Source organism: Neltuma alba, unplaced genomic scaffold (assembly GCF_004799145.2).
Source record: "Neltuma alba isolate B1F8T4 unplaced genomic scaffold, ASM479914v2 tig00000613_pilon, whole genome shotgun sequence".
Lineage (NCBI taxonomy): Eukaryota > Viridiplantae > Streptophyta > Magnoliopsida > Fabales > Fabaceae > Neltuma > Neltuma alba.
Window position 1 is genome coordinate 11,185 of NW_021632115.1, and position 58,785 is coordinate 69,969.

General features: G+C 34.6%; 4 protein-coding genes, 1 long non-coding RNA gene and 1 other non-coding gene across 16 annotated transcripts; 2 read left to right on the forward strand and 4 right to left on the reverse strand.

The window, feature by feature from the left end:
* Positions 1–6,262: 6,262 nt before the first annotated feature.
* LOC114742115 (small nucleolar RNA R160) lies at positions 6,263–6,341 on the reverse strand. Its single transcript, XR_003739834.1, has one exon. It is a non-coding gene; the product is annotated as a small nucleolar RNA R160 (small nucleolar RNA).
* Positions 6,342–7,928: 1,587 nt separating this feature from the next.
* On the forward strand, positions 7,929–14,336 carry LOC114742088 (putative pentatricopeptide repeat-containing protein At1g68930). Of its 4 annotated transcripts, XM_028930370.1 has the most exons (4): positions 7,929–10,872; positions 11,942–12,105; positions 12,585–12,735; positions 13,903–14,011. In XM_028930370.1, exon 1 carries the CDS (start codon positions 8,267–8,269, stop codon positions 10,496–10,498), a length of 2,232 nt encoding a protein of 743 aa, XP_028786203.1. In that variant the 5' UTR covers positions 7,929–8,266; the 3' UTR covers positions 10,499–10,872; positions 11,942–12,105; positions 12,585–12,735; positions 13,903–14,011. The 4 variants fall into 4 exon arrangements, with proteins under 4 accessions (XP_028786203.1, XP_028786196.1, XP_028786209.1 ...); XM_028930363.1 differs by lacking the exon at positions 11,942–12,105; XM_028930376.1 differs by lacking the exons at positions 11,942–12,105; positions 12,585–12,735; positions 13,903–14,011 and adding an exon at positions 14,322–14,336.
* Positions 14,337–16,252: 1,916 nt separating this feature from the next.
* LOC114742051 (uncharacterized) lies at positions 16,253–18,327 on the reverse strand. Its single transcript, XR_003739828.1, has 2 exons — positions 18,249–18,327; positions 16,253–16,743 (listed from the first exon to the last, which is right to left on the reverse strand). It is a non-coding gene; the product is annotated as an uncharacterized LOC114742051 (long non-coding RNA).
* On the forward strand, positions 17,396–19,526 carry LOC114742042 (GDSL esterase/lipase At2g03980-like). Its single transcript, XM_028930297.1, has 5 exons — positions 17,396–17,823; positions 17,954–18,078; positions 18,185–18,412; positions 18,801–19,053; positions 19,148–19,526. Exons 1-5 carry the CDS (start codon positions 17,562–17,564, stop codon positions 19,357–19,359), a joined length of 1,080 nt encoding a protein of 359 aa, XP_028786130.1. The 5' UTR covers positions 17,396–17,561; the 3' UTR covers positions 19,360–19,526.
* Positions 18,324–35,971, reverse strand: LOC114741984 (putative pentatricopeptide repeat-containing protein At1g13630). 8 transcript variants are annotated; one of them, XM_028930271.1, is made up of 6 exons: positions 35,320–35,971; positions 32,728–34,503; positions 31,369–31,452; positions 31,216–31,267; positions 18,936–18,986; positions 18,324–18,406 (listed from the first exon to the last, which is right to left on the reverse strand). In XM_028930271.1, exons 1-5 carry the CDS (start codon positions 35,771–35,773, stop codon positions 18,962–18,964), a joined length of 2,391 nt encoding a protein of 796 aa, XP_028786104.1. In that variant the 5' UTR covers positions 35,774–35,971; the 3' UTR covers positions 18,324–18,406; positions 18,936–18,961. The 8 variants fall into 8 exon arrangements, with proteins under 8 accessions (XP_028786104.1, XP_028786109.1, XP_028786094.1 ...); XM_028930276.1 differs by lacking the exons at positions 18,324–18,406; positions 18,936–18,986 and adding an exon at positions 29,232–29,517 and having other exon boundaries at positions 30,939–31,267; XM_028930261.1 differs by lacking the exons at positions 18,324–18,406; positions 18,936–18,986 and adding an exon at positions 30,003–30,742 and having other exon boundaries at positions 30,939–31,267.
* On the reverse strand, positions 19,283–22,111 carry LOC114742036 (putative pentatricopeptide repeat-containing protein At1g13630). Its single transcript, XM_028930286.1, has 2 exons — positions 20,130–22,111; positions 19,283–19,355 (listed from the first exon to the last, which is right to left on the reverse strand). Exon 1 carries the CDS (start codon positions 22,071–22,073, stop codon positions 20,265–20,267), a length of 1,809 nt encoding a protein of 602 aa, XP_028786119.1. The 5' UTR covers positions 22,074–22,111; the 3' UTR covers positions 19,283–19,355; positions 20,130–20,264.
* Positions 35,972–58,785: the final 22,814 nt, after the last annotated feature.

The window sequence follows — 58,785 nt, forward strand, 5'->3', positions numbered from 1 at the left end:
CTTCTGGGAAACCCGGGCTGAAAGGGAGATGGAAAAGAAAAGCCTAAGTGGGTCCCAGCTACGCGTAAAGGGGGAACGCGAAAAGGTAAATGATAATTTTAAAAATAATTTTATAAAATACAAAATAAGCACATAAAAAAAAATCTCACTAATGTTTTAATTCACGGAGTTTGCGTTTGAAGTCTTCACTCTCGCGGAGATGTGAACATTAACACTGGTAAATAATTTAATATATTTATATTTATGAAAAATCATAAAAAAAAGAACACTGAAATAAAACAATTATAAATAAGGACCCATACTGGTCCCAAAAAAAAAAAGGACCCATAACAATATTAGTATAGGTTTTGACAGTAATAATATAGGTTTTAATAATAATTTTTGTGGACGGGTCTCTATATACAATTTTTTTATTTCAATGGTCTTATTTTGTGATTTTTCCTTATATTTATTACTTTTAGATAAACATTTTCATATGTAAAAAGAAAAAAAGATTAAAAAAAGTAACAGTAGTTTAAATACAAGAAATAAATATTTATTTGGGTTAAAGTACGCCCAACATCCTGAACTATTTTTTTAGATGCATTCAATGTCCTAAAATAATTTTTGATACATCTAATGTCCTGAACTCATTAAAATGGTGTACCCGTATTTTAGGCCAACAGAAATGTTATGCTTAATTGTTGACTCCATTACTTAGCTCAAAGTTAACATCAAATATCCCACATGACAGACCAGCTGACGTGCATTAGTGTTACCCAAAATTCAATTCAATCCGACGAGACCCGAATCCATAGCCAGGAAAGCGCCATGAGCGGCACTCCAAGCTGACGTGTCCAGGTGGCAAATGGCATGAAATCAACTATTTCGCCGTTAGAGTTCTTGGCATAGGATATGAAGCCACCTGTGCCAACATTGGAGCCATTTCTATAGTTAATAAAGCTTTCGGTGGGTCCTTCACCACCATCTCCGTAGTTTTTTAAGTTATTATTTGGGGTGTTCATATTATTTCTGTAGTTGTTGAATTTATCAGTCCTGCCTTCTTAGTCTTGTCGTAATTTGTGAAGTTAGACTCGATGATGTTAGAATGTGCCTAGTAGTTGTTGAACTCGTTGAGAGCTCTGTTTCCATTCTTGGCATAGTTGGTGAAGGTTTAGTTCCCAAAGTTTGACTCCTTCAAATAACTGGAGGACGATTGGGTCCTCACATTAGTGGTATCGGAGTGTAAGGTGAATCGGAGGTGTAACTCGTTGACTGAATCAGTGTACTGCTTGAACTCATTGGCTCCGTCGATGACTTCAGTTCTGTAGGTGTGGAAGTCTTGTTCCACTGCTCACTTTGTGAGGCGTAGCTGCGGAAGTTGTCTTTGCGATCAGTGTAGCCTTGGTTGTAACGCCGGAAATTGTTTTGACTCAACATTGAGGAACTGATTCCGAGAGTAGTTTTTGGACAAGTTACCTTTGCCAATTTGGCCCGATCCACAATTTGTGAAGTTTTGGGATCTTGATACATAGCGAAGTTGCCATTTTGATTGTGCTTTCCAGAGGTTCATGCCGACTCTATCGAACAGAGAATGTGGGCAGAGGAGCAGAACTCACGGAGGTGTGTGGAGAGCATATTGGTGGCTTCAAGCTCAGCGAAAGTCGCCGTGTCGACGGCACTCAGCAGAGAAGATATTCATCAGCTACCTCTGTGTCTGTCATGTAGGACATTTGATATCAACTTTGAGTCAAGTCATGGAGTTAATGATCAAATATAATATTTCTATCAGCCTAGAATATGGGTACATTATTTTAATTAGTTTATGATACTAAATGCACTAAAATTAGTTTAGCACACTAAAAACACTTGAAAAAATAGTTTAGGATGCTTGGTACACCTTTACATTATATCTTTTGTCAAATTCAGTTTGGTCTCTTAATATTTAAAAAAATTATTTATAATTTTTTATTTCTAAAATTATTAATCTTAAATGATAACTTTTTATACTAATTATAATTGTCTTGCATTCTTTTTAGTAACATAATTATTTTAAAAACTGAACTTAATATATTAACATTTAAAAATATTTTATTAGAATTCAATAACTTATTATTATTTTCTTTTTTGTCAACAGTTTTAAGAGTTTCAAAGATAAATAACTAAAACTATACTTGATGCGATATGGAATAAGAAATAATTATGAGTTAATTATAATTCTAGGATATTTGCCTTTATCAGTACTTTGGCATTTTTCATTATCGGAGTTAATTGTTGTTCTCATTCTCGTTTTATTTTTATTGTTACCATAAGTAGTTTTCAAAGTTGGAAAAAAAAAAAAGTAGTTTTAGGGTTTTCATTACGTAGACTAAACTAAAATTATCATTGTTAGACTAAGCTAATTTTATAAAAGGAAAAAAGACAGAAAAATGCTATCTTAACTTCATAATGACCAGAACATCTGCTAAATTTGCAAAATGTCATTTTGGTCACATGAGACCAAATTGACATTATTATATCAAATGAAAAGACCAAATTGCCCTTCCTTTTAAATATTGTTTTTAAAGTATCACAGTCCTACTGGCCGGCCAATCACTGGAGCTCTGGTGACCGGTCAACAATTGGTCACTGAAGCTCCATTGGTCGAAAATTTTTTTTTAAAAAATTTTTGCAACTTCAGTATAATGGTTAACAATTTTTGTGATGCTATTAACAATTTCAGTATAACAGTTAACAATAGGTTTTCTGAAAAATTCAACAAGTTCCGGCGGCTGGAAATAAGTTTTTTGAAAATTTTTACAACTTTAGTATAACAGTTAACAACTTTTGTAACACTATTAACAACTTCAGTATAGCGGTTAACAACAAGTTTTTGAGGAAATTCAATAATTGGATGCCGGAGCTCCAGCGGTCGGAAACAATTTTCTTGAAAATTTTTACAACTTCACTGTAACGGTTAACAACTTTTGTAACACTATTAACAACTTTAGTATAGCAGTTAACAACAGGTTTTTTGAAAAATTCAACAAGTTCCGGTGTCCAGAAATAATTTTTTTGAAATTTTTTACAACTTCAGTATAACGGTTAACAACTTCAGTATAGCAGTCAACAACAGGTCTTTCCGAATATTAAAAAAAAAAGATTTTTACAACTTCAATAATGCCGTTAACAAACTCAAAAACTTGTTGTTAACTGTTATATCAAAATTGTTAATAGATATACAAAAGTTGTTAACCATTATACTGAAATTGTAAAAATTTTCAAAAAAAAAATAGTTGTTAAAGTTATAAAAATGCCATTTTTTCGGATTTTTAAGAAAACTTATTTTAAATGCTATACTAAAGTTGTTGATAGAGTTACAGAACTTGTTAACAACATTATTAAAATTATAAAAATGTTACTTTTTGAAATTTTTTGAAAAACTTATTGTTAACTGCTATACTGAAATTGTTAATAACATTATAAAAATTATTAATCGTTATACTAAAATTATAAAAAAAATTTAAAAAATTGTTTCCAGTCACCGGAGCTCTGGCGACCAATGGTTGAATTTTCCCAAAAACCTGTTGTTAACCGCTATATTGAAATTGTTAACAGCGTTACAAAAGTTATTAATCATTATATTGAAGTTGTAAAAATTTTTCAAAAAATTGTTTCCGACCATCAGAGCTACAGCGACCAATTGTTAAATTTCTCCAAAAACCTGTTGTTAACCGCTATACTAAAGTTATTAATAGTATTACAAAAGTTGTTAACTGTTATACTGAAGTTATAAAAATTTTAAAAAAAATGTCGGAACTCCAACAACCAATTGTGGAATTTCTCCAAAAACCTGTTGTTAATTGCTATACTAAAGTTGTTAATAACGTTATAAAAGTTGTTAACCGTTATACTGAAATTGTTAAAAATTTAAAAAAAAAATTATTTCCGGATACCGGAGCTTGTTAAATTTTTCAAAAAACTTGTTAACTGTTATACTAAAATTGTTAATAGCGTTATAAAAGTTGTTAACCGTTATACTGAATTTGTAAAAAATTTTAAGAAAATTATTTCCGACCGCTGGAGCTCCGACATCCAATTATTGAATTTCCTCAAAAACCTGTTATTAACCGTAATACTGAAATTGTTAATAACATTACAAAAATTGTTAACTGTTATATTAAGTTGTAAAAAATTTCAAAAAAATTATTTCCGAACACCGGAACTTATTGAATTTTTCAAAAAACCTGTTGTTAACTGTTATACTAAAATTGTTAATAACGTTACAAAAGTTAATTAACCGTTATACTAAAATTGTAAAAATTTTCAAGAAAATTGTTTCTAACCGCCAGAGCTCCAAAATCTAATTATTGAATTTTTCTAAAAACCTGTTCTTAACTGCTATACTGAAATTGTTAATAACATTACAAAAGTTATTAACTATTATAATAAAATTGTAAAACTTTCCAAAAAATTTATTTCCAACCGCCAGAACTTATTGAATTTTTCAAAAAACCTGTTGTTAACTGTTGTACTGAAATTGTTAATAGCGTTACAAAAGTTATTAACCGTTATACTAAAATTGTAAAAATTTTCAAAAAATTTTTTCCCCACCAACAGAACTCCGGTGACCAATTGTCTGCCGATCACCGGAGTTCTAGTAACTGCCATTGTCAGAGCTCCGACAACCGACTGACCAGTAGAGCTGTGATACTTTAAAAACAATATTTAAAAAAGACAATTTAGTCTTTTCATTTGATATAATAATGCCAATTTGGTCTCCCGTGACCAAAATAGCATTTTGCAAATTTAGCGGATGTTCTGGTCATTATGAAATTAAGATAGCATTTTTCTGTCTTTTTTCCTTTATAAAATCTATCCGATATAGTTCAGACACAGCACAGATGATTTCTTGAGAAAAGTTCAATTAAATTTTTCATAAAAAAATACATCTAGATCATTCTAAAATCAATTTTCACCAAACTGGGCTAATAGCATCATAAGCTAACTCAGGAACTCGAATTGAAGTAGCTTGCTTCCCTACAGCCACGATTTGCAAGTTCTTTTTTTGCAAGTTCTAGCATATTGATATCAAAGATCTAGCTCTGCTTGATTATTTATTCCTAGAAGACATGAATTGTATTTACCAGGAAACCAATTTGTGGGGAACTAATGAGTTCCAATATTGTAGCCAAGAATCATTCAAAACATTGCATGTAGAAAAATATGCTGCTTTATTCAAAGCTCCTAACTACATAGCTTGTTAGAAGTTTTCATATCATATGACATGTATACATATATAGACAAATAGATAACAATATGATCACAATTGATGAATATTTTTTGATTTATTAAAGACCAGGCACTAACATACTATCAAACTTGCAACTTTTCATTTATAAAAAAGCTTTCCTGCCCAGGCCACAATATTATTGGCCGCAATTCAAAAATTTTAAGATCCTAATCCAATGCAGTTAAATGCAGATTGAAAGACACAAAACAGCCAATTGCCTCATAGCCTAATCGCATGAAACTTTTTTGTGAGTAGGAGATCATCGCAAGTTTAATCTCACTTGCAATTCCAGATTATTAGTGCCTGACCCCTTAATGCAAAATATAGAAAGACACGACACAAAACCAAACCATAACTCTGCATGTCCTGCCCTGGCTCTACTTTACCAGTCATTTCAACCAGACACATAAAGCATAAAGGAACCATGGCAGCCATTGTATATTTTTGTTGCACCATGCTCGTATAATCTAACAGATTAAAGCTTATCAGATTATGAAAATTTGGTGCTTGCACATAATTAGCTTCTTCCATGTGAGATATAGAAGGAATCCAAGAATAGAACCCATGCCCAGTAGCCCTCACTTGATAGACTCACATATGAGATCCTCCATGACCTCATCCATTTATCAATGACGAAAAAAAAGCCAAACGAGCTAATATGCACAAGCGTATAATAAATCAAAAGCATACATAATACAAAAATTTGAAATTTTTTTTGGGGAAATCCAAAATTTATAACAACCATGTCATCTTAAGGAAATAATGAAAACTTAAGAGCTCCTTTTGTCCCTTCCATTACCTTTTCATCAGTGATCAAATAGTGAGAACAATTTGACTATCTGGCGTATATAAGGTTTTGTCCCTTTTCATTAGTGATCATCTCTTGTACAGAGAGAAACCTAGGCCTAATTTCCCAGCAGATTACTTGACACACACACGCACACACACAAGCTGTGTGAAAACACAGCAATTAGTCGTTAGATCAGCAAATGGTAGCAGCAACAGCAGCAAAGCAATCAGAGAACTTTGAAGGCTAATGGATCAAGTATTCCACATCACATTCAGACATAAAAATCCTCATCATTTTGCTTGGCTTTGTGCTGAAACCAAATCATAAGATAAACTCACAAGTGAATCCCGAGAAGAAGAGGAAACCATCTTTCTCAATGAGATTATTCTCTTTCTTACAGAATATAGAGTACTCAGCTACAAAAGAAACAATAAAAACGAAAAATCACAGAACAACCTTTCAAATGGGACCCCAAAGCTCCATGCCAGTGCTTATTCAACTAATTTTATCATGTTAAGCAATCTCCAAGCAGAAGAACAGCATTTCAAACACGCAATTTAAGTTATTTAGAACTCGGAACAAAGAAGGAATCAAGCATATTAAGTCACCCAGTCAGATTCTACATCGAAGTGTTGGCAGAACTCTGAAGAAAAGAAAGAAAGAAAGAAGAAACGATTTCTACACACAGCATCAAACGATTCTAAAACAGTAACAGTAACAGCAACACCTGTTTAAAAGCCTTCAGCAAGAAGATCATTGCACATAATATTAATAAGTATTTATGGAAAGACAAAATTTTCAGGTTACTTCAGCAATTTTTGAGCTTGAAAATACGAAAACTTCCTCGATAGAATTTATAGAAGGGAACTTTCTCTTCACCTCTTAACACAGAATCGCCGCCGCTACTTATCAGGGTTTAGGTGACTCATTGCTCCAGGGATCCGAATCAGAGGATCCATTTAACACAGGTAATCATTTATGTGGGCCGGAAACATTCTTTTGGGCCCATTCAATGAAGATACAATTTCATTAAAAATTAAATTAAAATATAAGCTTATATGAAAAAAATGCTTTGGGCCCACCTTCTATAATCTAGTGCGCGCCAAGAACCAAGGGGACGCGGAATCTCTGTTCCTCCGTTGCTGTTCCAAGTCTTCATCACCGTCGCCAATCGTGGTCCTCTTTGCCGTTGCCCACCGTCGGCCGGGTCGGCATCGTCATCTGAAGAACAGAGGTAAGCTTCCATTCTTCCATACCCACTGATTTCTCATTCTTTAAAATGCTTGAAAGGTCCTGGATGTTACTTTCAACCACACTTTTTTTTTTTTTAACGAGCTACCTGCGACCATACTAATGCCTGTATGATTACCATTAGTTAGTAATCAAAGAGGGAATATCTTATAGCCGAATGAGGTTTGGCATAAATTGTAATTGATTCAATCTCCAAAATGGATAAATATCCCCGGAAGCATTTCAGGATGAGACATATATAAAAAAAGAAGTTAAGGGAAAAAGGAATTGCAGACCTCTTACAAAAAATGTCCCCAGAAGCAATTTAACATTCTTCTTACAATAGCAGACTTCTTGATCGAAAATGCTCTCCCGCGCTTTTTGGAGTAATTTATACCCAGTACACACAGTAGCAGAGCCCTGCTTTTCTGCAAAACGGCGTCAATGCGCTAAGCGGAGGGATACACTGAAATAGATCGCCGAGAGAGGAAACGGCGTCGTTTTGAAGAGCGAGGGATGGATTTGACAAAACGGCATTGTTTTAGTATAACTGACGCGATCGTGGCCGTTCATTTCACGGTCATCATCTTCCCCGTCTTATGTAGGTGAGTTCGGTGCTGCGATGCAGTTCGACGGGTTCCGGTGTCGGCGATGGAGGTCGGCGTAAGGTGCTCGGCGAGCTTACTCTGATTATCCTTGACGGAAGCTGCTCACTTGCTTTTATATGTGGACTCTGGCGGGGTAAAGATACTGTTAGGAGAAAATTTTAAAGTCTATTCTGGCGCTCAAGAGCGGGACTGACGAAGTGTCCGTGTCTACACATGAACTGACTGGTCTTCTTCATGGCGGTGCAGCTAAGTAGAATATCAGACGCGTCCACCGTCACTTTGAAGTTAAAATAAAAATGATGTTTTTGGATTAGAGGTGGTTTGTTTTATCGCGCTTGGATAGTTTATATCAGACTTCATTTCGCAACAGGATTGTTCAAAAGAAATATGTCATCGTCTTCTTCTAACTACTACTGCGCATTGCTGAAACATTGTTGCGAAGTCCGGAACCACATCCAGGCAAAGAAGCTCCATTGCTACATAATCAAAACATTGAGAACCCCGGAAACCTTTCTGTTAAACAATCTCATTAGTACCTATGGTAAGCTCGGCAACAACGTCTACGCGCAGCGAGTGTTTGATCAAATGCCTGAGCCAAATCTCTTCTCATGGAATTCTATCCTTTCGACTTTTTCCAAATCAGGTAAAATTGCTGAGATGGTAGCTGTTTTCAATAGAATGCCAAGCCGAGATGTTGTGTCATGGAATTCGCTTATTTCTGGTTATGCTGGCATTTCCATTGTTAATTCAGTGAAGGCTTATAATTTAATGTTAAAGGAAGGATCCAACAATTTAACTCGCATTACCTTCTCTACAATGCTTATACTTGCATCGAGTCATGGGTGTGTTAATTTGGGACGTCAGATTCATGGGCATATTGTGAAGTTTGGTTTTCAGTCCTATGTTTTTGTTGGAAGCCCTTTGGTGGATATGTATTCAAAAACAGGCTTCATTTCTGATGCAAGGCAGGCTTTTGAGGAGATGCCTGAGAAGAATGTGGTTATGTTTAATACTATGCTAACAGGGCTGCTACGATATGGTATGATTGGAGATTCATGGCATTTATTTTATGATATGCGGGAAAAAGATTCTATTTCTTGGACGACAATGATCACAGGCTTCGCCCAAAATGGTTTGAATAAAGAAGCAATTGATTTATTCAGAGAGATGAGATTGGACAATTTAGATATGGATCAATACACATTTGGAAGTGTATTGACTGCTTGTGGAGGTCTTCTCGCCTTGCAAGAAGGCAAGCAAGTTCATGCATATATAATTAGAACTGACTATAAGGATAATATATTTGTAGGTAGTGCTCTTGTTGATATGTATTCCAAGTGTAATAGCATAAGAGCAGCAGAAACAGTTTTCAAGAGGATGGCCTTTAAGAATGTTGTGTCCTGGACTGCAATGTTGGTGGGTTATGGACAAAATGGTTACAGTGAAGAAGCCGTTAAAGTCTTCTGTGACATGCAAAAAGATGGAGTCAAGCCAGACGATTTCACTCTTGGAAGTGTAATTAGTTCGTGTGCCAACCTTGCAAGCATAGAAGAGGGTGCCCAATTTCATGGCAGAGCTCTGGTTACTGGTCTACTTTCCTTTATTACTGTTTCCAACGCTCTTGTTACATTATATGGAAAGTGTGGAAGCGTTGAAGACTCCCATAGGCTTTTTAATGAAATGAGTGTCAGGGATGAAGTCTCATGGACTGCCCTGGTTTGTGGATATGCCAAATTTGGTAAAGCCGATGAAACAATCAGGTTATTTGAAAGCATGTTAGCCCATGGTTTGAAACCTGATGGAGTTACTTTTATTGGGGTTCTTTCGGCTTGCAGTAGAGCAGGATTAGTAGAGAAAGGTAAACAAATATTCCAATCAATGATTAAAGAATACAGGATTGCCCCAATTCATGATCATTATAGTTGCATGATTGACCTTTACAGTCGAGCTGGGAGGTTAGAGGAAGCTCGAACTTTTGTAAACCAGATGCCTTTCAGTCCTGATGCAATTGGTTGGGCAACGTTATTGAGCTCTTGCAGATTCTATGGGAACATGGAAATTGGCAAATGGGCGGCTGAATCACTTCTGGAGTTGGAGCCACATAATACTGCTAGCTACATCTTGCTTTCAAGCATCTACGCTGCAAAAGGAAAATGGGCAGAAGTTGCCAAACTGAGAAAAGGAATGAGGGACAAGGGACTGAGAAAGGAACAAGGATGTAGCTGGATCAAATATGAGAACAGAGTGCACATTTTCTCTGCTGATGACTGGTCAAATCCATTTTCAAATCAGATATATTCTGAGCTTGAAAAACTGAATTACAAAATGCTGAAAGAGGGATATGTGCCTGATATGAACTCTGTTCTTCATGATGTTGAGGATTCAGAGAAAATTAAGATGCTTAATCACCACAGTGAAAAGCTTGCAATTGCCTTTGGGTTGATATTTATTCCTCCTAATCTTCCCATACGTGTGGTAAAAAATCTCAGGGTTTGTGGGGATTGCCACAATGCCACCAAGTATATATCTAAGATCACCCAGCGGGAAATTCTTGTGAGGGATGCTGCTCGGTTCCACTTGTTTAAAGATGGAACCTGCTCATGTGGAGATTTCTGGTGACAGGCCCGATTCCTACATCTATTTAACCAACGTTTAAAGAAGTTTATTTTGAAAAGCAAGGAAAACTGCAGGAGTCATTGTGAATTGGCCTATGAGGTTAACTTTCAAGATATGAATGAAATTATCATTTCTGCGTCTTTTAAAGCACCAAATTACAGCTACGGTTCCTGCTATTGATCTAGAGCTTTTAGCCATCTTGATTTGAGAAGGAGGAGACTCAGCAAATGCAGAATGTATGACCTTTTCAGAAGTTATCGGAAGCATGTGTTGTAGCAGCCGCTCAGTTTCTAATAATCTAACCAGAAAAGCCAAGTGACACATACTTGAGAAGAGTAACTTGGTCAATTCATATTTATTTATTTATTTATGTTGTGGTAAGTCACATTCTTCTTCCTCCTTCATCTCCTCTAATTTTCTCTCATGTTTGTGAGCTCAGCATGTAAGCGCACGCATGGTTAAACTGAGACTTGATAATTGTGCCGTTTCTTGATCAAACTAGAAGAAAACTTGAAACAATATATCTTTAACCGCAAATATAGGTAACATTGGTAAGACAAAAGATAAATGGATCAGTAAATACCATGTTTCCTGAATCTGTAGGAGTTCACACCTATTTATGGAAATATAATTTAGTTGTCACCGTACTTGGCATGGACAGTGAGACAAAATACTCGGGTGCTTATCATGGTTCATAACGTAGGGGGTAATAATACTTGTTTAGGTGTGCTAAAAGTAAGGGGGGCTAAGATGTTTAGGTATCATATGGCTGGCAAAGTTTCTCTGGCGATCTGGTTATAACTCATGAGGTATCCTTCACAGTTTAGTCTGACATCAATTTCTTCAGTCAACAAAATTTAGAAAGTTCAAAATTTTAATTTATCCTATTTCTGTGTATAATTTATTGTCTTTTAACTTATAGGTTGTAACCCTTTCCGTTTGAAGGGGGAAAAAAACGAAATGTGACTTTTTTCTTTAATTTTAACCCTGAAAGATTTCTTTACGATTTTTTTCCTGAAAAAAACTGTTTTCTGAGAGCTTTGCTTAGTTGGAGACAGAATAAGTCATTGTTACTGAAATCTTATCATGCTGGAACATTATGATTGTGCAATATTTTCCCAATAAACTGATTCTTTTTATGCCATTCATGCACATTTGTCCGTTTTCCAAGCATAGGGATTGAGCAGAAAATTAAGAACTTGAAGATGAAGTATTTTAGAGCCTTTATAAGTGTCGTATATAGCTTCTGACAAGCATAAGTGAAAATTTAATGTGAGTGCAATTGTCCAACTCAACTCTCAAAGGCATCGTCTTTAATAGAAAAATCGTGCATTTAATAAATTGTTAGATAAACTTCAGCTGATTCTTTGAGCAGTTCATGATTATCCTTGCAAAATCTGTGTTAATATTTTCATCACATAAGTAAATACTTACTTTCCAGTACAGGGCATATAGCTGATTGAAATATCAGGGCCCTTGGCAGGGAATAGGATGGGTCCAGGGTCCGTACCCATTGGGTCATTGCCTTCTAGGGTGTATAGCAGAAAGAACAAAAAGAATACAAAGAGAAAAATGAAAGGGTATCTGAGGAGAAGTTTAATCTGGACCTGGTAGAGATTCTAAACTCTCAAATGCCAGAGAACTCTTTTATTTCTTTTTTCTCATTGTTGTTTGCATTTTAATCTACTTTGGCTATTCTACCCTACGTTTCTATTCTCATTCGGATATAATTGTTTCACTGAATACTACACAGATTTTCTTTTGTCTCTTTTTTTTAAAAATATTTTGTAGCGATTGAAAATGGGACAAACTTGTTAAATAGAATCAAAGTATACAACCAACAAGTGACATGAAAGCAGCAATAAAACTAACCACAAAAAAATGCAGAGAGCTTTTTATATCTGTTCAATATGTACTGCATATGCTATTATTATTTCGTATATGCAAAAAAAAAAGAAAAAAGTTGAATTTGCTTCTGCTGAAGAGGAAGTACAAGGAGTGAATGCACGTGCAGCATATTGTAAATTTTGTAATTGTAATCCTTTCAAGGTTGCATGGATTCCATTTGACCTCGTTGTTTCTGCATCAGGTTCAGAAGATTTAGTACAAGAGAATCTTAGAAGAGCCGCAACAGTGACATGGTACGAGAGGAAACCAATAACTATTACCTGCAACTGATTACAAACTTCAATGACTTCAGCTAGAGGTGCCCAATCACCAAAGTTCCTCTCTATAAACTGGTACGCAATGCCTGTTTTTCCACTCCCTACTATAAAGAGTCCGCCCTTTATCTCACCTTGCCCTTTGAAGTTATTGTCGATTCCCATGGCCTTTGCACGCTTGTAATTGGCCAGTGCTCGGGGATTCAGTAAAAATCCTGATATGAACTTGTCCTTGAGCAGTTTTCCGCCACCAAGAGCTTTAAAGAAATCCCTACCTCGATCCAAAAGTACTATACCACCCCAGTATCGGGGCCAGAAATCCTTTACCTGCTCCACAACAATTAATAAGTCAAATAAAGAAGATTTTATTCCAGCAACAAACGTTTGAAGTCTGCTGATACCTCTGACTCTATGTGCTCGTGGAGAACTGCAAATAGTTTAACCCCAAGGGCATCAAATATGGGCTTTCTTGAAAAGAGCTGGTGTGCCTCAGCTCTACACATGATGCACCTGTTTTCAAGTTTAAGGAGCATAATTAGCAACATAATTCACTTTTGTCAATAGACAGAAACCTACGAAGTGTTCAAAACCTATTCGAATTGATTGGACCACACCAATCTAATCTAATTCAACCAAAATTGATCTCTTAAATGAATTATTTCGGATGCAAGATTTGTAGAACCGAGAGGTTTGATTTAATTGTTATTTCTCCACCTAAGAAAATTGATGACAGCTAAACCAATCAGGTAACCTCTTTTTTATTGTTGTTGTCATCGTCGTTGTCGTAGCTTTTAAATGATTATATATGTATTGCCTGTCAAAAAGCATATATACAAATCCTAAAATGCAAAGCATATCAAATCATCAAAATCAATGACAAGTAAAAAATTGCTTAATATGTGAGATATGGCTTGTATGTCTTTCTAATATGCGTAAAATACTTAAGACAATAAATCTAACTGAATAGATTAGAATTAAGATATATACAAGACAATGACAATAAAACATGCCTCAAGAGCTGCTTATATTCTCGCATTTCTGAATAATAAAATTGTGTGATTTCACCTTATTATCTTCCATCTCATGAATTCAAGATTGGTTAGTAAGCGATTCATATTATTGACTTTGTAACTTGTGACTAATTGTTAAATTTTGAATGATGAAACATACGATTTTGACCACTACTATATATACCGTAATTGAATTGTAAGAGTGGATCATTCATGTTTTAGTCTACTGTTATAGTTGTCAAATTTACGCTGGTCGTCGGAGACAGAGGATGACAGCTGGTTTATCTCGCCACAGTTCTGAAGCCTTCATTGGAGGTGTTTTTGTTTTCACTAATGGTTCCATTCCAATCTTATACTCTGGAGTTAGTCTCTGCACTGATATATTTTCAATAGCCGCATATGGAGCTACTTGGTCAGTGACAACAGGAGCTTGCACACAGCCACATACTCTAGGCTCAGCCGGCCCTGCAGCCACAATCCCTTTAAAGACGTGTCCATCTTTAATCTTTAGTTCAGCCAGTGATTGCTCAAGTGATTTATCAGAAGGTGTATTACTCCTTAGATAATATCTTTTCATGCTACTGGAGTTGTAAGGTGCTTGACTCTTGGTGATACTATCATCTCTGTAAAGTATGCTGGCTCTTTTCCTGGTAGGAATTGCACGCAGTTTAAAAGAATCATCACATTTAGTTCTGTCAACAAAACGGGCAATATGGCCTCGTTTCATGTCAAACTGGGCTGAAAGATCCATGGAGCTTAAGTTAAGGAGTTCAGGAAGATATTTTCCGGATGCCTCCATCTTCTCCGCATATTGCATCAGTCCACGATCATGTAGGTATGACCTCAATCCCAGTACATCCTGTACGTAAGTATGTAAACAGGGTTTTGTCTCAGTTTGTATGGGAGTACTTCTAAGAAGCTAATTGTAAACTTCAGTATGATAAAATATTTGCTAGTTATAGTTAGGTTTCTGTGGAGGATGATGATGAAATTTGACGAGGGAAACTGACCTTTTGCTGTTGTGTCATGTGCATTTCATTCATATCCTGTGCGTTCATCATCTTCATTGTTGGCACGTCATCCCAGCCTTCTTCCAGTAACTTTGGAAGCAACTCCTTCAAAACTCCATTTCCTATGAAATCCTCCACTGAGAAAGAGGCCATCCTTTTCTTCCCCTGATTGATTGATGTTTGATGTCCTTCTCATGGATGTGTCTAAGAGGGAAAGATTCGTTGATGTTAGCTTGTGCTATCATAAATATATAGGTCCTTCTCAAATCCAATAGCTATGCATTTGACCTGGCTTCAGGTGGGAGACGTGATTTATATGATCTGCTTTTGTAGAAATAGATAATAAATTCCACGTAAGAAAAGGCAAACCAATTCACTCAGCTTAGTGTTTTCCTAATCTTCTATTGTATGTTCCCCATCAAGGTTGCCAATATCCCATTGGCTTATGGAGGATTTTTTTATATTCTAAAAGATGTAAAAATGTAATGCTGAATTAAACAGAGCGTGTTGATCAATGAAATGAAAGAGTCTAGTGACTAGAAGGGAAAAAAACAAAGCTTGAGAAAAGAACAATGCATCGTTTAAAAACATTTGGCAGTTTGTACTAGTGGAGGTCCGGCAATGGAAATACCACTTGCCTTCTTGTTTAATAAAGGGGGAAAGCATGGATTTTTTATATTTCTTTTGGTGGAATCAGTTATGTGTTCGACAAATTAAGTAGCCTTAACACTCACAAACATCAGAGTAGTTTTCTTTTGCCGGCCAAAATCTGCTTCGAGCTCCCTAGAAATTGCCACTTGTCTATGTTACTTTGACTTGGCAAAAGGATATAATTGTGTACGAGATTTGTAAATTATATGGTTATGTTACATTCATTTATTCTGAAATCTAAATAGCATACACTCACTTTTGTAGGTACGGAGAATTTGGGGGTCCCCATTCGGTGCTCATCAGGTGATGAGCATTGGTGCTCATCACTTGATGAGCAATCTGGACCGTCCAAATTAGATCTGGACGGTTCAGATGTAATATTATTAAATAATTATTTTAAAATAAAAAAATTATATTTTTAAAGAATGATAGTTAAGAGATTATTTTTATTTTTTATCCTATACCTATTAAAATAATTATTTTTTAAAAAATAAAAATAAAAATAAAAATAAATCTGAACCGTCCAGATCAGATTTGGACGGTCCAGATCTGATTAGTATTGGATGCTCATCAGTCCGAATTTGGACCGGGTTTGGCTACGCTTTCATGCCTAAATTTTATTTACCTCATATGCATTAATAAAGTTGGCTAAAATTAGCTTTTTTTTATTAAATATGTTCCAAGTTTTTTTTTTTTAAATTCAACTTTGCCCTTAATAATGAACGCTTCTCTTTCTTTGCTTATTAATTTCTGACATAAATATTTAGTGATATATTTGGAAAAAAAAAAAAGAAATTAACATCATAAGTTGACTTTTTCCCCCCTCCCCAGCAATCATGAAAGGTGACTAACATTTAAGAAATTAAGACTCTAAAAAAATGGCTTGTTTTTTGGAACAAGGAGTAGTATTTTACAGGCTTCTAATCGGGAAAAAAAAATTAAATACCATATTTTACAATATTTGATCGGTGAATCCCATTTGTCATTACATAGTTACATGTGGTTTAATGAATAACATGTTCATTTTTTTAAATGTACACCAAAGGTATTCCTCTGCTGATAACTAAGGACTAATCCCCTTTGAGGCATAGAGATTACTAAAGTACGACTTACCGCTCTCAACAAGATCTTTTTCATATGCATGGTCATGAATATCGAGTTGTTCTTGCTTTTATTCTCCAGGTTTGCACCTTGAAAATCCAAATCCAAGTTTAATGCATACCCAATAATAGTTGTCCTGAATTCCAGTAAAATAGACCGACAAGTCTAGTCCCACGAAGACAAGGAATGACTTAACATGAAGGAAGATAAATGAGATATTGCGACAATGTATTTCACAACTTTCTTCATGCTTTCCTTTTTGATCTTCTTCCCTCTTCATTGCTACATTGTTTTCCAGCCACATGGTGGTTCCACTACAGAAAGAAAATAACGGTCAGATTGGGACATTCAACTGTACTGAAATGTCTCTGATGCCTTCAAGCTGATTTGCATAACTGGCACCAGATCTCGGAGAAGAAGATAACAACAAAGAAAGTGAAGATGAAGATGAAGATGAGGTGTACTGGTTAGGAATTGAGAAGTAGATGCAAAGAGTCAGAACAAAGAAGAGAAACGCTCATGGACGTTTGTTATGTGGGACCTACACATGGTTTCTTTTAGGCGAGTTTTGTATTTTATGAAACATAGAATCTATTGTCATGCTACACGCTTATGTAAAAATCATGTGTTCAAGGTTAAAAAAAGTTGTTTTGTGTGAGCATTGAACCTCTCAAATTTGGAGTATAAAATTGATATACTTGACTACTTCAGAAAGCACAATACCCCTAAATAGATATCACATAACAAAGAGCAGTTAGACAATAAAGAAGTAATAAAAATGGCCGTTTAGATAACAAATACAACAGAGCAACAAATATTACCTATGTCAATATCTGTGTGGGGGAAATGGTGTATCTCTCTATTTTCAACCCAATCAAGGCACAAGAGTATTGACTCTGTTCGCAACCACAGAAGGCAAACTACTTTTGACCGAACCGCAATCGGTAAATTGTAACTTACCCAAATATGATTTCACTTTAATTCTAGGTTTTGATGATTTTCTGCTTTAAAAACTCAAGCAATTGTTCTAGTTCCGCCATCAGTAAGGGTAGAAGCAAAACACCTCTTGGTCAGTCCTTCCCAAGCGGACTACGATTGGCTTCTCTTCTGACACACTGGAGTTATCTCAAAAATGATTACCAATTATCTAATCATCTCTTTTCTATTAACTTTGCCTCTACCTCTCACATCAGCAATGAATTCCAAGCACCTGAAACACAGCTCGAAAAACACCCCAGCTATGTATGTTTTCGGTGATTCTCTCTTTGAAAATGGGAATGGTTGCTATCTTGGGGTTCCCACAAATGAAGCATGTTTTCTTCCTTATGGTATAGATTTTGGTGGCAAACCTACTGGCCGATACACAAACGGCAAAACAGTGGTTGATTACCTTGGTAAGACACACCTCCAACTTCATTATTTTCCAAGATCTTAGCATTCTCTGATCCACCCAAGGATAGTTTCATTCTGATGCAGAATTTTGCATTTGCCCACAAGTTAATCCGTGTTTCATATGTTATGCAGCTATACTTCTTGGGCTACCGTTCCCCCGTGCCTACCTAGGCCTTTCAAAGCATCAAAGAAGCAAAATCGCTACGGGGATTACTTATGCATCTGGTGGTTCTGGAATTCTACAAGAAACCAACAACGTAAGAGTCTTACTCTCACCTCTTTTCACTAATTCATCACCAGCACTGTTTTATGTTTGTTTTAGTTCTTGCTCTTAGCCTACTATTTTATAATCTTTATTTGCAGGAGACAAGTTTGACATTACCCATCCAACTAAAGCTCTTTAAGAGAACTGTTCAAAATGACTTACCAAAGATGTTCAAGGAGCAAGTAGTGTTGGAGAGGCATCTATCCGAATCCTTGTTTGTTATCAATGCAGGGGTCAATGACTACGGCCAGATTAAAAACAAAATCTTGCCTTCTCCTAGCTCATTTGCTCTGTTCCTGTTAAAAGAATTTTCCAGACACCTGCAGGTAATATTTGTTAATCTTCACGTTAATAATACTGGATTTTTGGAGTGAAATAACACTTTTACCCCCTTTTCTCCTCCTTTTGGCCTTAGCACTTTAGTTAATGAACGTGTCTTGTAGGAATGTGCAGAACTTCAAAATTACATGTTAATGGTGGGGGGGAAAACATGTTTATAAATTTTGTCAAGATCAATGATATCAGTTATTAAAAAGCTTCGTATCACCACAAATGACACAACTTTCTCTTTGCTAGATTATGACAATCCTCGTTATTCTTCGCATGTTCCTCTGCCCAGTAAATATATCCGTGGTTCAAAACCAATATCTCAATTATTCATGATGCGTGAACATAAAAGGAAAACTTTTTATCTTTTCTTCTAAATAATGGCAGGAACTGTACATAATTGGAGCAAGAAAGTTTTTGGTGAACAATATTCCTCCAGCAGGGTGCTTTCCATCAATTGCTGCCCGCATGACACCAAAAGGAAATTGCAACGAAACAATGAATAGGAGGATTAATTCTTACAATAAGAGGCTCCCCGGAGTGCTACGTCAGTTGCAGTCTCGGCTTCCTGGCCTTATCTTTGTACATTCAGATATTAATAGGTTCCTCATGGAGATGAGGACCACTGCACACAAATACGGTACATAGAAAGCCAAATGCATCAGGCAGTAACTCATAAGATTGTCATAGCATAGTTGACCAATGATTTGATGAATAACTGCTTGCCTTTGCAGGGATATTGGATACATGGAAGCCTTGCTGCCCTAATAGCATTGATGGTGATCTCAGGTGCCATCGCAACACTATTCCTTGTGGAAACAGAAACACTCACCTTTACTTTGATGATCACCCAAGTCAGATCACAAATGACATACATGTAAGACGCTGCTTCAACGAGACAACAATTTGCAGGCCCTTGAGTCTCAATCAACTTGTGCATGCCTAGCAGCCAGTGACACTGATGCAATATTTTGATCAGTTGAATTCTGCTGAGATATTGAGAATCTTGCATATTAAGAGTAACATGCTATGAGGTATAATGTACCTAAGTTATAGGTGTCTTCGTATGGTTATACCACTGGAATAAATAAAGTCTGAGGGATAATTTAATAATCGATGGATTGACTATAATACGCAGAGCAGCATATAATTATTATTATTATTATTTTTTTATTATACGAAAAAAGAAGTTCTGATTGAAGCCAAATGAATTTAAAGATATTAGGATAGATCAGGAAGTTACAAACAAGAGTCACATTTCCTAGTTTGGTAATACGGAATATGGAGGAATGGGTGAACATGTCTATCCTATATTTCACAGATACCAATGTCTCCAAAAAAAAAATGAAGTGAAAATTTGAATACATGGTGATCAAATCCTAAATTACACAATTGTCTGAAGAAAAATACCAACAAGAGATCATAATATCAACCTCTTGGGAGAGAATTGAAACAAAAATTTACTAGAAAACAAAATAGAGAAAATTCTAGTCGGAAATTATATCAGGGCAAGCAAATCACCTGTAATTAATTGAGCCAGTTTTCCTGACTATGCATTGAACAAGATGAATATTGTCCTTCAGAGTCACTTAAATTTCAGAAATGGAGATTTTTTTTTTTTTTTGACCGAAGAGAAATGGAGATTCATACTCTAATATCTGTGGTATTTACAATTATTAGTATTATTAATCATGTTGAAAGTAAAAATTTCCTCACCAGCAGGAAATCTGATTAAACTTCACCCAGTTTACATAGTCAGCAAAGGCTAAAGGTAGAGATGGACTTCATACTTTCATTTCCAAGTAGATCCAATTAGAGAGCCAGAAGGAATGCAGTGAGCCATCTCATTGGCTATTCTGAAAGTAAACCAGTTTTAGTCATTTCAGCAAGTAGTTGGGAAGCTGAACCATGAACCCCGCTTTCAGAAAATGCATTTAGCATCGTCTTGCAAAGTTCTTCATCGGGAGAAATACCGTTTGATAACATCATGGAAAAGATATATTTTGCTTCAGCAATAAAGCGTCTTTTGCACAATCTATTGATTACAGCACTATAATCACTGATTGAAATTTGAAATCGCTTTTCAATCATTTTATGGAACAAAAGAACAGCCCTGTGCACATCACCTTTTGCACAATGCGCTTTTATCATTACAGTGTAAGCAACTTTGGACAAACAGACATTCTGATCTTCAAGAGCAATTAGCAGTCTATCAGCATATTCTGGGCCACCATTAATGCAAAGGCCATTGATCAAAACATTATACGTTGCAGGAGTAGGCTCCAGTTTCAGCCTTAACACCTCATTAAACAATTGGAAGACTTTTTCCATGTTGTGACCCTTACAGAAATACTGGATGACGGTATTATATGTAATTTGATCAGGATGTAAACCCTTGGAGTGCATATCATTAAGCACTTGGAGGGAATCATTCAGCCTGCAATTTTTGCAAAGAGATTTGATAATTACAGTATAAGTAATGTGAGTTGGAATTACATTATTTGCTTCCATCTCTTGTAGTAATTCAATCACGCCCTGCATATATCCAGCTTCACACAATGCAATCATAAGAGTGGTGTAAGTTATGGCATTTGGCAATAGGTCATAACGTCTAATGTGTCGAAACAAATTTCTAGCCTCCCCTAAGTTCTTTTTCTTGCAGAATCCATAAATCATGGAGTTGAAAATAACAATAGTAGGAGCAATTCCTTTCTCAATAACTCTTTTGTACAACTGTGAAGCCTCCTCAATATTGCCAAACTTCACATATCTGCCAATCATAATATTATAAAAAACTATATTCTGTGGTTCATTGCTCGTCAGATCTTCAAAATTTCTAGCCTCCATTGTTATTCCATTTTCGCACAAAGCTACCAGAAAAGAACTGTGAATGAAAGAATTTGGGAAGAATCTGTTAGAACAGATTTCCCTATAAAACTTTAAAGCACTCTGGACTTCTCCTAGCTTGCAAAGCCCATGAATCAGAACAGAATATGTTATGAGATCTGGTTTCAGGCCTGAAGTTTCCATGTCATAGAACAATCTTAGTGCTTCCTCAACACGTCCAAATTTGCACAAGCTACTGAGTAATACACAGTATGGAATGAGACTCAACTGAAATCCAAGAGAAACCATCTCCTCCAGCAACTTCATACCTTCATCAATATTGCCCATCTGACAATGCCCACAAATTGGTATTGTATACGAAACAACATTAGGATTTAATCCAGCCAACAACATGTCCTGAATGAGCTGCCAAACCCCATCTATTAAGCCAAGCAAGAGAACCCCTTTGAGGAGAATGTTGTAGGTTGCTATATCGGGCTTTAACCCCTGATTTTTCATGTGGTCCATAAAATTTAGAGCTTCCTCCATGGAACCAGCTATACACAAACCATGAATTAAAATATTGTAACTATATGCATCAGGAAACAGACCTTGCTTAAGCATCATACAGAACAAAGATTTTGCCGCATCTACTAAACCCGATTTACAAAATCTTGACATAATTGTATCGAAGGAAACGATAGAAGGGCCAAGTCCATTTGCCTTAGAATTCCTCAAAAATAGAATGGCATCTTCTAGCCTAGCCTGCTCACACAGGCCACCTATGAGTATAGAGCTAGTATACTCGTTTTCACAAGCCCCATTGTGCCTCATTTTATTTTAGATATCCCAAAACATTTCACTATGTTTTAAGTTATGCAACAAGCTATTATAGGTAGGTGTAGAAGCCGGAAAATTTAAATCTTTCATATATGCCAGAACAAGCAAGGCATCATTAACCATCTTATATCTTGAATAAGCAAAAGCCACTGCATCCCATACCACACTATTTGAGTCCCAGCCCCTGAAACTCCTCACGAGCAGCTCACAAAGTAAGGGAGCAGAACCAGAACCTATAAGAAATAGTATAAATTAAAAAGATTTTTAATAAAAAAAAAAGAACCAAAAAAAGAAAAAAGAAAGGAAATCTTAATTAAAAGCAATATGCATAATAATAAGGACAGAAGAAATGATCTATAACATTTTCTAACCAGATAATATATTACATTGATCTTAAAAATGAAGTTATCGAATCTATATAGTTGATATGGATTTCAGTTTAAAAACTGATTTATGGAGAGCAACAATCTGCATATAGCTTCTCGACCCTACAAGATCGTTTCGAAGACTTTAACAATAAATTTTTTCTCTTTAAGTAACATAGATTTGAATCAGTTTCTGTCTCTTACTTAACCACCTCTCCCTTTAATGTTGCTGGTTGATTGGCTTCCTTGGGTCTTTAACAATATGATTCTTTTGATATCTAAACCTCCCCTCCCCAACCCTACTGAGTTGAATCTGTTACTGCACAGTGATTCGTCAAATCTGTTGCACCAACTTGTTGCAAGACAATAAGTGCAGAGCAGAGTGAGTAGAGAACGCCCATGCAATGAGTAGTGTCTAGTAGAATCATCTTTAAGTCAATAAGAAAATATTGTCAGGGATTTCGGGTTTGGTTGAGGCGCGTGATTTAAGCGTACCATTAAACCAGTTATACTTTCAAGTTACTTTATTGGAAACCTTCTGTTTATCTGTTGTCTTTGATCGTGAATGTAGACAAAAGGATCGACCAGATTGTGTCCTGAGTTAAGTTTACCAGCCACTTTGACTATTTCCAGCCAATCTGCAAAACCATATAGTGCCAAAGTATTTGGGATGAAATTCGGGTACTGGTTCTGTGGGCCAATTTTCATTTGGTTGGAAGGAGTAAACCGCATTTCACTAAACCAAGGTGCAAACTAGCCTATGCTTGAGGATAGACGTTTGTAGATAGATATCATTGTTAGATAGTTAGTTCGCCGCCGTGAACAACTAGTTTCTCAGTTACCTATTCGAGCTTGGATAAATACCACTAAACTGCAACCATTAGACCAGTAATTAAATTTGGAACAGATTTTGCTTCCTCTCACTCACTCTAAGTTCTCTCAACCTGCTCCTAAGTTTATCATACCTGAAACACAAATAAATGATTTCCAAAGCAGACCATGCAGTCGTACCTTCCTGTACAAGTATTTGCTTTATGACCAACTGCAGGTCCCCAAACCGTCTTCGATTTGCTAAAACATGCGCAACAACAAACTGGGAATCCCTGGAGCAGTTCATGATTATCCTTGCAAAATCTGTTTTAATATTTTCATCACATAAGTAAATACTTACTTTCCAGTACAGGGCATATAGCTGATTGAAATATCAGGGCCCTTGGCAGGGAATAGGATGGGTCCAGGGTCCGTACCCATTGGGTCATTGCCTTCTAGGGTGTATAGCAGAAAGAACACAAAGAATACAAAGAGAAAAATGAAAGGGGATCTGAGGAGAAGTTTAATCTGGACCTGGTAGAGATTCTAAACTCTCAAATGCCAGAGAACTCTTTTATTTCTCTTTTCTCATTGTTGTTTGCATTTACTCTACTTTGGCTATTCTACCCTACGTTTCTATTCTCATTCGGATACAATTGTTTCATTGAATACCACACAGATTTTCTTTTGTTTTTTTTTTTTTTTAGTGATTGAAAATGTGACAAAATCGTTAAATAGAATCAAAGTATACAACCAGCAAGTGACATGAAAGCAGCAATAAAACTAACCACAAAAAAATGCACACAGGTTTTTATATCTGTTCAATATATACTGCATATGCTATTATTATTTCGTGTATGGGGAAAAAAAAAGTTGAATTTGCTTCTGCTGAAGAGTAAGTACAAGGAGTGAATGCACGTGCAACATATTGTAAATTTTGTAATTGTAATCCTTTCAAGGTTGCATGGGTTCCATTTGACCTCGTTGTTTCTGCATCAGGTTCAGAAGATTTAGTACAAGAGAATCTTAGAAGAGCCGCAACAGTGACATGGTACGAGAGGAAACCAATAACTATTACCTGCAACTGATTACAAATCTCAATGACTTCAGCTAGAGGTGCCCAGTCACCAAAGTTCCTCTCTATAAACTGGTACGCAATGCCTGTTTTTCCACTCCCTACTATAAAGAGTCCGCCCTTTATCTCACCTTCCCCTTTGAAGTTATTGTCGATTCCCATGGCCTTTGCACGCTTGTAATTGGCCAGTGCTCGGGGATTCAGTAAAAATCCTGATATGAACTTGTCCTTGAGCAGTTTTCCGCCACCAAGAGCTTTAAAGAAATCCCTACCTCGATCCAAAAGTACTATACCACCCCAGTATCGGGGCCAGAAATCCTTTACCTGCTCCACAACAATTAATAAGTCAAGTAAAGAATATTTTATCCCAGCAACAAACGTTTGAAGTCTGCTGATACCTCTGACTCTATGTGCTCGTGGAGAACTGCAAATAGTTTAACCCCAGGGGCATCAAATATGGGTTTTCTTGAAAAGAGCTGGTGTGCCTCAGCTCTACACATGATGCGCCTGTTTTCAAGTTTAAGGAGCATAATTAGCAACATAATTCACTTTTGTCAATAGACAGAAACCTACGAAGTGTTCAAAACCTATTCGAATTGATTGGACCACACCAATCTAATCTAATTCAACCAAAATTGATCTCTTGAATGAATTATTTCGGATGCAAGATTTGTAGAACCGAGAGGTTTGATTTAATTGTTATTTCTCCACTTAAGAAAATTGATGACAACTAAACCAATCAGGTAACCTCTTTTTATTGTTGTTGCCATCGTCGTTGTCATAGCTTTTAAATTATTATATGTATTGCCTATCAAAAAGCATATATCCAAATCCTAAAATGCAAAACATATCAAATCATCAAAATCAATGACAAGTAAAAAATTGCTTAATATGTGAGATCTGGCTTGTATGTCTTTATAATATGCGTAAAATACTTAAGACAATAAATCTAACTGAATAGACTAGAATTTAAGATATATACAAGACAATGACAATAAAACATGCCTCAAGAGCTACTTATTTTCTCGCATTTCTGAGTTATAAAATTGTGTGATTGTACCTTATTATCTTCCATCTCATGAGTTCAAAACTGGTTAGTAATCGATTCATATTATTGACTTTGTAACTTGTGACTAATTGTTAAATTTTGAATGATGAAACATACGTTTTTGACCACTATTATATCTACCGTAATTGAATTGTAAGAGTGGATCATTCATGTTTTAGTCTACTGCTATAGTTGTGAAATTTACCCTGGTCGTCGGAGACAGAGGATGACAGCTGGTTTATCTCGCCACCGTTCTGACGCCTTCATTGGAGGTGTTTTTGTTTTCACTAATGGTTCCATTCCAATCTTATACTCTGGAGTTAGTCTCTGCACTGATATATTTTCAATAGTCGCATATGGAGCTACTTGGTCAGTGACAACAGGAGCTTGCACACAGCCACATACTCTAGGCTCAGCTGGCCCTGCAGCCACAATCCCTTTAAAGACGTGCCCATCTTTAATCTTTAGTTCAGCCAGTGATTGCTCAAGTGATTTATCAGAAGGTGTACTACTCCTTAGATAATATCTTTTCATGCTACTGGAGTTGTAAGATGCTTGACTCTTGGTGATACTATCATCTCTGTAAAGTATGCTGGCTCTTTTCCTGCTAGGAATTGCACGCAGTTTAAAAGAATCATCACATCTAGTTCTGTCAACAAAACGGGCAATATGGCCTCGTTTCATGTCAAAGTGGGCTGAAAGATCCATGGAGCTTGAGTTAAGGAGTTCAGGAAGATATTTTCCGGATGCCTCCATCTTCTCCGCATATTGCATCAGTCCACGATCATGTAGGTATGACCTCAATGCAAGTGCATCCTGTACGTAAGTATGGAAGAAAAGTTGTCTCAGTTTGTATGAAAGTACTTCTAAGAAGCTAATTATAAACTTCAGTATGATAACATCTTTGTTAGTTATAGCAAGGTTTCTGTGGAGGATGATGATGAAATTTGACAAGGGAAACTGACCTTTTGCTGTTGTGTCATGTGCATTTCATTCATATCCTGTGCGTTCATCATCTTCATTGTTGGCACGTCATCCCAGCCTTCTTCCAGTAACTTTGGAAGCAACTCCTTCAGAACTCCATTTCCTATGAAATCCTCCACTGAGAAAGAGGCCATTCTTTTCTTCCCCTGATTGATTGATGTTTGATGTCCTTCTCATGAATGTGTCTAAAAGGGAAAGATTCGTTGATGTTAGCTTATGCTATCATGTATATATAGGTCCTTCTCAAATCCAATAGCTATGCATTTGACCTGGCTTCAGGTGACAGACGTGATTTATATGATCTGCTTTTGTAGAAATAGATAATAAATTCCACGTAAGAAAAGGCAAACCAATTCACTCAGCTTAGTATTTTCCTAATCTTCTATTGTATGTTCCCTATCAAGGTTTCCAATATCCCATTGGCATATAGAGGATTTTTTTATTCTAAAAGACATGTGAAAATGTGATGCTGAATTAAACAAAGAGTGTGTTGATCAATGAAATGAAAGAGTCTAGTGACTAGAAGGAAAAAACAAAGTTTGAGAAAAGAACAATGCATCGTTTAAAAACATTTGGCAGTTTGTACTAGTGGAGGTCCGGCAATGGAAATACCACTTGCCTTCTCGTTTAATAAGGGGGAAAGGATGGATTTTTTATAATTCTTTTGGTGGAAATCATTTATGTATTCAACAATTTAAGTAGCCTTAACAGTCACAAACATCAGAGTAGTTTTCTTTTGCCGGCCAAAATCTGCTTCGAGCTCCCTAGAAATTGCCACTTGTCTATGTTACTTTGACTTGGCAAAATAATATACTAGTGATTGTGTATGAGATTTATAAATTATATGGTTATGTTATATTCATTTATTCTGTTTTTGATACATACATTCATTTATTCTGAAATCTGGATAGCAAACACTCACTTTTGTGGGCACAGGGAATTTGGACTGAGTTTAGCCATGCTTTCATGCTTAAATTTTATTTACCTCGTATGCATTAATAAAGTTAGTTAAAATTAGCTTTTTTATTAAATATGTTCTAAATTGGTTTTTTTTAATTCAACTTTGCCCTTAATAATGAACGCTTCTCTTTCTTTGCTTATTAATTTCTGAAATAAATACTTAGTGATAAGTAAAAATATTTGGGGGAAAAAAAAAGAAATTAACATCATAAAGTTGACTTTTTTTTTCCTTCCCAACAATCATAAAAGGTGACTAACATTTAAGAAATTAAGACTCTAAAAAAATTGCTCATATTTGGAACTAGAAGTAGTATTTTACAAGTTTCTAATCCGGAAAAAAAATTAAATACCATATTTTACAATATTTGATTGGTGAATCCCATTTGTCATTACATGTGGTTTCATGAATAACATGTTCATTTTTTTTAAATGTGCACCAAAGGTATTCCTCTGCTGATAACTAAAGACTAATCCCTTTTGAGGTATAGAGATTACTAAGGTACAGCTTACCGCTCTCAACTAGGGGTGCACATGGGCAGGGCTGGGCAGGGCAGAACCCCTGCCCGATGCCCAGCCCGAAACATGAACGGGCTGCATTTTGCAGCCCGCTGCCCGGCCCTGCCCATAGAAGCCCTAACCATTTTGGGCTGGGCATGGGCGGGCTGGGCAGGGCGGGCTTTGCTGCCCAAATGATGATGACCTACCGATATCACATGTAAAAAAATTTCATCCATACCTAAAAATTACATTTCATAATTTTATATTTTCACACATTAAAATTATCCAAAAATAATTCAAAACAAGTCTTAGCAAATATCCAAATAAATAATATTCATAATCTATTTAGAACAAAACAACTCTCAAGATTGTAATTAAAGTCTTGAAATTCAAACGGTTTGCATTAATCTCTAGAAAGTTGAGAAAAGAATAAAACATCTGAAAAAATTGAAGAGGGGTTGAAGCACATTGAGATATTCCATTGGGAGCCAGGGATGGCGATGTAATAGAAACTTGATTATCCATTTAAGTGGCAAAAATTAAATGTTACCTAAAAGATTGTAAAAAGATATTAAAACTGAAGTAATGGGCTAATAGGAATAACATAGACCATATAAAAATGAGGTGAAAATAATTGTAAAAAGAAAAATAAAAATAATCTCATAATAATTTAATATAACGACTTTTAATATGTAAATACTTATTATGCGATACAATGCAGCTAGCAGTCCATACAACTAAAAGACTTCTTTCTATCATATGACTTGTTCATAAAAAATTAATACAAAATAACTAAATATAAATCAAATAGAAAACATGTAATTCAGATAATTAAACCCCAATTTTCTTTCCATGCTCCTACCCCAATCTTGTTTTCTATCTTGCATAAATATTCAAAATTGTTTATTTATACAAATATGTAATGTATGAACTCAATTCTCTAACAAAGAAAGTTGTTAATGACATAGAGGGGAAGATTGACTTATAAATAGCCAACACTACAACAGCAACAAACAATAGGATATACACAATAAAACTCACGAATAACAAGTTAAAAGCAAGATACTACTGCTTCTTTAGAAGAATTAGATCCCTTAAAATAGAAAACTAATAGACATGTAATAATAATAAGTTAAATTGCAAAAAGGAGGGAGATAACTTTTTTTTTAGGTAAAGAAATGTAATATATTAATATTATTTTATAAATTATAATATATATAATCTGGGCAGGGCCAAATGGGCAGGGCAGCATGTCCTGCCCGATGCCCAGCCCTGCCTATGAAATGCCCAGCCCAAAGATGCCCATTCTTTTTCGGGCTCTTTTTTTTCGGGCTGGGCTGGGCAATTTTTCTTCGGGCTCGGGCGGGCTTTGCGGGCATTTGGGCTTCATGCACACCCCTACTCTCAACAAGTTCTTTTCATATACATGGTCATGAATATCGAGTTCTTGTTTTTATTCTCCACGTTTGCACCTTGAAAATCCGAATCCAAGTTTAATGCATACCCAATAATAGTTGTCCTGAATTCCAGTAAAAATGGACCAACAAGTCTAGTTCCACGAAGACAAGGAATCACTTAACATGGAGGAAGATAAATGAGACATTGCGACAATGTATTTCACAACTTTCTTCATGCTTTCCTTTTTGATCTTCTTCCCTCTTCATTGCTACATTGTTTTCTAGCCACATGGTGGTTCCACTATAGAAAGAAAATAACGGTCAGATTGGGACATTCAACTGTACTGAAATGTCTCTGATGCCTTCAAGCTGATTTGCAAAACTTGGAGTTACGCACCAGATCTCGGAGAAGAAGATAATAACAAAGAAAGTGAAGATAGAAATGAAGATGAAGATGAGGTGTACTGGTTAGGAATTGAGAAGTAGATGCAGTGAGTCAGAAAAAAGAAGAGAAACGCCCATGGACGTTTGTTATGTGGGACCTACTCATGGCTTCTGCTAGGCGAGTTTTGTATTTTATGAAATATAGAATCTATTGTCATGATACACGCTAATGCAAAAATCATGTGTCCAAGGTTAAAAAAAGTTGTTTTGTGTGAGCACTGAACCTCTCAAATTTGGAATATAAAATTGATACATTTGACTACTTCAGAAAGCACAATACCCCTAAATAAATATCACATAACAAAGAGCAGTTAGATATAATAAGTAATAATAAAATGAACGTTCAGATAACAGATACAAAAGAGCAATAAATATTACCTATCTCAATATCTGTGTGGGGAAAAAGTATCTCTCTCTATTTAACCGCAGAAGGCAAACTACTTTTGACCAAACCGCAATGGGTAAATTGTAATTTACCCAAATGTGATTTCACTTTAATCCTAAGTTTTGATGATTTTCTGCTTTGAAAACTCAAGTAATTGTTCTAGTTCCATCATCACTAAGGGTAGAAGCAAAACAGCTCTTGGTCAGTCCTTCCCAAGGGGGACTACAATTGGCTTCTCTTCTCGCACACTGGAGTTATCTCAAAAATGGCCACCAAAGCAATTGAAACGCAGCTCGAAAAACATCCCAGCTATGTATGTTTTTGGTGATTCTCTCTTTGAAAATGGGAATAGCTACTATCTTGGGGCTCTCACAAATGAAGCATGATTTCTTCCTTATGGTATAGATTTTGGTGGCAAACCTACCGGCCGATGCACAAACAGCAAAACAGTGGTTGATTACCTTGGTAAGACACCCCTACAACAACTTCACTATTTTCCAAGATCTTAGCATTCTCTGATCCACCCAAGGATAGTTTCATTCTGATACAAAATTTTGCATTTGCCCACAAGTTAATCCGTGTTTCATATGTTATGCAGCTATACTTCTTGGGCTTCCACTCCCCCTTGCCTACCTTGTTCTTTCAAAGCATCAAAGAAGCAAAATCACCACGGGGATTACTTACGCATCTGCTGGTTCTGGAATTCAACAAGAAACCAACAATGTAAAAGTCTTACTCTTACCTCTTTTCACTAATTCATCACCAGGACTGTTTTATGTTTGTTTTAGTTCTTGCTTTTAGCCTACTATTTTATATTCTTTATTTGCAGGAGACAAGTTTGACATTACCCATCCACCTGAAGCTCTTTAAGAGAACTGTTCAAAATGACTTACCAAAGATGTTCAAGGAGCAAGTAGTGTTGGAGAGGCATCTATCCGAATCCTTGTTTGCTATCAATGCAGGGTTCCATGACTACGGCCAGATTAAAAACAAAATCTTGCCTTCTCCTAGCTCATTTACTCTGTTCGTGTTAAAAGAATTTTCCAGACACCTGCAGGTAATATTTGTTAATCTTCAAGTTAATAATACAGAATTTTTCGAGTGAAATAACACTTTTACCCCCTTTTCTCTTCCTTTTGGCCGTGTTAGTTGCAGTCTGGGCTTCCTGGCCTTATCTTTGTACATTCAGATATTAATAGGTTCCTCATAGAGATGAGGACCACTGCACACAAATATGGTACATAGAAAGCCAAATGCATCAGGCAGTAACTCATAAGATTGTCATAGCATAATTGACCAATGATTTGAAGAATAACTGCTTGCCTTTGCAGGGATATTGGATACATGGAAGCCTTGCTGCCCTAATAGCATTGATGGTGATCTCAGGTGCCATCGCAACACTATTCCCTGTGGAAACAGAAACACTCACCTTTACCTTGATGATCACCCAAGTCAGATCATAAATGACATATATGTAAGACGCCGCTTCAATGAGACAACAATTTGCAGGCCTTGAGTCTCAATCAACCTGTGCATCCCTAGCAGCCAGTGACATTGATGCAATATTTTGATCAGTTGAATTCTGCTGAGATATTGAGAATCTTGTAAATTAAGAGTAACATGCTATGAGGTATAATGCACCTAAGTTATAGGTGTCTTCGTATGGTTATAGCATTGGAATAAATAACGTCTGAGGGATAATCTAATCAATGAATTGACTATAATACGCAGAGCAGCATATAATTATATATATATATATATATATATTTATTTATTATATGAAGAAAGAAGTTCTGATTGAAACCAAATGAATTTAAAGAAATTAGTATAGATCAGGAACTTACAAACAAGAGCAACATTTCCTAGTTTGGTAATACGGAATATGGAGGAATGGGTGAACATGTCTAGCCTATATTTCACAGATACCAATGTCACCAAAAAATGAAGTGAAAATTTGAATACATGGTGATCAAATCCTAAATTACACAATTGTCTGAAGAAGAATACCAACAAGAGAGCATAATATCAACCTTGTGGGAGAGAATTGAAACAAAAATTTACTAGAAAACAAAATAGTGAAAATTACAATTGGAAACTATATCAGGGCAATCAGATCACCTCTAATTAATTAAGCCAGTTTTCCTGACTATATATTGAACAAGATGAATATTGTCCGTGAGAGCCACTTAAATTTCAGAATTCATGCTCTAATATCTGTGGTATTTACAATTATTAGTATTATTAATCATGTTGAAACTAAAAATTCCCTCACCAGCGGGAAATCTGATTAAACTTCACCAAGTTTGCCGAGTCAGCAAGGGCTAAAGGTAGAGATGGACCTCATACTTTCATTTCCAAGTAGATCCAATTAGAGAGCCAGAAGGAATGCAGTGAGCCATTTCATTGGCTATTCAGAAAGTAAACCAGTTTTAATCATTCCAGCAAGTAGTTCAGAAGCTGAACTGTGAACACCGCTTTCAGAAAATGCATTTAGCATCGTCTTGCAAAGTTCTTCATCAGGAGAAATATCATTAGATAACATCATGGAAAAGAAATACTTTGCTTCAGAAATAAAACGTCTTTTGCACAATCTATTGATTACAGCACTGTAATCACTGATTGAAATTTGAAATCGCTTTTCAATCATTTTATGGAAGAAAAGAACAGCCCTGTGGACATCACCTTTTGCACAATGTGCTTTTATCATTACAGCGTAAGCAACTTTGGACAAACAGACATTCTGATCTTCAAGAGCAATTAGCAGTCTATCAGCATATTCTAGGCCACCATTAATGCAAAGGCCATTGATCAAAACATTATACGTTGAAGGAGTAGGCTCCATTTTCAGCCTTAACATCTCATTGAACAATTGGAAGGCTCTTTCCATGTTGTGACCCTTACAGAAATAGTGGATGACAGTATTATATGTAATTTGATCTGGATGTAAACCCTTAGAGTGCATATCATTAAGCACTTGGAGGGAATCATTCAGCCTGCAATTTTTGCAAAGAGATTTGATAATTACAGTATAAGTAATGTGAGTTGGAATTACATTATTTGCTTCCATCTCTTGTAGTAATTCAATCACGCCCTGCATATATCCAGCTTCACACAATGCATTCATAAGAGTGGTGTAAGTTATGGCATTTGGCAATAGGCCATAACGTCTAATGTGTTGAAACAATTTTCTGGCCTGCCCTAAGTTCTTTTTCTTGCAGAATCCATAAATCATGGAATTGAAAGTAACAATAGTAGGAGCAATTCCCTTCTCAATAACTCTTTTATACAACTGTGAAGCTTCCTCAATATTGCCAAACTTTACATATCTGTCAATCATAATATTATAAAAAACTATATTCTGTGGTTCATTGCTCGTCAGATCTTCAAAATACTTTCTAGCCTCCATTGTTATTCCATTTTCGCACATAGCTACCAGAAAAGAACTGTGAATGAAAGAATTTGGGAAGAATCTGTTAGAACAGATTTCCCTATAAAACTTTAAAGCACTCTGGACTTCTCCTAGCTTGCAAAGCCCATGAATCAGAACAGAATATGTTATGAGATCTGGTTTCAGGCCTGAAGTTTCCATGTCATAGAACAATCTTAGTGCTTCCTCAACACGTCCAAATTTGCACAAACTACTGAGTAATACACAGTATGGAATGAGACTCAACTGAAATCCAAGAGAAACCATCTCCTCCAGCAACTTCATACCTTCTTCAATATTGCCCATCTGACAATGCCCGCAAATTAGTATTGTATACGTAACAACATTAGGATTTAATCCAGCCCACAACATGTCCTGAATGAGCTGCCAAACCCCATCTATTAAGCCAAGTAAGAGAAACCCTTTGACGAGAATGTTGTAGGTTACTATATCAGGCTTTATCCCCTGATTTTTCATGTGGTCTATAAAATTTAGAGCTTCCTCTATGGAACCAGCTATACACAAACCATGAATTAAAATATTGTAACTATACGCATCAGGAAACAGACCATGCTTAAGCATCATACAGAACAAAGATTTTGCAACATCTACAAAACCCAATTTACAAAATCTTGACATAATTGTATTGAAGGAAACGACAGAAGGGCCAAGTCCATTTGCCTTAGAATGCCTCAAAAATAGAATGGCATCTTCTAGCCTAGCCTGCTCACATAGGCCACCTATGAGAATGGAGCTAGTATACTCGTTTTCACAAGCCCCATTGTGCCTCATTTTATTGTAGATATCCCAAAACATTTCACTATGTTTTAAGTTATGCAACAAGCTATTATAGGTAGGTGTAGAAGCCGGAAAATTTAAGTCTTTCATATATGCCAGAACAAGCAAGGCATCATTAACCGTCTCATATCTTGAATAAGCAAAAGCCAATGCATCCCATACCACACTATTTGAGTCCCAGCCCCTGAAACTCCTCACGAGCAGCTCACAAAGTAAGGGAGCAGAACCAGAACCTATAAGAAATAGTATAAATTAAAAAGATTTTTATAAAAAAAATGAACAAGAAAAAAGAAAGGAAATATTAATTAAAAGCAATATGAATAATAATAAGGACAGAAGAAATGATTTATAACATTTTCTAACCAGATAATACATTACATTAATCTTAAAAATGAATTTATCGAATTTATATAGTTGATATGGATTTCAGTTTAAAAACTGATCTATAGAGAGCAACAATCTGCATATAGCTTCTCGACCCTACAAGATCGTTTTGAAGACTTTAACAATAAATTTTTTCTCTTTAAGTAACATAGATTCGAATCTGTTTCTGTCTATTACTTAACCACTTCTCCCTTTAATGTTGCTGGTTGATTGGCTTCCTCGGGTCTTTCACAATAGGACTCTTTTGATATCTAGACCTCCCCTCCCCAACCCTACTGAGTTGAATCCGTGACAGCACAGTGATTCGTCAAATCTGTTGCACCAACTTGTTGCAAGACAATAAGTGCAGAGCAGAGTAAGTAGAGAACGCCCAAGCAATGAGTAGTTTCTAGCAGAGTCATCTTTAAGTCAGTAAGAAAATATTGTCAGGAATTTCGGGTTTAGTTGAGGTGACTAATTTAAGCGTACCATTAGACCAGTTATACTTTCAGGTTACTTTATTGAAAACCTTCTGTTTATCTGTTGTCTTTGATCGTGAATGTAGACAAAAGGATCGACCAGATTTTGCTTTCTCTCACTCACTCTAAGTTCCCTCAACCTGCTCCTAAGCTTATCATACCTGAAACACAAATAAGTGATTTCCAAAGTAGACCATGCAGTCGTACCTTCCTGTACAAGCATTTGCTTTATGACCAACTGCAGGTCCCCAAACCGCCTTTGACTTGCTAAAACATGCGCAACAACAAACTGGGAACCCCTGGAGTGTCGAAACCCATAGTCATTCCTCAAGGCATAAAAGAAGAACAACGCAGCATCTGAATTCTCTCTCCTCAGAAAATCGATAATTTGATCCACCTGGGGCTGATTCAACTTCCAAAATACGGAACGGAAATATTCACCGGCAAGGAAATTTCTCAAGCCAAAATTCCTCAAACCCGTGAGAACTTCACAAACTGGGTTAACCGCGCTAGGATCGACAGAGGAGGAACTGACAGGCTCATTTTCAAGCTTCGCAGCAGAGACTGAGTGTTTGTTGAAAATGAAGATTGTGAACGGACAAAGGCATGCAAATTTTCGTGGAAAATGGTGGGGTTTCCATTTGTGGACGCGCCTGAGCATGGAAGAGCAGCTAGGGTACAAGAGTGGGACTCTCCTATATTTCAAGAAAATGAGGAGAAAAGGAAAAAGGGATCATTAGGTGTGAGGTTTGGAGTGCAAGTTCTTACCTTTTCTCTGCCCAGGCAAGGTTTAACGGTGGGAGTGATGGTTGAATGAAGCAGAAGGATTTCTGAACCGTTGGCTTTCGCGGCCGTTTTGACCGCCGACGGCACATAAATTACCCTAAAACGGTATAATTTAGGGTGTGTTTGGATGAAACCAAACCGTGGTTTGGAAAAGTGATTCTGGAGAATAGATTCTGAAAAAAATAAATTCTGTGAAGAATAGATTTTGTAAAAAGTGATTCTGAGAAGTGAGAGTGTTTGGATAGTTGTTATCAGAAGCACTTTTATATATACAAATTACTAAAAAAAAGACATAAGTTAATATGATAATTACAGAAAAAATAGATTTTATGATATATTTTAATTTGAAGAAATAAAATTGTTAATAATATGTTTTTTACCAACATAATTAATAATACATAAGATAATATAATTAATAAATAATTAATGTCTATATATATTTATAAAATATAAGATTAAATATATTTATAAAAAAATATGTTTATAAAAAAAATAACAAGATACATATCATATAGGCCCTCACACTCTCCCTTTTTTCTCCAAAAGCAAAAAAATTTTGCTTTTTTCCAAAACCATGGTTTTGACCCAAAACCATGGTTTTGGTTTTTGGAGAGGCTGTTTGGGTAGCATTTTCCCCAAACCATGGTTTGGGTCCCCAAACCATGGTTTGGGGTGCTATCCAAACAGAGCCTTAAAACACTGTTTATATGGGAAAAATACAAATATTGCTTGGGAAAAAAGGACAATTAGTCTTACATAAGAGAATTAAATATAAAAAGATTCTTTAAAATTATCAAATTATTCTGAAATCCTAAGGAACCTCATTGCAAAAGATTTTATTTATTTAATTATCAAATTATCCTTTTTTTAAAGTATGCATTAATAATTGAAAGAGCGTCCATTAACAACTTAAAGTGTAACGATTAACGACTATCGTGATAAGTATTAACAACACATTTTCTCAACGCATCACAAAAATATAATGTATGAGTTATCAATATTTGTCGTGATAGTTGTTAATTGTTACATGTTAAATTGTTAACGACTGTATTTTTAGTTGTCAATACATACTTTAAAGAAAAAAATAAAGACAATTTGGTAATTAAACAAATAAAATTTCTTGTAACGACGTCCATTAGGACTTTAGATTAATTTGATGATTTTAAAGGATCTTTTTGTATTTAATTCTTTTGGGTGAGACCTTATTACTCACCCCCTTTCTCTCTCAACAACCTCACCAACTCTATCCCCTCCTCACTCCTTCGATCCCTCTATCCTGCTAGATTAACTATCTTCTTCACCCTGGTTTTTAATAGAACCCTTTCCTCTTAAACTAGAGCTTGCTTTGAATCTTCAAGTGCTCGCTAGAGAAAAAGGCAAAGGTTGGAGGGGTGCTATCAGTGACGTAAGCTGCATCTTGAAGCTTGTGTAGTCCATTGTTGAGAGTTTTGTTGGTGTGTTGCTTCTCCTCCAGCTCTTATGACTACAGTTGCTAACCAGTACAACTAAGCAATGCTGAGCAATTTTTTTTTCCTTTGCTGGTTATGTTTCCATACCCACTCCATGTCCTCTAGCTTTTATGACTACAATTGCCAACCAATACAACTGAGCAATGCTGAGCAAATTTTTTACTTTGATGGTTATGTTCCCATACCTACTCCATGTCCTTCACTAATTAAAAAAAAAAAAATCAAGCCACGATTAGTAAAATGGCTAAAATAATCAGTTCTTATTGATACTATTATAGTTTAATGATTGAGTTCAACAACAAATTTAATGATTAGCAGCTAAAAAACAATATGGGTTGATTTAGATTAGGCCATCTTTCATTCTTCTATTTTTGTTCTGTCACTCATATTTTTTATGGTTACTAATTCAACTAATTTTGATATTAGAGAAGGGGAATGGCTATGCCTTATTCATATTGTAAGTCACGCATGGTGAATCAAAATGTAATATATTGAAAGCATAAAGTGGTTGTAAGAGTTTATTGTTTAGTTATCATTTAATATAGTGAAAGTTTTTACTCTAATATTGTGCATTGTCATGAGGAGAAATTCTTGCATGCTCTTGGAATGCTAGCTCAAATAAACTCTGACTAATCAAAAAATAACACCTCATTCAATTTTAATCCTAGTTGGCTCTTCTCATCAACGGACAATTGACGGCGCTATAGGAACTTGATCTTCATCTCTTCACTTGACTTCTCCAGTTACCATTGTTCTTTTCTCTTCCCTCCCCCTACCTTCCTGTCCTCCTCCTTCCAGGCAACCCCATTCCTCTTCTCTCTCTCTCTCTCACAGTCAATCACCCTCCCACACCACCTCCTCCTCCTTCTTATGCTACACCGACCCCAGATTGGTTTTTCCTAAGGTCACCCCCTTCACCACCAATAAAAAATCAATTGGTTTCTCACACTGACTGTGAATTGCAGCATTATTGAAGAGGTCGTCACCAAATCATCATATTCATCTCTTTTTCCCTTCCTTCCCTTTCATTTTCTTCTCAAGGCTTTTCCCAGATTCTAAACTTTATAAAATTTAGACATGGTTAATTGATTCTTTCATGGCCTTGGCTTTTTGGGTTTTATGGGTAACTGTTTGGAGGGCCAAAGGTTTCTCCTTTCTCATTATTCTCTTCATAGTAATAGGGGCAGAGGGCATACACATGTGTGTGGGTTTACTTCTGTGGTGAAGGGGTTTTTGTGGGAAAAGGAATTTTTAAGGTTGAAATTACGTACAAGTGTGTACGATGCAAATGCAAGATGGAGGAGCAAGGTTCCATAGGTGATTGAAGAGGAATGTAGTAGGAGGGAAGAGGAGATAATGGCGGTGACAGGAGAAGTCAAGGGAAGGGATGGGAATCACATTTCCTGTGGCACCATCAATGGTCTATTTATGTGGAGAGCCAACTAGGATTAAAACTGAATGAGGTGTTATTTTTTGATTGGTCAGGGTTGATGTGAGCTGGTACTCTCGGGCATACAAGAATTTCTCTTGTCATGAGCTTGCTTAGTTATTAATCAATATTTAATGTGAACTTTTTAACACCTAATGAGTTGTTATTTATAACAGGTACTTGTTAATATTTAATGTGAATTGGATTGCATATGCCTCATTCTTATAAATGTAGGACTTTATTGGTGAATCTATAATGAAGTTGTGTCACATCATAATTATATTCAGAGCATGGTAAAACTATAATTAGATGCATTTTTAATGATATTGTGTTATTAATTTGATGAACTTCGTGGATGGAGGAGCCATAGCGAGTATTGCTATCAATGGAAATCTTGAAACATTTATACGTCATTGACTAGTTGATTTTTTGTCATCTATTATTACATTGTGGTTAATCACAATTTACTAACAATACAAAAAAAAATTGAAACTTGTAACTATTTATTAAAATAGTGAGTAAAGGCTTATCTAGTACAGTTATTTGCTGTGAAGTTATAGTTACTAGCTCGTTTAGTGAGTTCAATGCAAGTATAATGGAGATTGAACAAAGAAAGCACTACCAAAAAAACCTTGGTGTTGACTAGGTAGTTTGTTGGCTAGTTGGTATAGTTTGCTCTGATAGGTTGATGTTGTCTTGTATAACAAGGATTGAACAAGGAAAGCACTACCAAAAAAATCTTGGTGTTGACTAGCTAGTTTGTTGGCTAATTGGTATAGTTTGCTCTAATAGGTTGATGTTGTCTTGTATATGTAGTTTGTTGTCCAGAAATGTATCATATAATGCTGTTCATTTGGTGTTTAGATAGTTGATTATTCTTCTTCTAAATGATTGTTCCCAAATTCATAGCAAAGGGTTTGAAGAGCATGCATAACCTTGTTGACAAACTTGGAATTAATTACTTACCCTTTTGCTCAAAAGAGACTATAGTGTACATATGTTGATATGGTTGAGCAAATGGGATCCAAGTATAGCATTAGAATATATTAATGAACATGTGATTGCATTTAGATGTGATCTCTTGTGGTGGCTGGTTAACTATGATGAAAATTGTAAAAAAGCTAAAACTTTAAAGTTGCTTGAACAAAGTGGCAGCACTTGTGTCACGGCCCGAACTTAAGGGTGACCGGCATGAAATACGAGAAATGGCTCATACTTCTTAAGCCTTAAAGTATAACTAAGCTTTTGATAAACAACATTATGACATTTGTAGCCACATATAATTATCGTTATAATTTAGGAAGATATATACATATGTACTACATTTCCCTTAATCAAAAAATTAGGATTTTTATGGAAATTTTGGCAGAGTCTCCCCTAAAAGGTAGACTTCCCAAAGGTCCCACAGCAATTTGGCAAGTTTTATACAACATAAGGAGCTCCGCTCCACAGCAACATATAAAAACATATATCTCAAAATAACAAAGAAGACAGGGTCCTGCCTATAGGGTATGTGGAGCGACTCTACTAGAATGTACAAAAGCATATTTAAATATTTACATCAACTGCAAAGTTCCAAAAGCTTCTTATCCCAAGTGAGCTTCAAGAATCAATTGGAGGAGCAGGTTCACTTCTACTATCTGAATGACAAAAATCATCTCCAAGTAAATAACCTCCCCACAATAACGATTAGGGAAAAAAAACAATATCATCAAATGTATGAAGCTATGACAGGTATGATAACTCAAATTCGTAAATCAGAACAATTGACTTATTTGTTAATTAATTAGAAAACTAAGAATACAAAACAAGCAAGGAATAAATATAACTCTTAGGGAAATTAATAAAGTAGAATTTGAAATCACTTTTGTTTAATATTAAGACTTCCATAGAACAGTAACAGGCATAGACACATAGTCCACGAGGGTAAATAACATGTCCGGCGTAGCTCAAAGCCACAAAAACAGGCGTGAGAACAAAGCTTACGAAAACAGGCATGAGTACTACTCACGAAATCCATCCTTCGTTCCATATGTGTTGGCTGTCACACGGGGCTAGCACCTCTCAAATTCACCCTGCTAGCTAGGTGTGCCATGGCGCGCCAAAGGCTAACAGAACTGCTGTTAGCAACCAGTGTTCTGTTTTCGGTCCTTTGAAAACAATTTCCCTCATACATGGAAGTAAACAACTTTGGATTACAAATCAAGTTCAATACTAATTGGATAAAGCTTCCTTAAGAAAATCTTATCATTTTTGTGCATGCATAAAAGATTTAAATCAAATAAGAGGAATAAAATAGACAAATAAATGAAATCCATACTTTATTTTCAAAGGTTTTTTTTTCCATGTTACCTTCTAAAATGTCCATAAAACATTACAGAAGAGGTAATACTTAAAACATATAAGTTTAATAAAGAAGATATCAATTCTAAATCTTGTGGGGCGTTATTTACTCATCTGGTAATCAAATAGGTATAATCTAAAACATTTAGTAGTCTTTAGATATGGCTCTGCTTTAATCTCCTAACATACAAATAAAATTATGTTCACTTATACACATATATAAATATATTTAACAAAGTTTTTTTTAATTCTATATAAGACTCCTTTCTTAACTTTTACAAGTCCAAATAAAATATTGAACTTTATGATTCACTCATCCAATATAATTGAAATGCTAAGATTTTAAGCACCTATACAAATAAGCAATCATTCACTAATCTATGTTGGATCCAAAAATAAGAAAGAATCATTTTAGTTTCAATAAATATATAAATTATAAATCTAATGCTCAATCTGGTATGAATGAGAATACAATATTAGTATATATTTATACAGTCAACATAGATAGTAATTCAAGTTCCAATGTAAAACCTAAATAGTTCCTAAATTTTAATACCATATCCACAAACTCATCTTTTTTCTTTTTTTTTTTTTGCAATGTCAACTATTCCACAGGTGTCTGAATTAACAAGAGTAAGCAAGCTTATTATTGATATTATAACTTATTTTGCTCCCCAATGACATAAACCCTGTAACAATCAGATTCCTAGCCCTCTTTTTCTTCAGGCACCACATGAAAACCAGAGTTAAGTCACAATTAATCTAAAATAGTATCCATATTGTTCTCCGCTATTAAATGTTATACAAACGCTCAACAAATGAATCTCTTTTTTCTTGTAGGACATTTCATCAAACACCTTAAGGGCACCCAACATGAATTATAAAGCAAGCTTCAATTTAAACTAAAGGAATTCCTCACGTCTACTTTCTCTCTTTCTATTTTTTCAAACCATATTTATCAAACAATTTAAGTAACAGCACCCCCAAATGATTCTCAAGCTTCAAACAATTCCTCTAATCAAGCATTATAAATTACCTTTCAATACAATCCCTCCTCTCACGTTTTACTCAACAAATCTCCTCCAATCCCTTCATTCTTTTTTTTTTTAATGTCAGCAGCTGCAATTAAGAAAAATAAATAAACAAACTCAGCCCTCCCTTCCTCAGTTCACATCACAGCAGAAAGATAAGAAGAACCCAAATCATCTAACTTAAGCTAATGAGAAATAAAAAGGAGGAAGAAGGTAGAGATCATTTGGTCACGATGGAGCAAGAAAAGGGACAAACCTCCATTCTTCTACCAGCTTTCAACACCAAATGACAAAAGAGAAGGAGCAGAACAGTGAAACTTGAAAAAAAAAAAAAAAAGAGGAACACGAGCAACCAGAGGAAGCACGACGTGCGTACACTGTCACACCTCCTTTATTACCATATTATACATTAATTGGAACCTTTATAACTCATTGCTCATAGCTCAAGAATGAAAATTTCCAAGTTTAAAATTTTCAATTTTTATACTGTCCGTACACTGTTCACAGATTCTGAGTCAACTTTAAAAATTCATAACTAAATATAAAAAAATCAAAATGAGGTGGTTCCAATTGCTATTTGAAGCTTGTCATGCCCTCTATCAAGGAAAAATACTCATTGGACTTGTATCCATCTGCAACAGAGCCAAAAAATTTGACAAGTTGCACCGTTTATTGGCAAATTTCTGAATTTGCAATATTTTAGCCCAACTTTAAAAGGGCATAACTCTTAGCATAAAACTCCAAATTTACTGGTTTACCACTTTTTTTAAATCTAAAAATGAGGTCTATAATATTGCCAAGTTTCAGATCCAAATTCGTCCATTTGCTTATTATTTTATGTAGCACAAGTTTACCCCTAATTTAGGCAATTTTATCCCCTAATTACCTTTTTTTAAATTTCTTTTCCTTTTTCTAAAAGCCAATCTATTTGAGCATCCCATGATCCATAATTACAGCATCCAAGCACATCATACAAATATGGATATAGCATAATATCATCCATAATTCATTACAACATCATCATAAAGTTTGGCAAAATGTTACATAACATTATATAACATTACATAATCCATAATGTTCCTTCATCCCAGCACCATTTCTTTGCCTTGGTCCATGGATGAGCCACCTCCTATTTAATACATAATTTAACATAGGAAGAATGAGATTTCATAGAAATCCCAGTAGCAATGAACTATAATTCTCAGCAAATTAAGCAAGTTATAATGTGGCTTGTTTTGGAACTTCAAGACGTCCTCAAGTCACATAAAACCATACTTTGCATCATAGCAAAAGAGGAACATTAACACTTTCACAAGATCATATTTTCAAGCATTTGGCCAAAGCACAATCCAATGTCATCAAATCAACAATAATCACAGCACAAGTTCCTCAATCAAAGCAATCAACATAATCACATTAAACAAGCAAGATAAACATTCAGATTATAATTCAATGCTACCTTTCACACTTGAACAATTCGGTCTCCTTGGTGTAACTTGCCTTTCTTCATTTTCTCCTCACAAAACCTATTGTTTCAAGTATGAATACAAACTACATTAACAACTAAACAACTTAAACACACACTTTAACTTCAACCTACACACTTTCCCCCTTTTTCTTTTATTTTTAACAATATTGTTCCTCCTTTGGAATCAGTGATCTCTTGGCTCAATCCTATACAATTTTTCATGAGGAATTCAAATATCCAATTAGATTTACAAAAATCAAACTCCTTCCCCTTGAAACTGTTTTGGCCGAATAGGGTATAGGTTTTTCCAAAAATTCCATTTTTGATTCCAATGATTTTATACACTTCCCTTTAGCATACCCCTACACAAAAAAAAAACATTTTAAACCTATTGGAATCATCAAATCAATGCAAAACAAACTCCTCCACCATGTACTACCCTTGACCCAATTGAAGTAGATAGGACCCTAGGTTGATTTTCTTTCAAAAACCACTTCATACATCACTTAAACAAACTTATTCTATATTATATTTAAGGTTTCTATCCTTCCCTAATAACCAATCATACCAACCAAATTTGTGCAGCATTTTTCCTTGAATTTTCATGCTAAAAACCTAACCAAAACTAGCTTAAATCTTAGGTATAGCAAGGCTTGAACATACCTTGATGAATCCTTGATGAAAGCTAGATGATTCCTTGCCCAAATCCCTCACAAATTTCAGTGAAGAAGTCTGGTTTTCAATTGAGCAGAACCTCCCCTTATATTTTCTAATTTCCTATCATTTTCTTGTATTTTAAAGGGGTATTTATAAGCAAACAAATCTTCCATTTCCTCCCCCTTTTGGATGACCAAGCTGCCACCTAAGGGGGTTATTTGGCAGCCATCCAATGCAAGCGGGGTTCATATTTGTCCAAGTAGCTTTTTACTAGATTATTCCATGATTTATCCATGAAAAATGGACTTTATTTTAATTAAAATAGCAGGGTCCAGAAGCTGCACGAAATTGGGCCTAAATTAAGCTTAATACGGGGCCCATAAATGATTTAGAATGTCTCAAAAAGATAGCTTACAAACCAAATCACAATCTCAAACTATTTCGAAATTTTATCAGTTACTATTCACTAGTAACATTTCATAATTTTTCTAGACCTCCCAAAATTCATTTCTCTCAATAAAAAAAATCACTTTTTCATATAAGGATGTGATTTTAAAATTTTCATAATTTTTCTCCACCTCTAGGTATTTATTTTGAATTTTTCCCGATTAAGCCTCTATTGACGTAACTGTGAAAAAATAAATTCTCTAAAATTATTTCTTGAGCTTCCAAGGCCTAAAACCAATTTTATAAATTCAAAAAAATATTTAGATAATTTTTTCATATTTTTTCCGGAATTATTGATACCTCTAACTAATTAAAATAATTATTTTCCTCTGATTTTCCAATGTTTTTCCAAAAAACCTCTGTTTACGGGAAATTCCATAACAATTTATTTTCATAATAATTCCCCCTTTTTGGGCCTCAACTGAGTTTCCAAAACCTCTAATTTTTATTTTTTCTCATTTTTCAGGAATTTTTTAGAATTTTTTCAAAATTTTCTATTTTGTCCTTCTTAGACCGAAAATTATGAAAATACCAGCCCGAACCTTATTGGGGTTTCACATCAAAAGTTGTTCTATCTCATCGTCTAGTTTCTACATTAGCCCTCATCCCAATTTTTAACTTTCTATGTCCAGGTGAAATTTTTCGGGATGTGACACACTCTGACGACAGCGACTCGAACAGCAAGAAACAAGGCAAGGAACGATGGACTGAAGAAGAAAGGATGAAGGATGACTAGGGCTCTAAAAATCCATGCCTAAATGCTTCTTCATTTTCCCTTGCCCTTCTCGCTGCACAATCAGGAAAAAAATCCGATTTTGCCCCTTTTCTTTAAGGTTAGATGAGTAATTTTAGGGAGCTGAGGAAAAAAATATAAATTTCCCTTTTGCTAGAGATGAGATTCAAACCAGGTCCCTTAACATGCATATAAGTCTCTAATACCATTCAACTACAAGTTCCAATTGATGCTAAGTCGCCATATTCATATATAGACATATATATTAGCTCATTTAAAAAAATAAAAATAAAATAAAATTCAGGATTGTTATAACTTGTCCAAGTAATGAGCAGGGGTTCTTGCTGGTTGGATTTATACGATGACAATATATAAATTAGGTGTTTACTATTTTATCAAACCTTTTGACAACTTGTGTAGTATCTGGTGACTATTTGTATTTAAAAGACACCACTTGAAGTATGTAATATTTATTGGTTAACAACAAATTTATATGTATTCATTACAAGTAATGTGAAAAATTCATCACAAGGCATACTAATTGTCATCACATAAATATATTAACAACTTTATTAGGCACATTGACAACTCTTCCGAATAGACTAACAACACTTTTATATGTATTGACAAGAAGTAATTAAGAAAATTCATTACAACTTTGTCTAGTGCATTAACAACTCTTTCAAATAAATAGATTAACAACAATTTTATATGTATTGACAACAAGTAATTATGGAAAATCATTATAACTTTGTTAGGCATGCTGATAATTCTTCCAAATAGATTAGCAACACTTTTATATGTAGTGACAACAAGTAATTAGAAAAATTCATTACAAGGCAAACCAATTAGCAAATTCAGGCACATTACATGATGTCAATTGATTAGGGCTGTTGACAACTCTTCCAAATAGATTAACAACTTTATATGTATTGACAACAAGTAATTAGAAAAATTCATTACATGACAAACTAATGAGAAAACTTAGGCAAATACATGTTGTCCCCTTGTTAGGTGTATTGACAACTTTTTCATATCAATCGACAACATTTTTATATAAATAAACTAATATAAATAAACTACACTGACTTGCTTTCTGCATTATCTTTCTTTTTGTCCATTTATCAAGAGCAAGTTTGTCTTTTACCAACATTTGGAAAGGCCAAATCAGTACCCCTGTTCTGACACGGGTTTTTGCTTTTCACTAGCGCTAATATATAGGATGTTAGAAATTTAAGGGTATTTTGTTGTCTTTTTTTTCAATTTTATATAACATAAAATAAGGGTGGAAATAGGTCTTTGGCCTCTTGGCCTGTTTTACAAAAAAAAAAAAGGCATATGCCTGTTTAAAGATCTGTTTGGCTTGACGAGCCAAGCCTAGACTCTCTGAGAAGCTTGTTAAGCTTATCAGGGCGGCCTGGGCCTATTATAAATTAGTTAAGCCTATCATGGCAGCCTAGGCTTGTAATATTATGAAAAAAAAATTAGTTAATGCTATTATTTTTAATGTACTCTTTTCATTTTTTTTTAATATATAGCTAATGCTTCCTTGAATTTTGAATTTCTGTTGAGGATAAAATTTAATATAATAATGTCAATAAATAATATGATCTTTAAATTTTAAAATATAGATAAAATAGCAATGAAAAATTTTGTTCTAGAAGAATAGTTAAAATTAATTAACTTATGTATTATGCAATTTCAAATTTTTAAAAATATAGACTTTTTAACAGGCTTTAGGACAGACCGGGTCTTTATATAGGCTAGGACTAGGCTAAAAAATAATCATGTAATACATCATAGGCCAATTTACTACAAAACAAACTTGGCCTATAACATCCTATTTTTTTAATTTTTGAATTTAAGTTATATTTAAATGAGATTAACTAATAGTAATTAAAATTATCATGTTATTATTTGAGTAAGGAGAATTCACTCAAAATGATAAATTTTAAGGGCATAATAATAAATCATAATCTTAATAAGAAATTAAGAATATAGATAAAGTTAAAAAATATAAATAATAAGATATATATATATATAAAAGAAATTTAAAAAAATATAGCAAGTGTTGTGAGGGAAGGGGGAGTAACCCCCGTGCCCTTTATTAAACTAATGCAATAACACACACACAAAGGGGAAGTTAAATGAATCCGTGGGCCACGTGACTCACTGTTCATTTAACTCCCCCCCCCAAAAAAAAAATCCTTCGTTTCCCTCTGGTCTGTTTTCTTGTTCCGTCAGGGAGAGAAAGTGTGAGAGGAAGATAGAAGGTGAGAGCAAGAAGAGAATCTTATTTGGCCTCATTTAAAACATTTAAATAAGTTATTTTCATTCTAACTTTTTCTATTTAATTTCTTCTTTTTATTTTTTAAGCTTTTGATAGACAAAATAAAATTTCTTAGGGCTTAATAGATTTTTTTTTATCTTTGAGGCTTCTAACTCATTATTATGATATTAATGGAGCTTGTGGAGTTAGAATAGGAGTTTTATGACAGATTTTTTATTTAGATGGTTGATTTGAGGAAATGTAAATTGGGGTTTGGGTGAAAAATTGTGATTTATGATAATGGTGATATTAATTTTGAATTTGATCTCTTAATTTAGTTTATTGGAGGTTATATTGAAAATTCAATATTTGGGTTTTGAGGATTTTGTTGGAATATAAATGTTGATGATGATTCGACAAATGGTTAATGTATGACTATTTTTTTTAAGAACTAAACTAAGCATTTTTTGGGGATTTTTTAGGTTATTAGAAGGAATTATTCTTGTTAATAATTTTAATAAGTGAAATAGAATTAAGAAGTCTTAGGAATTGTTATTTGGAAGGATGATTGGAGGAATAGATGTAACATCCTAAGTCTTCTCGGATTTTAATAGCCTCTTTTGAGTTGATTTTGAGGATAGATTAGTAATTAAATCTTGATCTTGGTGTTTGGGTTGGATTTGAGGTATGTTGGAGGAATAGGTGAACGTACCCCTCTCAGGGTATGTTCGCCGCGGCGCACCGGGAGTTTCAGAGGGGAGTGTCTTCTCGAGAAGGTTTGGCCGCGGCGAAGTTGTTCTGGTGGGCAAGGCTTCCCTTTCGGGAAGGTTTCGCTGCGGCGAAGGTAGGGGCATGCCTCGACGAAGTTTTTCTGGGCGAGCGAGAGTTTCCTCTCAGGAAGCTTTCGCCGCGGCGAAGTCGAGTTTTCAGGCGAGTGATCCCTCTCGGAATTAGTTCGCCATGGCGAAGATTGGAGTTCGTCGCGGCGAAAGGTCGCGAATCTATATGTTCGCGGGAGGAGTTCAGCCTGCGGAAATTAGAAAAATCTGAGGTAGAGAGAGAGGCTCTGCTAGGGTTTCAAATTTCTGGCTTGGAGGGGGCATTTCTAAGGATCCATTACCTCAAGTAAGTGATTTTAACCTCTAATCTACTTTCTTTTTTGGAATTTCTGAGGATTTTTGGAGGAACCCTAAGATTTTCTAAGTTGTGATGGAATTGAGGTTTTTGACCGATTGTTTTGAGTTTAATTGATTGCATTAGGTTAGTTTAAGTATTTAATCGGTGTAGTTTTCTTGGATTTGAAGAATCTTGAATTTTTGGAGTTAGGGTTTATGGAAATAGGTGATTTGGGATTGAGGATGATAATGTAGAGGTTGATTTTGAGTTTTGTGATTTGGGTTATGTTAAGGATGGTTAAATTGGATGTTTAATCGGTTTAGAATTGTTGTTGGAACCTTAATTGCTCGAATGGGATGTTTGGGTGTAGAATTCCATAGTGGGTCCTTGAGGTTATGAATTTTAATTGATGTTTAGAAAGGAATTAAGGTTTTAATGGATTGGTATGACTTTGGAGTGTTGCCTTGATAGCTATACCCTTTGAATTGGGTAGAGTTTTGATGGGAGATAGGAATTTTGTGTCCCCAAGTATTGTTTTGGCCACATTATTAGTTTGAAAGCTAATACATGATGGTTGTGTGTTTGTGTGCTTGTGTAGACCGGTTGTGAGTCTTGGTGGTGCACGGGGCCACATTGTTGGTTGTTATTCCTTGCTTAAGCAAGAGGTAACCACTTTCCAATCCTTAGTACTTGCTTCTGTGGTATTGTGAGTAGATTTATGTTTTGTGCTCTAAGTAGTAATTATGTTCAAACTGTATGTTGTGTATAAAAAGGAAAACCGTCTTGTGGGGTTTCGACTAATGATGAATGAATTTTGGAATTTTGAAAGATATGCCACTGAATGAGGTTAATTGTGAAATGATTATTACTCTTTGATTATGATTTGAGCATGATGCATTGATTGGGAATTGGTGAGAGTTTTATCTGTTACTACCACGTGGTAAGGCCTCCATTAATGCATGATGGTTGGCTTAGTACGTCCTCCATAGTGAGGGATAGGCCTTTTGGCTCCCTACGTCCCCCAGAGTGAGGGATAGGCCTTTTATGGCTCCTTACGTCCCCCATAGTGAGGGATAGGCCGGCTTCGGCTCCTGAAAATCCCCCAAAGTGAGGGATTTGGTTGATGGGATTGTATTATTGCACTTGCATGAATTGTTGTGGCTATCATTATATATTATTTGTGAACTGCCCTACCTGACACCTCACGAGCACCTATTTAGTAGTACCTAGTATTGGAAAGGTTGGTTATTGGGACTTTGTCTCACCCCGTGGTTTACAATGTTTTCAGATGAAGTTTCTAGGCGTGCGCCTTCGGGAAGAGACGCAGAGGCTTGAGCTTGGTTAGCTTTAGGCCTCTAGCCTTTGTTTATGTATGATCAGTTGTATATTGCCACAGTTAGGGTCTTTTGTGATATTTTGATTGTTGACCTTATTGTAAATTGGAGGATACGTTATCTCCTTGTTTTAGTTGGCCGGAGGCCATTGCTATTGTTTTATGAAACTTTGTTATACATGGTGAAAAACTAATTGGATGGGCTGATTTTTGATGTATGTTGTTACCCGGGCCGGAGGCTCAGAGGCCCAGTAGATGTAAATGAATTAGTTCAGTTGCATGCAACGGATTACGGGTTGACCTGAGTTTGAAAGTCAATTTCTAAAAATATGAAATTTTCCTTCTACTATGGTAGCTTATTTTAATAGATTTCTTTTTCTACCATAGTAGTGGTTTTATGACGAGTTATAATGTTTTGAGGTTAAGGGCCTTACAATAGATGAATTATTATCTTTTTTTCTAAAGAATTTTAAGTGAGCCAATTGTAGGGATTTAACTAGTAAAATATTTAATGTTATATTAATTAATTTTTTATTAATATAGGTTTATAAATTTATTATTGTAAAGTGAGCTTGGTTTGGGTTCTTGGGTCTGGAATCCTCACTATTTAGTTCTTATATCAAAAACTTGAGGTAATCACTTTCTAATTTACCTTGTATGCTTGTTGATGTGATTATAAGCATATATTGATATTATAAATGTTATAATTATATGTTATAGTGTTTTATGTATTAAAAAGTGTGAAATAAAAATAAGAAATTTATGTTTTGATAAATTTGTTAGTTAAGTGGGTATGAATTGTTTTATCTTGAGATTATATTGTTGATGTTAAATAAAATTGAGTATTGAATATGAGAATAACTTATGAATATTGGATTGTGTAAAATTGAACTGTTAAAATACTTATAGAACTGTATTAGGTTGTGCTGAAATATATTGTGAGAGGCTTGGTTGTTTCATACCACATGGTATAGCTGCCACTAGTAGTTGGTTTTAACATTCTTAAAGCCCTCAGTATCACCCTTTCTTTGGCTAGGTTAAGGGTTAGCCCAAGAGACATGACACCTTTTTGTATTCCAAGAAAAATGAACCCATGATCCGATATGAGCTCTATAATTTTTGGCCGAGTTATACCTCATTATTGAAGAGCTTGGTGCAGTCTTTTTAAAAAGACGAATCTTATTACGTGTGAATAGTCCATGAGTTTTGTAAGAAGTTACAAGAAGTTTATAAAGATGGTTAATGGAGTTTTGTACGTGCAAGTTGCATTTCAAATTATTATATATTGTTTTTTAAAAATATTTATACTATATGTTATTTGAATTTATACTTTGTCTGCTTAACTATCTTGTAACCACTCCATGTATACTTGTTGAATTGGAACTGTGGTTACTGAGTCAATTTGAATCACCCCATGATTATTTATTATTTTTCATGCAAGGGTTTGGGTGTTGGTCCCAAGAAGAAATTGTCCGAGACTTGAGTTTCTCTTTCTACTCTATTTAACCTCTGTTTTGTTTTACACGCTTTGATTTATGTATATTGCCAAACTTTAGGGTCTTTTGTTATACTTACCATATTTTGAATTTTCCACTACATTCTAGACTTCTATTGTTGGGCAAAACCTTTTTGGACATATATAACTTTTATTGTGGTTATGACTGTTGCGTATGGTAGTGGTTGTTATTTTAGTGGGCTTCAAATGCCTTAGCCCATTTATGACTGGTTTTAGTTGTATTTTTTAGATCCCAGAGTTTCATAATAGATTTGATATATATGTGAAAATCAAGTGTTAGTTATTTCTTGTTATAATAACTATTTTTGCTATTATGGAATAATGATAGTACTTTGTTGTGGATGTGAAATTTTAATAACCATGGTAAATTTGTATTTGATTACCTTTTTTTTTTTTTTTTTACTATAGTTGACTTTTCAAAATGATTAGCGAAGTCTTTTATAATCATGATAGTTTTCAATTACATGCTTTATTCTTTCTACTATAGTTATTGTTTAAATGTTTTGAGTTAACTCTTTTCTGCTATAATATTTAATTGTTATTTTGGAAATAAGTGAATATAAAGGAACTATGGGGTTGTTACATGGCCAATTAAGAGTAAAGCTTAGCCTAACTTGACTTGTTTCCACCCTTACCAACGAAACCACATATTTATAATTAAAACATCTTCTCAAAATGTCAAACTTAATTAGTCTTCATTTTTTGCTAGAAGGGTTATTTTGTTCACCAAAATCTTAATCGTACTATACATAAAAAATTGTTAAAAAAAAAAGAAAAAGAACATAGATAAATTAACTGTAATGTATATTCGCACCTTTTTGTTCTTTAAAAGAATTGTTTATAACAATCAAATTTAGAAATGATTTATTTTTAAGAATCCCATGATTGAATATATATATATATACACATGTAAATTTTCATAGTCTAAATTTGAGTATTAAATATTTAAACATGATTTTTTTTGCTCAAAAAAGTATTTAAACATGAGTTTTAGAAATAAATACTTTATGAAAATTGCAGTTAAAGTTAATTATGAAAATGTTATTAATTATGAAAATGTTATAAAGTAGGAAGTGGTGCCGACACCTAAGAAGTAACTTTAGGAGTCAAGAGAAGTAACTTTATATGTTATTCATTCGATTCAAATTAATAAGATAGCATGGAAACTAGCGGAATTGAATCTATAACAATGAGATAAACTTGAGATTACTAAATCACATAATCATTAATAATATGCTATGTCTTATGAAATGGAACCACAAGTAAAGTAGAGGAAGATGAAGATAAGAAAATGAGAGAACTATTGTATTTCTTCACTTGCTCCACAACACAAATGACATGTCCTATTTATAAACATAATCTTACATATAGGTTACACTTGTCCTTAAATGACAAATACTAGATAATCAATCTTATGAATGTGAGTGAAGGTGAGTTACAAAATTAAATAGATAGTGGAGGAGTAATGCATAGTGGAAGTAGTGGAAGTTACTTGGTAAAGTTGAAGAGGAAGAGGTAAATGAACATCCGTATAATATTCATAACATTCTCCCTTAGATGTCCATTATACAAATATGTGCCTCATTAAAAAACTTTAACAAGAAAAAAACCTGCGGGATAAAAATCTAGAGGAAGAAAAAGAGTATACATTCATCGATATACTATCTAGTACTGCCTCATTAAAAACCTTGTTAGGAAAAATCTAATAAGATAAAAATCATAGTTAAGGAAAAAAGAGTACAGCGTGTATAAATTCCTGTCTTAGTAACATCAGTTGATATCTCTGAGTCTGCAGCATCCAATATCATGAACAAGCTTTTCAAATATTGTACAAGGAAGTAACTTAATGAACAAATCTGTTAGATTTTCATTGGAACAGATTTCCTGGATGTTAATTTCACCATCCTTTTGAAGATCATGAGAGAAGAAGAATTTTGGTGAAATATGTTTCGTTCTATCTCCTTTGATGTACCCTTCTTTTTGTTGCGCAATACATGCAGTATTATCTTCATACAGAATTGTCGGGATCATTTTGCTGGAAGACAAGCCACAAGTGATTCGTATGTGATGTATTATCGATTTCAACCATACACATTCTCGACTTGCTTCATGTATTGCTAGAATTTCTGCATGACTAGATGATATGACTGATATAGTTTGTTTCATAGATCGTCATAAAATGGTTGTACCACCATATGTGAAGCCTGTTTGTGATCTATCGACATGTGGATCAGACAAGAATCTAACATCTGCATAACCAATAAGGTCAGTCTTGGGTATGTTCGAGTAATATAATCCCATGTCCATAGTACTCCTGAGGTAACAAAGAATGTGCTTAACTCCATTCTAATGTCTTCATGTTGGTGGCGAACTATATCTTGCTAGTAAGTTAACAACAAATAATATATTAGGTCGTGCGTGACTGGAAAGATACATAAGTGCACCAATTGCACTAAGATATTGTATTTCTGGACCAAGTAGTTCTTCATCACCTTCTCAAGGTCTAAAAGGATCTTTATCTTTCTCCAAAAATCTTACAACCATCAGAGTACATAATGGATGTGATTTATCTATATAAAAATGCTTTAACCTTTCTTGTATAAGTTTCTTGATACAAAAAAATCTTGTTTCTTGAATATTCAATTTGTAATCCAAGGCAAAATTTTGTTCTTCCCAAGTCTTTCATTTTGAATTCTTTCTTTAAGCAATCGATAGTTTTTGTAAGCTCTTCAGGAGTTCCAATAATATTTATGTCGTCAATACGAACCGTAATTATAGCAAACTCATTTCCAGATCTTTTTATAAAAATGCATGGATAAATTGGTTCATTCTTATGTCCTTCATCCAACAGATATTTGCTTAAACGGTTATACCATATGCACCCTAATTGCTTCAATCGATATAGAGATTTATTTAACTTAATTGAATATTGCTCTCAAAAACTTGAATTGTATGCTTCTGGCAACTTGAATCCTTCAAGAATTATCATATAAATGTCATTGTCAAGTGAGCAATGTAAATAGGTTGTAACAACATCCATCAAACGCAAATCGAGTCCTTCTTTTACTACCAGACTAACTAAATATCAAAAAGTAGTTGCATCCACCACTAGTGAGTATGTTTCTTTAAAATTAATGCCAGGTCTTTGTGTAAATTCTTGAGCAACAAGCTATGCCTTATGTCTTACAATTTTACCATTTTCATCTTGTTTTCGCACAAAAACCCATTTGTATCTGACTGGTTTTACATTTTTAGTTGTATAGACTACGGCTCCAAAAACTTTTCATTTTTCTAGTGAATTCAATTATGCCTTAATTGTGTCTTTTCATTTTAGCCAATCTTTTCTCTATTTATATTCACTAATAGACATTGGTTCATGATCCTCATTGTCATTCGTCACATCAAGCGCTATATTATACACAAAAATATCATCAATGTTGACTTCATTTCGATCTTTGTATTCCATTCATAACATAATTTATTAAGATCTCATCATTTTCGCACATTTTAAGTACCTGAGCTTCTTTTGGAATTGGGACATTAGCATTATCTAATGACACTTCTTGAATTACTAATTTTTTTTTATTATCCTCGACTTGGCCATCTACATTTTTAGCTCCTTTTCTCTTTCAAGAATTTTTATCTTGGGAACCAACAGACCTGCCACGCTTCATACATGCTTTAGATTCATTTACAATAGCAGGTTGTCCAACAGGAACATCAATTATGGTAGGAGCATTAGCAATTGGAACATGTGATTTGGTCACTTTCTTTAGGTCAGTAAATGCATCTGGCAATTGATTAGCTAACCTTTATAAATGTATTATCTTTTGAACTTCTAGTTCACATTGTTTTGTGCGAGGATCAAGTTAAGATAATGAAAGTTCCTTTCAACTAATCTCTTTTTCCAACTACTTATTTTCTCCCCCTAATGTTGGAAATTTTGATCCATCAAAATGACAATCAGCAAATCAAGCCGTAAATAAATCTCATGTTGATGGTTCTAAATATTTTATTATAGAAGGAGATTCATATCCAACATATATTCCATCCTTCTTTGAGGACCCATCTTAATATGTTGTGGTGGAGCAATACGAACATATACTGCATATCCAAAAATTCTTAGATGGGAGATATTAGGTTCTTGACCAAAAACCAATTGTAAAGGGGAGGACTTGAGATAACTTGTTGGCCTGATACGAATTAATATTACTACATGCAAAATTGCATGTCCCAAAGTAGAAATTAGGAGATTTGATCTCATAAGTAATGGTCTTGTAATTAATTGTAGTTCTTTAATTAATGATTCTGCAAGTCTATTTTGTATATGAACATGTGCTACAAGATGTTCAATATCAATCGCAAGAGACATACAACACTCATTGAAAGCTTGCAAAGTAAATTCACCTGCATTATCCAAACGTATTTTCTTGATGGGATAGTTAGAAAAATATGCCCTTAATCTAATTAGTTGAGCAAGCAACCTTGCGAATGCTAGGTTACGAGAGGATAATAAGCAAACATGTGACTATCTTGTTGATGCATCAATTAAAACTATGAAATACCTAAACGGTCCACATGTGGGTGTATCAACTTATAAATATCCCCTTGTATGCGTTCTAGAAATGTGAAAGACTTACTTTCTATTTTTGCTAGTGATGATTGAATAATTAACTTCCTTTTAGAACATGCAACACATGAGAAAACATGTGATTATAGAATTTGTTGACTTTTTAGTGAATGTCCACATGAATTCTCAATTATCTTTCACATCATAATAGTCCTGAGATGCTTTAACCGGCCATGCCAAATATTAAATTTATTATCATTTGTAAACTTTTGGTTCAATTGTGCTAATAAGTGTATAGTACATGCCTGAAGAAAAGGCAGGTAATCTTTCTAGAATGCATTTCTTACCAGAAATTAAATTTGTGATAACAAAATGTTCTTGATTTCCTTCATTTGTTGTTTTTACATGATATCTATTTTTACAGATATCCTTAAAGCTTAATAAATTTTTGTTGGACTTGGTAGAATAAAATACATTATCAATATGTAATTTTGTTCCTTCAAGTAGCAATACATGGGCTCTTCCAGAGCCTTCAATGAGGTTTATACTTCCAAATGTAGTCTAAACATTGGCTTCTCGTATTACAAAGAAGAGAAATATTTTTTATTTCCAAGTATTGTATGAGTTGTTGCACTATCAATGAGACACAAATCTTTATTATTAATGTCAATAATGGTCATTCTTCATTAAAAAAAACATAGGAAAAAGATTAAAAAGAAACATGATTAATAAAAAGGAACATAATTTTATGATTAATTAAAACTCATAATTTTATTTATTTGGGGGGATAATAACCTTACAGTAGAAACTTTATTGTGGTAAATGGAAAAAGCACATAAGCAAAACATCAGAACATGCTTAATTATAAAATCTTAATTACATCAAGATGATTCATTTTTGGACACTTCCATCACCAATTAAGTGACCAATTCTTCCATTAGGATCGACAAAGAAATCAGTAACATCCATATTGCCATAATCAAAATCACCTTCTTCTCTTACAAAATTTGTTTCCACCTTTGTCTCTTTGCCTCTATTTTTATTTTTAATTTTCAGCGATTCTTGGTAGAGGTCAACCAAATGTTTTGGAGTACGACAGGTACGCGACCAATGACTCTTGCCACCACAACAATAACAAAGATTTTCAACATGATTATTATTTCTATTAGGTTCTTTTTGGTGATTCTCATCATTATTTGCCCACTTCTAGTGGAAACAAACACCTCCACAGCCACGACCACAGCCACGACCATGGCCATGAGTTGATTCACTTGCTATTGCATTCGCTTCTGGGAATGGAGTGGAGCCAGAAGGACTGGATTTATGATTCCTCATTAAAAGGTCATTATTTTGCTCAACCACAAGCAAGCAAGAAATTAATTCAAAATATTTTTTAAAACCTTTCTCACGGTATTGCTACTACAGGAGCACATTGGATGCATGAAATGTGGAGAATGTTTTTTCTAACATATCTTCATCAGTAATCTTTTCTCCACATAATTTTAGTTGACAATTGATTCTAAACATTACATAATTATATTCGATCACAAATTTAAAGTCTTGCAAACGTAAATGCATCCAGTCATAACAATCTTTAGGAAATATTACAGTTTTCTGGTGGTTATACCTCTCTTCTAAATTGTTTTCAAGAACAAGTGGGTCTTTTATAGTCAAATATTCAATCTTGAGTCCCTTATGCAATGGTGACGTAAAAAATCATGGCTTTGGCTTTATCTTGATTGGATGGTTGATTGCTTTTCTTGATTGTGTCTCCTAGATCATTAGCATTTAGATGGATTTTCGCATCTAATACTCAAGATAAATAATTCTTTCCAGTAATATCAAGAGCCACAAACTTAAGTTTCGTGAGATTTGACATGATGATACTATCATATAAAAGTTAAAAGAAAATTAATATTAAGAGAATAGAATAGTTATGAAACAAATCAATATGAAAGTAATATAGAAATTTACCTTGCCGTTGATGAGCCTTACTACAACACCTTCTGATTACGATAACGCTTCGTGCTGATAATGTCTTATGAAATGGAACCACAAAAGTAGAGTAGAGAAAGATGAAGATAAGAAAATGAGAGAACTATTGTATTTCTTCACTTGCTCCACAACACAAATGACATGCCCTATTTATGAGTATAGTCTTGCACATATGTTATACTTATCCTTAAATGACAAATAATGGATAATCAATCTCATAAATGTGAGTGGAGGTGAGTTACAAGATTAAATGGATAGTGGAGAAGTAATGGATAGTAGAAGAGTAATGTGTAATGGAAGTAGTGGAAGTTACTTGGTAAAATTGAAGAGGAAGAGATAAATGGACATCTATATAATATTCATAACATTATGAATTTATAACAAGTGAAAATCATAAAACTAATAAAACAAGTATAACTAAGATTTAACCATGAGAAGGGTTAGGATTTAAAAACACACAGTATGACATTTTTTATCCCAACATAATATAAAATTTATATAAATTTTACAC

Excerpts from the sequence above, each read along its gene's own strand:
- LOC114742088 (XM_028930376.1), top strand. The coding sequence starts at position 8,267 with ATGTCATCGTCTTCTTCTAACTACTACTGCGCATTGCTGAAACATTGT.
- LOC114742042 (XM_028930297.1), top strand. The coding sequence starts at position 17,562 with ATGATTACCAATTATCTAATCATCTCTTTTCTATTAACTTTGCCTCTA. Across the intron at positions 18,079-18,184 it reads TTCTACAAGAAACCAACAAC|GAGACAAGTTTGACATTACC; the intron begins GTAAGAGTCTTA and ends CTTTATTTGCAG. Across the intron at positions 18,413-18,800 it reads AATTTTCCAGACACCTGCAG|GAACTGTACATAATTGGAGC; the intron begins GTAATATTTGTT and ends AAATAATGGCAG.
- LOC114742036 (XM_028930286.1), bottom strand. The coding sequence starts at position 22,073 with ATGAGGCACAATGGGGCTTGTGAAAACGAGTATACTAGCTCTATACTC.
- LOC114741984 (XM_028930248.1), bottom strand. The coding sequence starts at position 35,773 with ATGCTCAGGCGCGTCCACAAATGGAAACCCCACCATTTTCCACGAAAA. Across the intron at positions 34,504-35,319 it reads GCAAATGCTTGTACAGGAAG|GTTCTGGTTCTGCTCCCTTA; the intron begins GTACGACTGCAT and ends TATTTCTTATAG.